Raw genomic sequence first — 72,089 nt, 5'->3', positions numbered from 1 at the left:
ATAACACAGGCTACACATAGGTAGCAACAACAACACAGGCTGAGGGACAGCAACACAACCTAACCACAGGAATCAATTACAACACAGGTTGACCATAGGAACCGAAAACAACACTGGCTGAGCACAGGAAGCAATAACAACACAGGCTAGGCATAAGATGCAACAACAACACAGGCTGAGCATAGGAACCAACAACAACACAGGCTAGTCACACGAAGCATTATCAACACATGGTAACCATGGAAGCAACATTACCACACCCTGACCATAGGCATTCACAATAACATAGACTGACCATTAGAACCAACATCAACATAGGCTGACCATAGGAACCACAACATAGAATGAGCATATGAAACAAAAAACAACAACACAGAATGAGCATATGAAACAAAAACAACACAACCTGAGCAGAGTAACAAACAGCTACATAGGGTGGGCAAAGGAATCAACAATAACACAAGCTATACATAGTAAGCAACAACCACCACACAACATCAACAAACACCAACACAATTATCATCAAAATCCATCCTGGCCAGCAACTGAAGTTACTGGCATACAGTCACGACCACAAACAAATCCTCCACCCTAAACATGCTGCTATTTATAAAAAAAAAAGAAAGAAAATAAATGGAATGATAAATAAATTAGGGTTTCACAGAGACATTTACCCATCAGCTACAGTTACTGGATCTAACACTTAAGAAGCGAATCAGGGGGGGACTTAAGATTCACATCATCTTCATCATCACATGAGATTTTTGCCCCAACTCCATGAATTCTTCTGAGGGTCATATTAGAAACCATACGAACAGATGGAAGGTGTAATGGGAAAACATTCATGGACGACATCGAGGGACTCAAACACAGATCTAGGGTTTCACGATTGCCGACGGCTTTCAAATCAATGACTTGAACAACAAGATCTGGAAGATCTTCAGAAGAATCAGGAGATGGGTTTGCAATAATCTTCGAAATCGCATCTGGGGTTACAGTATTCACCTCCATTTTATCGAAAAAGGGGGAAATCAAAAGAGAAATTAGGGTTTGATTGAGGAGAGGAATTAAAACCCACAATAAATTGAAGAACCCTAACAATTTACTAATTCCCATACAACAAATCAGACATCAGTTAAAACTAATCAATTACCTGTTGTTCGAAATAGTGGTTATAATACCCCAAACATTTAGATTAGAGAGAGAGGTTGTGCGATTTTAGAACCATAGGTAGCTGTAAATCGATGAAATCGCCAAACCCTAGGCGATGAACAATAACAACAACATTAGTGAGGAAATCTCTTCACACTTTTGAATATCAACACAACAAATAAATGATTGATTTATAAGAATTAAAACCCCTAAAATTCATCAGAGTTGATTGAGAGATGAGAGAGAACGAGAGATGGAGGAAACAGAAAGAAAGAGGACAGAAATAGGAAAGAAGAGCAGGGGCGACTTTTTTTTTTTTTTTTTTTTTTTTTTTTTTTTTTTTTACATTAACATTCAATTCACACCGGTTCGAACCGTTGCGATTAACTTATTTTCACACCGGTTTGGTTTGAACCGGTGCGAAAACTCTTTCCCTCAATCCCGCCTATTTTTTTCGCACCGGTTTTTAAAAATCGGTGCGCATTTTGCGGTGCTCATTTAAGTTTTTCTAGTAGTGAAATCTTCCTTATTTTCAATTCCTTTATCATTTATTGCTTGTTTTGTAATTGCCTCATTCATGTTGAGCTACTTTATGTTAGGTGAGATTATTGTGAATTAGAAATGTGACTAGAGTACTATTTTTGTTGTGTCCCTAGCTTGACTATGAGATAACAATGAAAAAAATTAAGGAAACTAATGAGGAAGCATATGATTATTTGGTTAATATCCCCACTGAACGCTGGTGCAGAAATGCATTCAGTGAGAACTACAAGTCCAACATGTTACTCAACAACATGTGTGAGACCTTTAATGCAGTTATTAGAGATGCAAGAGACAAACCTATCCTCACCCAGATGGAATGGATGAGGAGGTATATGATGAGGAGAAACAATGAGAAGTGGGAGGACTATAAGCAAATCACAAGCAACTTGACTCCATATGTTCATAAGCTGTTTCAAAGAATGAGCTATGTGTCTAGGAATTGCATTGTTCAAGCTGCCAGGGATGACACTTATGAAGTGCTGCTCAAGGATGACTAGGTTCTAGTTGATTTGGGAATGGAACTTGTAGTTGTTATCATTGGCAGTTGACATGCATCCCATGTGTTCATGCCTTTGCATGCATACTGGGCCAAAGGAGTGATGTTGAGCAGTATGTCCACCCCTATTACAGCATAACCAGCTACATGAGGGCTTATGAGCCTCCAATTCAACCAATGCTAGGCCCCAAGCACTGGGAGAGGGTGACACATGAGGGAGCCTCAACCACCAGCCTTCAAAGTGCAACCAGGAAGAACAAAATTGAAGAAAAGAAAATGAAACAACAGGGAGGCAAGAAAAGGAAGAATCAGTGTAGGAATTGTGATGGATTTGGCCACTATGCCAAGACTTACAAGCTCCCATCTGTACCTGAACCAACTGAGCAAAGATCAGCAGGAAGGCCCCCTTTAAACTCACTATGGGTAGTTGAGTAGAGGAAGAAGAGTGATATTAGAGCTGCTAAGAAGGTAAGCTTTGACACATTTTACTAGGTTATTATATTTTATAATGCAATTGGTAGGGGTGTTCGCTGTGCGGTTTGCATTTTTTTCAAATCGCACCAAACCGCACCGCAAAATGCGACTTGGTGTGGTGCGGTTTGCGGTTTAGCCACATTTGTTTTAAAAAACTATAAATATTTTTACATTTTTTTAAAAAAAGACTTTTTATTTTATTTTGTGATTATTAATTTATAATTTAAATATTTACTGTTTTTTTTTAACTTTTAATTAGCTAATAGTAAAAAATTACATCATAATTTAAGCTATTTTATATATTTTTTGATAAAAATAGTACAAAATCGGTATAGCAGTTTGAGGTTTGATGGTAAAACCGCAAACCGCATCAAAGTGCGGTTTGGTCTAAAATATTTTGGAAACCGCACCAAACCGCCAAAGTGCGATTTGGTCATTTTCGAAAATCACATCGCAATTTTAAAACCGCAAACCACACCAAACCGCAAAATTGCGGTTTGGTTTGCGTTTTGGTGCGGTCTAGACGCACTCTGAACATCTCTAGCAATTGGATGTTGATCCTTTTTTTTTGTTTAAAAAATAGAGTGCAGTAGGTGCAAGTCCTAACAACATTGTGAACAGGACTTTCCCTCAAGAGCAACTAGGCTGTAAATCACTGAGTAAGAGGAAAGGTTCACAAAATCAACAAGCCCAGCCAAAATCGAAGAACAGAACACAGCCTCCTCAAGTCAACCTGAACCCAGAAACAAAGAAAAAGTGCAACAGACTGGAGTGCAGACCAGGAGGGCTAAGCTGCAGACTTTCAAATATGCAAATTTGACTCAATAAACTGATGTTGTGTTATGAAATAGGCTTTTAGGTGGATATTTGAACATTAATCAGCATGTAATAAACTAACTGTTTGAGGTTATATTTTGAACACATACTTTGGTGTTAGGCTTTGAAAGCCTATTTTGTTAAGTTGTGCAACTAATTTGCTCAATTATGTCAATGCAATGTGAGATATTTAGGTACTTATTAAAATCATTCCTTGCAAAATATATGTAGATTAGATTGCAAAAGTGGTTCACTGCCCACTTATAAACCATTACAAAAGCATTACTGTTATTGTTCATGCATTAGGATATCTAGCTTACATTAATGTTAACTACACTTTAAGCATTACAAACCCTCCAATAACTAGCATCACTATCATCACTAAACTAATCCTAAAAGCAACACAAAGAACAGAGTGCTCTGATCTTCCATTTCTTCCATGCATCTCTCTGTTCATCTTCTTCCTATCAGAGTTTATAGCGTTGCATTTCATCTTCAGGCTGTCCACTTCATTAAGAAAACACCTCATCTGTTCACCAAGATCATCAACTTCCCTTTTTTAGTCACTAATTTCTCCCTTTAATAGCTTTTTGTCCAACAACAAATTGTTAATCACCTGTGTTTGCCAGGCTGTCCCATCAGGTTTATCCACCCATTCAAATTCTTTACAACCCCTACTTTCAGTTACAGGATCATAGAACTTGCACGTTCTGAACTTCCGACCAGAATTCTCCCTTGTCCAACTGGTAAGCTTCGCAAAAGGATCACCACACTTGCACTTCTTCTCTCTTGAAGGAGAGGAACTTATGAAAGACATCTCCTGCGTCAATATGTCATCCACAATAAGCCAAACCATTTTACTATCACAAACCAAACAATTGAACCAAGGAAATTAAACAATCAGGCCTAAAAATCAAAACCCCCAATTCAATTTTGCGATGAACCCTAACTTTAGTTTTTCACAACTTCGGGGATAATTAATATAGATACTTCATGAAATAAGTAACAATTATATGAATACTTACATATACAAACTGAATTATGCACTTAATTCAACAACGGTTACAAATTTTCAAATAAATGAAGAAAGCAAAATTAGGGTTTTTTTGGGGATTTGACGCATTACCGTATTTCAAATCTTCCTCCCACGAACAATGATTGAACTCGAACAATGTTGCTTAATTCTAACAATTTCTGCACTTTGATTGTTGAAATCGCAAAATTCGAACCCTAAATTTGTGTTACCAGGTCAACAATTGAATGAGTTCGAAGGAATTCGCAATTATATAAAAGACTTTCAAAAAATAGCCGTTAAAGTGGGCCCCTGTAACAGTTCCTCTAACAGAGTATCCATTTAGGTGGTAAAACCAAAACTTTAATTTTTTAAGTGGTGTTATAATAAAACTTTGAAAATTTGTGGTGTTAAAATCAAAATTTGGTGTTTTTTGTTATGTTATTTTCTAAAATTTCCTAAAAAAAATTTTTTTTTTGTCAATTTTGTAGTGTTAAAAGTCAAAATTTCTTAACAAACAATAAGTTCAAATTAAACAAACACATACTCCTTCCATCATACAATATAGGACCTACTTCAATTTGCAAGGTCTCTAAAATTTTCTTTTGACCATCAATATCTTGAATTATGCATTTAAAAATTACATAAATTTGATTTTATAAAACTATATATATACTAAGAAAAATTCAACAGTATATCACTTGACTATGTTTTTTTTTACATATAAATGAGAATTATTTGTCAAAGTTCTTAAAGTTTGACTAGAAAGATAAAAACTAACGAGCATTATATTAGCATGGAAAGAGCATGTCAAATACTCCCTTTCGTCCCATAATATAGTTCCTATTATTACTTGTACAGTTTGTAAGGCATTCAATATACCTATAATTTCGCAATAACAAAAATTACAAAAGATATATATGAAACTAATATTATACTAGCTTCATTCCAAAATAATTGACACAATCAAACTTGGAACACATACCAATACACTAGTTTAGTAGTTTAACCATTGATATACATAATTAAATTTTAATATAGGAAAAATACACTTTAATAATCCCAACTATGAGCGATTTACTTCTAATAATCCGAACTAAGGTTTATTTCTTAATAATTCTAACTATTGGGTCAGTTTGCCACTAGTAGTCTGATATGTCTATTTTATATAGTGATTTAACCCCGTCCCTTGGTCACGTTTATTACTAATATGCGTTTTCTAGTGTTTTCGTAGTTTTGGTATTGTTTTATAGGAAATTACGGATTTGGAGCATTTTCCCGGATTTATTTGAGCCACTACGAGCATTGGAGTAGGATCGCATTCATATGACCACATTCCGAAGCCTAAGGCCGAGTTGGAGCAATCAAACCGGTGATTAAGGGCTCAGTGAAAAAGAAGAGTTCAAGGCATTGGACCGAGTTATAAAGACTTGAAGAGGAAATGCGGATTGGGCCATGAAATAGCCCAATCGAGAAGTCCATATATGCCCGAGAGCTCGCTCGAATGGGGAAGCCCTCGCTCTAAGGCGCGCCCGGCCGGCCGAGGCAAATAGGGAAGGATAGCTCTTTTCCCTAAGTCGCGCCCTGCCGGGCGAGCAAGAGAAAGTTCACCAGCGAAGGCAGGCCTGGCCGGGCAAGATGGCGCCTGACCGGGCGTGTGTTTTTGAGGAGTGTTTAGCGACTTTTAATTTGCTTTAATTTAGGATTTGTTAGCTTGAGTATAAATAGGCTTTTGTTAAGCGAAACGATTACGTCTTTCATTAGTTAATTTCCAGATTTTAGTTTAAAGCTTTTGGTTAATACTCTTGTTCTCTCAACACTTTTGGTTTATGCAATTTCATATTTCCGTTCATTTAGGTAACGATTCCTTTCCCTTTTATTTTCAGTAATTTGATTGCTTTGATTAATCATGTCTTGTTTATTTGTTTTGCTTAGTTTAGATTTAAATATGTGTGAGTAGTTTTATTTCTAGGGTTGTGGGCATCCATAAATAATATGAAGGGGTGATTTATTATTGTTGATTTTCAATGCTTTGGTTGATTTCCTATTGATTGATTTAATGTTATGCAATTAGATTAGGCCCGGTTTAATTGTATGAGTTATGCAATATTGACTCGAGATTCGAGAGATGAGAATTGATGTTTAGGCTTAGTTTAAATAGGCAGGTTAATTTATAAATGGTTAAGTCAGGATTCGAGAGATGCGATTTAATACCGGTAGATTAATTCTGTGATTGTAATACGTAGCGAAAGCCCTTTATGATCTGATTAATTGATGCATTGATAATTAATTGTTGTGTTTTACCCTGGAATATTATTTATTGGTAATCTATACCCTAGGCTTTGATTTTTTGCCTTATCCTTAATTTTATTTGCTTTAGTTTATTTAATCTCCTTAGTTTAATCCTCATAAAAACAACTTTGTTACTTAATAGTTTAGATCATATTAATTATTTAGGAATAGAAAGACTTATTTCCCTCGGGATTCGACCTTACTTCCCTATCTACTTTAGTTAGAGGATTTAGGTAATTTTTTTGATTAGGAGATACGACATTATCCTGTCAAAATTTGGCGCCGTTGCCGGGGAAACGATTTTATTTTTGTTCCTGATTATTTTTATAGTCTAGATTATTTTCTTTTGTCTCAGAGAACGCAAGTTCTTTGGGAAAGCTTCTCATATTTGTTTGTTTAGTTCTGTGTTTATGCCCAGGAGTTCTAAATCAGGTTACATTCCATTCAATCCTGAAATCGAACGTTCTTTTCATAGACAGAAGAACCTTTTCTGACAAGTACGAGCTACTTCCAAGGGTAATATAACTTTGGAACCCCCATCTGATTCTAGCAACACAGAAGTTTCTTCAAAACTAGAATCAGAGATGGCGAATCCGCCTCTACCACCACCTCGCAAGCTCAGCGATTATTCGCAGCCGTCCCTGACAGATTTCCCACATCTTGCTCCTACACCATATCTCGAGGGAGTATAATTCGAGATTAAACCCCAGTTTATGACTATGATCGAAAGGAAGCAATTCACCGGAGCTAAGGGTGAAGATCCAAATCCTCATATTTTGGACTTTTGCCAATATTGCAACACAATTAGATAAGCTCGGGTCACATAGGACCAAATCAGGGAGATTCTTTTTCCTTTTTCTTTATGTGGTAAAGCTAAATTGTGGTACAAAGGATTGAATAGGACTGCCCTTGGTAATACTGACTGGAATTCTCTTGCTATGAATTTCTATAATAAATATTACCCTGTAGAGAGGACAGCTTTGTTAAGGAGTTCGATCCAAAATTTTTCCCAAGAAGCAGATGAATCTTTATATGAAGCTTGGGAAATATTTAAGGATTTGCAGAGAGAATGTCCCCATCATGGGCTGGCACAGTGGCAGATAATCCAAGCCTTCTACAACAGGCTTAGAGGTTCATCCAGATCAATCCTAGACTCAGCAGCTAATGGAAGATTTATGAATCTTCAAGAAGATGTAGCAGGAACAGTTATCGAAGAGATGGCAATTCATAATTCCCAATATGGAAATCCTAGAGGTTTTGCAAACAAAGGGAAACATAATGTCGATTTTGTATCCTTTGTGCAAGCTCAATTATCCTCCATTTGTCAGAAATTAGATAATATTAGTACTGCTATTCCTGCTTCCATGGCTAACGTTTCTACTGTTAATAATACTAACGATGCTTTTTGTGAAAATTGTGGAATTGTAGGTTATTGGGCACAAGATTGTAGGAGTTCCATGGAGAAAGTTAATGCCTTCCAAGCCTATAGGCAAAATAACTCATACTCCAACACTATAATCCTAGTCTCCGATACCATCCAAATCTTTCTTACCGGAGTACTAATGTGCTAAACCCTTCACCTCCACAACAACCACAGCAACAAGCCCCACAGCAACCACAGCAAAAATATTACCAACCTCCTAACGAGAGACCCCAACCATAAATACCACCTCCATCTACTGATCTTGCCCTGTCAGAAATTAAAACGATGTTAGCCAATATGCAGAGTAGGGATGCGCAAATTGATTCGATCCTAGAACATAAGAAAAACATAGATAATCAAATTGCGCAACTTTCCTCTACTCTACAAACTCGCCAGCAGGGATCCTTACCATCGCAGCCAGTACAACCTACAGATCATGCTAATGCAATTACTTTGAGAAGTGGTTCACACTATGATGGGCTCTCTATGCCCAAAGATGATGAACCTGTTATAAAAAATTGCTAATCCTGATTCTCTTATACCAAATGATGTTGTTACTAGCCCTGCAGGCCCCAGGGTAACACTAATATTTCTGATGATACATTGCAGGGTACAACTCCAGAGAAGGTTACAACTCAAGATAAGATCGGAGATGTATAGAAACCAGTTATCAAACTACCATTCCCTAATAGACATTTGAATAGTAAGTTGGATAAGCAGTTTGTTAAATTTTTGGAGGTTGTGAAAAATTTGCAGGTAATAGTTCCTTTCATAGAATTAATTACACAAGTTCTTGCATATGCTAAATTTATGAAAGATATATTGACTAGGAAGAGAGCCTTTAATGAGGTGGAGACTGTAGATTTTACAGAGGAATGTAGTGCTTTATTGCAAAATAAATCTCCACCAAAATTAAAGGATCCTGATAGTTTTTCTATACCTTGTCATATTAGAAATGTCTTCATTGATAAAGCATTATGTGATTTGGGTTCTAGTGTTAGTGTAATGCCATCGTCTATGTGTTCATGGCTTAATATAGGTGATTTAAAAGTTACTAACACTACCTTGCAAATGGCAGACCGTTCTGTTAAATACCTCTTAGGTATTCTAGAGGATGTTCCTGTCAGGGTTGGTAAATTTTTTATCCCTGTTGATTTTGTTGTTTTAGACATGGCTGAGGATACACAAATTCCTATAATATTAGCTAGACCTTTCCTCTACACTGCAGGGGCAATTATTGATGTTGAAAATGGAAAACTCACTCTTTCTATCGGAGATGATGATATCACTTTTAATTTAGGGAGAGTTTTGAAAGGTCCTATGTTAGAGGAAAATTGTTGTAGTATTGATGTGATTGATATTATTGATGTTATTTGCAATGATAGCTTACCACAAGTCCTTGCAAGGGACCCTTTGGAGGAAGTTCTTTGTGGTGATTAAACTGCAGGCGATGCTGGTATTTGGAGTAAAGAGGTGGATGCTATTGAGGAAGCTCTTGCACTTCAACAACTTGACCCTAAGGAGAGCAAGAAGGTAGTAAAATTAGTTCAGGAATCGAAACCTGCAGAGGTTAAGAAACCTGAGCTAAAGCCTCTTCCTTCTCATTTAAAATATGTATTTCTTGATGAGCAGGAACTGCACCCAGTGATCATTAGTACTGCACTCAATGATTCTCAAATTTCCCAACTCTTAGAGGTTCTTCGAACCCACAAAAGGAAAATTGGGTACAGTATTGATGATCTCAAGGGTATTAGCCCTGACTTTTGTATGCACAGGATACACTTAGAGGAAAATCACAAGCCATGTATTCAACCCCAGAGGAGGTTGAATCCCAACATGCAGGAAGTAGTCAAGAAAGAGGTGATGAAATTACTTGATGCAGGTATTATCTATCCTATTTCTGACTCAAAGTGGGTGAGTCCCGTATAGGTAGTTCCTGAAAAGGGCGGGATGAATGTGATAAAAAAAAATGATAAAAATGAATTAATTCACACTAGAACTGTAACCGGGTGACGTATGTGCATAGATTATTGTAGATTAAATATTGCCACCAAGAAAGATCACTTCCCTCTCCCTTTTATTGATCAAATGTTGGAAAGGTTAGTTAATCATAATTTTTTTCTGTTATTTGGATGGGTACTCGAGATTTTTCCAAATTCCAATTCACCCAGAGGATCAACAGATAACAACATTTACATGCCCTTATGGTACTTTTGCATATTGTAGGATGCCCTTTGGTTTATGTAATGCCCATACTACTTTTCAACGTTGTATGATGAGCATTTTTTTTTCCTGATTTCATAGAGTCTATCATGGAAGTCTTTATGGATGATTTTAGAGTGTATGGGTCTTCATTTGATACATGTTTAGCTAATCTCACTAAAATTTTGAAAAGATGTGAAGAATGCAATTTGGTCCTAAATTGGGAAAAATGTCACTTTATGGTGACAGAAGGTGTGGTCTTAGGTCATATTGTATCTGGTACGGGTATACAAGTAGATAAAGCTAAAGTTTCTGTGATTGAGCAATTACCTCCACCAGTTAATTTTAAGGAGGTTAGAAGTTTCTTAGGTTATGCGGGGTTTTATCGTCGCTTTATCAAAGATTTTTCTAAAATTGCTAAACCACTAACTCAGCTTTTACTCAAGGATGCCCTATTTGATTTTACCGACAAGTGTCTTGAGGCTTTTAACAGGATTAAGCAGGCTTTGATATCGGCACCTATCATATGTGCTCCCGATTCGAATCTTCCTTTTGAGATTATGTGTGATGCTAGTGATTTTGCAGTAGGAGTTATGCTAGGACAAAGAAAGGACAAAGTTTTTCATGTTATTTATTATGCAAGTAAAACTTTGGGTGAAAGCCCAAGTCAACTATGCCACCACGGATTTGAAGTTTCTTGCTGTGAATTATGCTTTAGAAAAATTTAGATCATATCTTGTTGGTTCTAAAATTATTGTTTTTACTGATCATGCAGCTTTGAAATACCTCATAGCTAAGGCGGAAACAAAGCCTAGGCTCCTCCGTTGGGCTCTCTTGCTCCAAGATTTTGATGTGGAAATTAAGGATAAAAAGGGAGCAGAGAATGTTGTTGCAGATCACTTGTCAAGGATCAGGTATGATGAGGGTAAGGATCCTCTTCCTATATATGATTCTTTCCCTGATGACCACTTGTTTGCAGTTGTAGAGCAACACCCTTGGTATATATGCCGACTATGATAATTATTTGGTAGGCGGTACTCTACCTCCTGATTTGTCCTACTAACAGAAAAAAGGTTCCTTCATGATGTTAAACATTATTTTTGGGATGATCCTTTTTTATTTCGTGAGTGTGCAGATGGACTATTTCGCAGGTGTGTTCCCGAATGGGAAGTTCACAGTGTACTTACAAGACGCCACAACTCACCCTATGGTGGACATCATGGCCCCACTAAGACAGTAGCAAAGACCAATGAGTCGGGTTTCTTTTGGCCTACCATGTTCAATGACGCTCACTCTTTTGTTCAAGCTTGTGACTCTTGCTAGAGGACTGGAAACATCTCGCGGCGGCATGAGATGCCTCAAACTGGTATTTTAGAAGTTGAAATTTTTTATGTTTAGGGTGTTGATTATATGGGACCTTTTCCCTCTTCAAAAGCGAATCGCTATATCCTTGTCGCCGTTGATTATGTATCCAAGTGGGTTGAAGCCATTGCCACACCTACCAATGATGCTAAGGTGGTCCATAAAGTTTTCAAGAAAATATTTTTTCCTAGATTTGGAGTCCCTCGAGCCGTTATTAGTGATGGAGGATCTCACTTTCATGAGCGGAAGTTAGATACTATTCTTAAGAAGTATGGTATTTACCATAGGACGGGTTTAACTTACCATCCCCAAACTAGTGGCCAAGTTGAGGTTTCTAACCGTGAGATTAAGGCTATTCTAAAGAAGGTGGTAGCAAAGTCTAGGAAGGATTGGAGTGATAAGTTAGATGACACACTTTGGGCATATAGAACCGCATTTAAGACCCCCATTGGTACTTCCCCTTATAGGCTTGTGCATGGGAAAGCATGTCACCTCCCGGTGGAACTAGAGTATAAAGCTTATTGAGCAATTAAAGAGATCAATTTGGATGCTAAGTTAGCGGGAGAGAAGAGGCTTCTACAACTTAACCAACTAGATGAATTTAGGTTGATGGTCTATGATAGTGCACGTGTCTACAAGGAGAAGACTAAAAAATAGCATGACAAGATGATCCTTCCAAGAGAATTCAAAGAGGGTGATAACGTTTTGTTGTTTAATTCAAGACTTAAACTTTTCCCAGGAAAGTTAAATTCAAGGTTGTCGGGTCCTTTCACTGTGAAAAGGTAAGACAAATTTGGTTCTGTCAAGTTATATGATGAAAATGGTGGTGTTTTTAAGGTAAATGGCATGTGAGGGTAGGGAAGGATTTCATACCCATTTTCCCTCTCCCTAACTCATAGTTGACCGATTTCCCTCCTGGCAGCATTCCTACACATATGATATTCCGCTTGCCCATGCAAAGCCCCAGGTACATGTGCCACAACCACATATGCCTCAGCCACCCCCACACCAGCCTAGGCCGGACCTCAAGACCATTTGGGACCTATAGAGTATAGGTCAGGCTATAGGTAGGATAGAGGAGGCCTAGGGGGAGCTTAGGACACAGGTGGGAGACGTTAGGAGGTTTAGTTGGCTCCCTTGACCAGCGGGTGGGATATGTTGAGGGGAACACGGGTAGGGGACTTTTCCCGATGTATGATGATTATGCTTGTCGTGGTGCTATACCTGCTGACTCCCTTTACCCTGACTGGTTCGAGCCACCACCCCAGGGATACATGGATCCCGACTCCGGTGGTATTTACACAGACTACTCCTCATTCTCTAGCTACGGCTAAGACTTTCCTTTTGGGGGGATGGGGGGTAATGTTAACCCTAATTATTTTGGTAGGAGTTCCTCTGGTGCAGGTGGTAGCGGTGGAGGGTTTGGGACGATGGATGAGGATGGTGGTGATTAGCCATGCTACAGCTAGTTCCCGAGCCAATGAGGACAATGTCTGATTTTGGCTTGGGGAGATTTTTAGATTGAGGTATCTTCTTTCTTTTCTCTCTCTCTTTTTGTTTTTGGTGTGTTTAGTATAGTTTTTATTGCTTTCTAGTGTAGATTTTATTGCTTTGAAAAATGAAAATATAAAAAAATTTGAAAAATAAAAAAAATACAAAAAATACGAACCAATGAATGATAAATTATGCTTCCCTATACCCTATACATGAAAATTGTTTTGATTCTTGGTATATGATGATGAATGTTGTGGATAGGTTAGCCATGATTTGATGTTTGATTGCTTTGATGCCCTAATATGAGTCAATTTTGTCCAACTATTTGTGGATTTGGTGCTTCACTAGTTGATTTGGTTAGGAATTGTGTGTTAGTTCCTGGTATGTCAATGAAGTTGAGTATTTGTTTTAACTTTGAGTAATGTTTGTATGACTCATTATTATGCACATTGAGGAGGATGAAGACATTGGTTCTTTTAGGTAGCCTTCAGATGATTTTAGATACATTTGTTCCCTTCTTGCTTCCCATGTTGTTGCCTTGACTTTTCATTGTTGTACAACCAAATTACAAGCCGATTTTGGCCCATTGGTTACTAATCCCAAGCTTGGCTTAGGGGAGTTATTAGTGAGTGAGGTGAGGGAGTTTGTAGTGTGCTTTTTATTTGCACAATTTGGGTGGTTTTGAGAAGTTGTTTTGTTCTTGATTGTGGTTTATTTTTGATGAGTTGAAAGATGAATTTTCTTGAAAAAGTAAAGTATGATGAAAAAAAAAATAGAAGTTTAAGAAAAGAAAAGGAAAAAACAAAAAGAAAGTGAACTTCAAAAGAAAGAAAAAAAGCAAAAAAGAAAAAAAAAAAAGATTGTTTAATGTTCAAATGTGCTAATTGAAAGTTGTTCAAAAGAAAAAAAAAATGAGTTCCAATGAAAAAAAAAATCAAGTTGAAGAGTTCAAAGTTTGTTGATTTTCTCAAGTTCTTTATTATTATATTTATATGAGCGAGATTGTAAGTGTTAGGAAATTTGATATTTGGATGTTGGTGAACTTTTGTGGAGATGGGTTGATTGGTTTTGGAGATGTAATGTCATTATTTATTTTTGACCTTGGTTTCATTAGGATTTGGCTCCCTAAAGCATAGCTTTACTCTCACATTTTCCCAAATTTATGCTACCTTTACCCTAACCTTACGGTACAAGCTTTAAAGACCTTCCGACCTTTGTGCATAGAGTTGTATGGATGTGAAATTAGTTGTTTATCAATGCAAAGAATGATTTGACATATTTCGAGTCGAATATTATGTTGTGTGCTTGTTTTCTTAAACACACGAGTGTTGTGAGTTTGGGAGGGCATTGTTCACAATAAAGGGGTTTGGATGGAGAGCGGTCGGATAAATTAGTGAAGAGTGTGTAAGCACTAGTCTTGAATTCCATTATACACTTGTGGTTCGCTTTGTTTGACGATTATGGGTAGTTGGGTGGATTTGATTGGTTGACTTTGATGCATAAATTGTTGGATTTGCCTTAGTCGATTATGCTTGGTTTTAATTAATTTTGGGGTGAAGTGTGTTTTATTTGTTCATTGATGAGTTCTTTGCTTTGGGACAAGCAAAAGTTTGGCTTGGGGGAGTTTGATATGTCTATCTTATATAGTGATTTACCCCTATCCCTTGGTCATATTTTGGAGTATTTTTGGCTCTACGGAGCCACTTTTATTACTAATATGCGTTTTCTAGTGTTTTCGTAGTTATGGTATTTATAGGAAATTGCGGATTTGGAGCATTTTCCCAGACTTATTTAAGCCACTACGAGCATTGGAGTAGGATCGCATTCATATGACCACATTCCAAAACCCAAGGCCGAGTTGGAGCAATCAAACCGGTGATTAAGGGCTCGGTGAAGAAGAAGAGTTCGAGGCATTGGACCGAGTTATAAAGACCCGAAGAGGAAATGTGGATTGGGCCAAGAAATATCCCAATAGAGAAGTCCATATATACCCGAGAGCTCGCCCGACCGGGGAAGCCCTCGCCCTAAGGATAGCTCATCGCCCTAAGGCGCGCCCTGCCGGGCGAGCGAGAGAAAGTTCACCAGTGAAGGCGGGCCCGACCGGGCGAGATGGCGCTCGATTGGGCGCGTGTTGTTTAGGAGTGTGTGATTTTTAGGAGTGTTTAGCGAATTTTAATTTGCTTTAATTTAGGATTTGTTAGCTTAAGTATAAATAGGCTTTTGTTAAGCGAAACGATTACGTCTTTCATTAGTTAATTTTCAGATTTTAGTTTTAAACTTTTGGTTAATACTCTTATTCTCTCAACACTTTTGGTTTATGCAATTCCATATTTCCGTTCATTTTGGTAACGGTTCCTTTCCCTTATATTTTCAGTGATTTAATTGCTTTGATTAATCATGTCTTGTTTATTTGTTTTGCTTAGTTTAGATTTAAATATGTGTAAGTAGTTTTATTTCTAGGGTTGTGTGGATCCATTAATAATATAACGGGGTGATTTATTATTGTTGATTTTCAATGCTTTGGTTGATTTCCTATTGATTGATTTAATGCTATGCAATTAGATTAGGCCTAGTTTAATTGTATGAGTTATGCAATATTGACTCGAGATTCGAGAGATGAGAATTGATGTTTAGGCTTAGTTTCAATAGGCAAGTTAATTTATAAATGGTTAAAAAATTCGAGAGATGCGATTTAATACCGGTAGATTAATTCTGTGATTGTAATGTGTAGCGAAAGCCCTTTATGATCTGATTAATTGATGCATTGATAATTGATTGTTGTGTTTTACCCTAGAATATTATTTATTGGTGAACCTATACCCTAGGCTTTGATTTTTTGCTTTATCCTTAATTTTATTTGCTTTAGTTTATTTAATCTCCTTAGTTTAATCCTCATAAAAACAACTTTGTAACTTAATAGTTTAGTTATATTAATTATTTAGGTATAGAAAGACTTATTTCTCCGAGGATTCGACCCTACTTCCCTATCTACTTTAGTTAGAGGACTTAGGTAATTTTTTTGATTAGGAGATACGACATTATCCTGTCATAGTCCCAGACGGTCATCAACCTAATATAACTGGACGTCCTGTGCATAAAATAAATAAAAAGGAAAATACAGCGTCCTGTACTCCCAGTAGAAGTTATGGTTAAATATAAACCCATAACTCCCCCCATATGTTCATACTCAAGGTATATACGTTTCAAGAGTTTTGGTGTGTAATCTCTTTCACTTTACGTTGTTTACATATTTTTAGACTTGGTGATGACTCTTAAATCATAACACAATCAATCATAATAAATCATTCAAGTAATCAAACATACCAATTTAATTCTTGAATAATTAGTTACCACATAATTTAATGTTGAATCCTTTTTAAACAATCTAGGTGTTAAATAACACCTTAAGTGCATAAGGCACCACAAATCCTATCCCTCGGTGTTTAGAACACCTTAAGTGCACGTAGGCACCGCAATGTAATTTATCCCTATGTGCTAAGACACTTAATAGCTCAATTCCTATGCTCAAAGCAACAATAAAAATTATATAAATCACAATAAAATTCTTTTTTAACATTCCAAACCAAATTAAACCATTTAGTTTAATTAAATAAGCTCTCAATCATGCCAATAATAAAAGTGTAGTTCATACTCAACATGTCAACATAATTAATTCCAATCATCAATTCACCACAAATAATTCATACTTCACAATTCAATCACCAACATCAATCCAATCAACAATTCCAACCAACACTTATCATGATACTACCTTGGAATTAATTAAACAAAGCCTAGCATGCTTCTATACACTTAAATAATTACCAAGTACGCGAACGTACCTTGAATATGATCTCAAAATCGCCACGACTACACAAAATCACTCATTTGAAAATCTCCTAAAACCCAAAATTACAAAGAGACATTAATACCTATTTAATATAAATTTTCAACAATATATCCTCTTTAAATCACTCATAAAACCCTCTAAAACAAGCTGAAAATTAATTTAAAACCCTTACTTTTATTCCCAATTAATGGGTAATTAAAAATCCCTTTAAGAAACATAATTATAACCTTTATATAAAAATTCCAGCTTTATAAAAACATGTAAAATTGCTGTAATTATGTTTAAAAACATCTAATTTAATAGTTTCAATCACCTACAATCAATTCCCATCAATATACATTAATTTAGAAACCTACAGTTTTCAATTTGGGGCTTTTTAATTCAAAAACCAAATCAGAAAGTTATATACATAATAATTATAATCAAACATCATAAAAATCATCACAAAACCCAAATATAATAATTGAATCAAAGCTAAAATAATTTAAAAACAAAAGAAGAGTTATGGTTATATAGCGTCATGCGCATAGAATAAATAAAAAGGAAAATACAGCGTCCTGTACTCCCAGTAGAAGTTATGGTTAAATATAAAACCCCATAACTCCCCCCATATGTTCATACTCAAGGTATATACATTTCAAGAGTTTTGGTGCGTAATCTCTTTCACTTTACGTTATTTACACATTATTAGACTTGGTGATGACTCTCAAACCATAACACCATCAAACACTATACCTTATTCAAGCAATCAAACATACCAATTTAATTCTTGAATAATTAGTGACCACATAAATTTAATGTTGAACCTTTTTTAAACTACCTCGGTGTTAAATAACACCTTAAGCGCATATAGCACCGCAAATCCTATCCCTCGGTGTTAGAAACACCTTAAGTGCACGTAGACACCGCAATATAATTTATTCCTGTGTACTAAGACACTTAAATAGCTCCTTCCTCATGCTTATAGCATCAATAAAAATATTATGAACCATGATAAAATTGCCTTTTCATATTCCATACTAAATTAAACATTTAGTTTAATTAAACATGCTCTCTAACATGCCAATAATAAAAGTGTGGTTCATAATCAAAATGCCAATACAATTAATTCTAATCACCAATTCACCATAAATAATTCATACATCACAAATCATTCACCAACATCAATCCAATCAACAAATTCCATCCAACACCCATCATGATACTACTTGGAATTAATTAAGCATAGCCTAGCATGCTTCTACATATTCAAGTAATTACCAAGTACGCGAACGTAACTTAAATCATCTTTCCAACTAGCCACAATGCTAGAAATTACTCAACTTAAAGTCTCCTACAATACCAAATACATAAACTCAATTACTCCCTTGATTACACAAATTTCTAGCAACTTTTAAACACTTTAAACCCTCTCTAATAAGCTGAAATTTTGATTTAAAAACCTTTAAAACTCTTTCTTAAATTTTGATTTAAAAACCTTTAAAACTCTTTTTTCAGTGGGTAATTAAAACCACAAAGTAAAAACTCATTCATGGTGTTTATATAAAAATTCCAACACACTTTTTCTTAAGATTTAAATCCCACAAATAAATCTAAAATTATATTAAAACCAATTAAAACCTTCTCTACCTATGGGTAATCAACCCCTTTTTATTAAAACACAAAAGTAGTGCTTAAAATAAAATTCCAGCAATATTAATTTATTAAAAACTCATTAAAACTCCATAAAAATATAGTCTTTAAGCTTTATTATCACTTACAATCAATAGGTATATAAAACCCCCCCAAATCAAATGTAAGTTAGAGCCCTAAAAATCAACACTTTAGTAATTAAAACCCTAATTTTTAAAACTTTATAAAATCTGAAATTTAAAATACTTTATAATATAAAATTTATACTCTTTAATCATTAAAACACAATTGTAAAACATACTAATCATATTTCAATAATTAAAATCAAAAACCCATAGTATAAAATTATAGGAATAATAATTAAAACAAGAGGAGAGAGAGAAGAAGACCTCCACGGTGGCCGACGTGGGTGGCTGGCCAGACTGGTTGCCGGCGAGAGGTGGTTGATGGCAGGACATGTGGCAGCAATGGTGGCGCCAGGTTGGGTCATGCGTGACCTTGCTTAAGCATGAAAGGAAACAAGAGAAAGAAAAAAAAATAAGGGAAAAAGAAAGAAAAAGAAAGGAAGAAAAGGAAAATAAGAAAAAGGATACTAACTTTGATAAATTTTGATTTTTGATCTTTTTGTGTGGGAAAATTTTGGGGTTTTGGGGGATATTTATAGAGTAAAGAGTAGAGATTGGGTTTGGGCTTAATAAATAAATGGACTTTAGTTATGAAATATTTGACTAACAAGGGTTCAAATAAAAGAATTGGGCTTACTGAAATGAAATGGATAGGTCCACAGGGAGTATATAAGGATTGTTTACATACTATTGTTTAAATGAGCCCAAACAATTAATAAACGTTTAGCCCAAAATAAATTATACTTTTATAAAACTCAATAATTTAAATACTTTAGCCCTTTAAATATTTAATTAAAATACTTGAGCACTTAAAAATATATTTTATAATTAATTAAATAATTTATAAAAATACATAAAAATACGGAGTATTACACTAGGTCTACCTTACCTACGACCCAATGATCATGTGGAGGGTACAATACCTTAATCCCAATCCTAAATCAATTAGGATTCATTAGGAATTTCTAAAAGCCTCTAGAAGGTTCTAATCTATCATTTTTGAAAGATAAAGATCAAAGAATTTGAAATTGAATAAAACTCCTCTTTTAGATAATCCTAATTTCATTCGAGTTCAAAGATGTTCAGATATGATTTTCGTGCCTCATAATTTTTATCCAAATCTTAGATGGTTAGATAGCCCTTGAAATTATCTTTCAATGATATATCATAATCCCAATTCCGAGCTATAACGAAAAAGATATGATTAAAATACCAAGCTTTATCCTAAACTAACACTATCCCACTATTTCAACCATATATTTTATTCTAAAAAAGATTTTAATCTGTTTTTAATTGGGTTGGAAAGCAGACTTCCAAAGCTTTCCAACGAAATGTTATTTATCTTATTCCTACTTCTGGATCAAAAGTTATGATAAAAACAAAAACCGTAAAAACTATTGTCTATCGCGAGAGTTTTATTCTGATTCGAATTCGGATCTTTTCTAATACTTCGACCATCTTTTTTCCTATAAATAGAGGTCGTATCACCCCATTTTCAATCATCAACAAGCTTGATCACCAAAAATCATCATCTAATCCCCTCCCTCTCTATGCTAAAGCTTATTCTATCTCTTTCTAGCCTTAGCCCTAGCCTAAACACATCCCAACACCTTCTTGATATCATATTTCCTCCACGAGTATCGAATACTCCTAGCCAAGCTCGAAGTTGCCTTCGACCTTGACGTGAAAGGTTGATAGTTATGAGGGTTTGGTCCCAAATCTATATTTCAATTATTTGATTTATTTGGTTTGTTTGATTTAATCTTTCTTGAAGTTACTAACGTGTGTATTATTTTGATAGAAAGAGATACGAGGCATCAAAGTGAGTAATTTGATTACTTATTTATTCCTTTGATATAGAAATCATGATTAGAATATTATTTTAATTCCTAGTATCATGTTAGGATGTTTATTTTGATTCCTAGTATCATGTTAGGGTATTAATTAATATTTCTAATATCATGCTTGCTAGTATCATGTTTAGGATAAAGTTTTGATCTTTTTTATTAGTGACATGCTAGGATTTGTTATTAATCCGTTTAGTACCATGCCTAGGATCTTGCTATTAATCATATTTTGATGATGCTATTATGATGATGTTTGTTGTGTTGTTTAATTATTATGTTGCTTGATTATTCATGATTTATTGTTATTGCTTGATCATGCCCTCTCTTGCATGTTTAAAGGGAATTTGTATTTGAAATCACGCCTAATAAGATAATTAATAATTTGATTTAGGTTAATATGATTTAATTCAAGTGATCGCCAATAATAGATTTATTAGTGCATTAATAATCAACCAATGTAGATTAAACAGGTTTAGGGCTAACTTGTTGTATGTATGTTGATCGAAAAGCGCACATGAATATCTTAAGAATTAAGTAGAGGACGATTAGGGCGGGTTCAATCTCTTTTAGGTTGGATTCGTACCATCATCCTCGAATATCCAGTCATGGTTCCAGAGCACTATGGAATTAGCGATCTCCGTGATCGTGAATGGGGTGTAACCTTCACACCCGTGAATGATTTACAAGTTCCTAAAACTTGTTGGAGACTCTTTTATCTCTAGCTTCTTTCCCTTTGGACGCCACCATGCATAAGTGCATGATCACAGTGGGGCTCAAAGTTGATGTTTGAAATATTCCCCACAACTACCCTTTATCATCCTCATCCCTCTAAACAAACAAGAGAATACTTTCATCGCTCTCCTCTTATCCCTATTCCTCCTCTTTTACATGGATAAGAGGAAAGGGATTTATATATTCTTCTGTTTGTTTAGAGGGATGGGGATAACATTGGACACGGGGATATAGGGATAATTAAAAATGAAATTTATCTCTCTAATGTAGTAACTAGGTGTAGACACTTGATTGTGTTTCCCCAATAACCAAACCCAGTGATGAGTTCGGTAAAGAGTTGAAGAGTCTCGCGAAGTTCCCTCAAGGATTGACCATATTTCTAACCTTACCTAAAATGTTTTAATGCAAAATCATTTATTTCGTGCCTTTAAACCCAATACCATTCATTTCGTGTCCAAGTCATAAAAACGTCCAACCAGATTATTTCGGTCTATAATACTGGTCCAATTATTGTTTAGATGGATGGGGCTTGAAAAGAGTTTTTTAACGATAAAATATAAGCCCAAATCCGACTTAAAACGAATAAGTTATGACCAAAATACTAAACCGAGCCCAAACCAAACCTAGGTTCATCTTACCTACGACCCAATGATCATGTGAGGGCCTAAATACCTTATTCCCCAACCTAAGCCAATTAGGATTCTTTAGAAAATTCTAGAAGTCTCGAAAAGATTCTAATCTATCCTTTTCGAAAAAATAAAGATCAAAGAGTTTGAGATTGAATAAAACTTCTTTTTTAATAATCCTAAACTGACCCTGTCCCACTATTTCGATCATATCTTAAATTCTACACAAGATATCAATTTTATTCCAATTTGGTTGGAAAGTAGACTTCTAGAGCTTTCCAACGATATATTATTTATCTTATTCCGATTTCTGGATCAAAAGTTATGATAAAAACAAAAATCACAAAACTGCAGGACCATAGCATCGCGACAGCACTATCGCGCCGCGGTGGACCCTGGCGCGCCGCGATAAGTCTATCACTCCGCAATGAAACCTGTTTTTATTCCGATTCAAATTTTGATATTTTCTGATCGCTTTGACTCTTTTTTTTCCTTATAAATAGAGGTTGTTTCTCCCCGTTTCAGATCATGTACAATAGCCATCAACAATCATCATCATCACCTTCAATCTTCTTAATCATTCTTTCTCCCTCTCCAGATCCCATGTTCTTAGCCTTAGCCTAAACACATCCTTATCTTGATACTCATCCAAATCAAACACCATTCCTCATTCACGAGACTTGAATACTCCTAGCCATCCTCGACGTTGCCTTCGACCTCGACGTGAAAGGTTGTTAGTTCTAAGGGTTTGGTCCAAATCTATATTTCAATTCATATTTGATTTATTTACTTTATTGATTTAGTCTTTCTTGAAGTTTACTAACGTGTGTATTATTTTAATAGCAAGAAGGTTGGGCATCAAAGTGAGTAATTCAATTACCCTTTTAATTATTCATTGATATTGGAGTAGAAATCATGTTTTCAATGTTATTTTAATTCCTAGTATCATGTTAGAATGTTGATTATGATTCCTAATATCATGTTAGGATGTTGATAATGATTTCTTGTATCATGTTTAGGATGCATATTATGGTTTCTAGAATCATGTTTAGGATAATGTTTTGATTATGATTTTTATTAGTGACATGCTAGGATTTGTTATTAATCCGTTTAGTATCATGCCTAGGATCTTACTATTAATAATGTTTTGATGATGTTATTATGATGATCATTGTTGTGCCAATTATACGTTGCTTGATTATTCATGATTTGTTGCTATTGCTTGATCACACCCCTTTTTGTAGGTTTAAAGGGAATTTGTACTTGAAATCACACCTAATAAGATATTTAATAATTTGATTTAGGCTTAATTTGATTTTAATTTAAGTGATCACCAATATTAGATTTGATTGTGCATTAATAATCAGCCAACGTAGATTAAACAGGTTTAGGATTAATTTGATGTATGTATGTTGATCGAAAAACGCACATGAATATCATAAGAATTAAGCAGAGGCTGATTTAGGGCGGGTTCAATTTCTTTTAGGTTGGATTCGTACCATCATCCCCGAACATCCAGTCATGGTTCCGGACCACTATGGAGTTAGCAATCTCCGTGATTGTGAATGGGGTGTAACCTTCACACCCGTGAACGGTTTACAAGTTCCTAAAACTTGTTGACAACTCTTTTATCTCTAGCTTCCTTCCCTTGGAGCGTCGTCATGCCTAAAAGCATGAACACAGTGGGACACAAAAGTTGAGTTTGAAAAATTTCCTACACGAAGGGAGGTGGTATAAGGGATGAGGATAAAATTTAGGAGGTTAAATACATTTTTAAGGAAAGGAGGGAGAAAGAGGAGGAATATGAGTAAGGGTAGTTAAGTAATTTTTGTACTTATTCCCTTATAATCCCCAATTCATACCAAACAAAGGATAATGTCTTTTTCATCCTTATCCCACCTATTAATCCTCTATCCTTATCCCACCCTTTTATCCTCTTTATCCCTATCCTTCATCCCCTCTGTTTTTTTAGTTGACACGTTTCTTTTATTATGTTTGCCTATGCATAATATTAACGATTTATATCTCTGATTATCAACAATAAAATTATAAAAAGTAGATAAAATTTATATTTGAGATGATTTAAATAAGATTCCACTCGACTATGTTCAATCGTAATTAGTTAAAGTATGGCTTGTGAATAGTTTTAAAAATCAAAACGTGTTAACAAAAAAAATGGAGGAAGTATATGTACACCAGTTCAGTGATAAGGTCAAATTTGTCAATTTTTGTAGAACATCGAGGTAATTATATGACTATGTATTTATACCTGTATATTGAGAAATTTTGTTTTTTTTTTAAATTTGCCCATGAAAAAGTACAGTATTAAAGTACTCTATAATGGGATGGGAAAAGTAATACATATCCTTTAAATACACAAAATTTCTTGTTAAAAAAAAAAAAATTCCTATATCCCTATATATTAGCCTCATTTGATTTTTTTTCTTTTGGGTGTTCCACTCAATTTACCTTTTGGGCTAATATGAATTCGGGATCAATTCTGCGTGTTTAGGTTCCAATCCTCTCTCAATTGTTATTGCGGGAGATTCATTTGAATTTTAATCGTGTTTAAAACATGTCTATATCGACTATATGCGAATTTCGACAATTATGTTGTTTTTTTTTTTTTAGGAAAATGATTATATTGTTTCTTATATAAAAGTGGTCATTTGTTGTCAAACTTTTAAAAATTTGACTCACATAATTGTAAATGGGGATAGAGATTATATTTTTAATTTTATGGAAAGAAATCCCATAAAATAAAATCCCACACGATTTGGTAAAAAAAAAAAAATCCCACACGATTTCATTTACCCTACACGTGTCAAATTCTCATTTGCCATAAAACATTAAAAAATGTTGGAATTTGACAAAAAATAACGAAAATCGAGAGTCCAATTTCTTGTAAACTGCGTTCAATTTAAAACCCCTGTTTCACTCTCAACTCAAACACCAACACAGAGAGAAAGACAAACTAAAGAACGCTCCTCCTCCTGCCATTCTTTTTTCAGGTATTTTTTATTTTATTTTTCCCTTTTGAATAATTTTCTTGTTTTTCTTGAATTATTTTGTAATCTTGTTAATCTAAATGAATTTTTTTCGTAAGAAAATTGGATAAATGGGTATATATATATATTTTTTGATTGAATTCTTGTGCTAAGTTGGTTTGTTGTTGTTTTATTTGATGAAAATTGAGGAAAAAAAGTGAAGGACGAAAGACAAAGAAATGGAGACAAAGAAGCAATCTTCTCATTGTTGGTGGTTTGACAGTTACAATAGTGCAAAGTGTTCTCCTTGGCTTGAATCTACTGTTACAGGTTCTTTTTTTACCATTAATTTTGGTTTCAGTAATGTTTTTTCATGTTCGGGTTTAGTTGTCAACGTTACTGGTTTAAATTATATTTTCGGCCGTGAGCCCGTGACTATTAATTTGGGACGGAAGGAGTATTTCAATAAGTGGGTTGATTGGGTTCAGCATATATGGGTAATAAAGATTACATTTTTTTTTTCTTGTTGTTAGTCCATAATTTCTGGGTTATGAATTCTCTGTTTGTACATTTTGAAAATTAAATCTTGATTCTTGATTATAAGTTTTACAGTAATTGTGGTGAATTGTCCTTTTTTTTGTTGTAATTTTTTTTTTTTGCTGAGTATAAATAATTTGATGTTTGATAGTCACAATCTTTAGGCAAATAATTATTTTTGTGTATTAATCTTGATTCTTGATGTGTTTCTCTGAAAATCTGTGATATTCTATGTTTTATGCTATCACAAAATTATGTAATTCATTGCACCAAAAAAAAAATAAAAAAAAATCATGGTTTCAGTCAACAAGTCTTACTCAAATTAATTGTCAATTTAATTTATATAAACAATTAAATTCAAATGTGGCCTGTTTTTATTCAAGGCTGGTAGTAGGTTACTTAGATAAATGAAGTATATAAATTCAATGCAGTTCATTATAATTACCAGATATTTGATGAATTGATGTTTATGTCATTACAATAATCACTTACCCGGTCAATCACTCTGTTGTTAAGAGGGGAAAGACGAGAGAGCAAAATATTAAATCAAAACAAGTTCCATCAAAGTAATTAAACGTAGTAGGGAAAGAGTCTAAACAGGTTCCGGTCCCCGGTCAATCAGTCTTAGTTTCGGGTTCTTTTTAATATATCGCGTAATCCCTAAATTCTTGGATGAGAGTGTCACAAAATACTCGTGCCGAACCTTATTTTGAGTAATTAAGTATTAAGTAGCTCATAATCCTGCTTAAACTAAGGAGCAAGGATGCATAATTAATTAATTTCATAATGTTACTTAATACGAGTAATTAATTACTGACAAGTTATGTACATGAATCATAGCACACAAATGTTGTGTTACTAACAAGTTATGTACAGAATATTGCTTTAGTGTAATTGAATGTTGAATTCGACCGTTGGAGGTTTTTTAAAAAAAATGTACAAAAGTTGTGAATTTAAAAATTGAGACTAGTGGAGTGTTGACTTTATGACCGACCGATCTATTGTTAATTTGAATAGAAGTATGGTTGTTTAAAATTGTTATTTTTGTACAAAGAAAATGATGTAATTGTCTTGTCTGCTTCAAACTTTTAAACATAAGGAGGATAGTGCATTATGTATTTATTTGGCGGTCCACTCTTTCTTTTTCATGTCATCTTTTTTTTTTCTTCACTTTTGTTGGTTTCAGTTATCACTAGCAAATGTGCAAACTTGTTCCTTGTTTAGGATTAGGAGTTTTCCTTTACATTATCTTAAAATATATACTTTGTCGACTCTAAATTTTTTTTGATTGGATGAGGATTGTCTTACAAAAAATTCATCGAGTACATGAATATGACGGTATGACCTGAAGTGAATTTGATCCGAATGAATAATTTATCATCTTTACTACAAACGTTTGTAAGATTTAAATGTGGCTCCAAAGGATCACTTGGTACTATTTGAAAAGGATAGTGTATTTGTAATATGATTTGGTTAAGTTATTGAGATAAATACTCTAATTAAAAATAGGAATTATCACTATTAGCCACCCATTTCGCTTTAGTTTCATAAAAGTTTATATCATTCAAGATAGAATGACCTTTTGTGTGTGTCATGACTAGAAATGTAATTGGAGTGAGTTAGTATATGGAGTCACACATGAAAATGCTTGCAGTAGAGGTTGCGTTATGATTATTAGCATGTTAATTACTCTTTTAATCAACAGTTGCAAGTTAAATCAGTTTATAGATCAATGTTATCAGATCCTTGTGCTACATTTGATGTTGTTATTGTCTTGTTACTCTTGTATATAGTGAATTGGCATAGTGTAGAATATACACAATGAGTTAATTCACGTTTGCTGTTCTTATTTGTATTGCTGTTAATATGACAGAGCTCAATGAGAAGACAGATTCAATGATGAAGCTAATAGAGCAAGATGCTGATTCCTTTGCACAGCGTGCAGAGATGTATTACAAGAAAAGGCCAGAGCTTATAAGCATGGTGGAGGACTTTTATCGGGCTCACAGATCACTAGCTGAAAGATACGATCTACTTAAGAGTGATCGTGGTGCTCGTGTTAGGTCCCCCTTGAGAAGTTCACTCTCACTACCAAAGGAGGAATACGAATATGTGCTTGACTCTGCTACTAACTCAGTTAAATCTTTTGATAGCTTTGCTGAGGCGACATACAGTTCTGAGGAGTTTGCTGAGTCTGAAATAGATGATCCTGATCATGAAGATGAAGTTGTGCAAATTGATCAGGAGACAGCAAAGCCATTTTCTGGTGGGGCTAGTTATGATGAGCTGATGAAACTGAGGGATGAATTGGATCGATTGCGAGAAGAGAATGAGAATCAGAACAACATTATCAAGCAGAAAGATGGGGAAAAAGAGGAGTTAGTAAAGCAGTTGTCAGACAATATCAGTAAGCTGCGGGAGATGAGGGACGAAATGGCTGCAGTTAAGGAAGATAATTTGTTTGTTGTGATGAAGCAAACTAGTGAAGTATTAGTACCATTTGACGAGGTGACAAAGTTAAAGGACGAAATGGAGAGTCTAAAGGTAGAGAACATGAAACAAAAGGAACTGGTGAAGAAGAAAGCGGATGAGGTAATTGAGGTAACGAAGAAGTTTGAGGAGGCAAAATTTGAGTTAATGAAGTTTGAGGAAGAAGCAGAGACTAAAAATAGGTACTTGAAGGATGCACTTGTTCTAAAAGAGGAAGAAAACATAGAAGTTGCAAGGCAATTTGAGGAGGCAAAGTCTGAGTTAGCGAAGTTGAGAGAAGATATAAAAAAAGAGAACGGGCAGACAAAGAATGAAGAGAAGCAAGAGGCAATCAGGCACCTGAAGGATGCACTTGTAGAAAAAGATGAGGAGAAACACGAGGCAATTAGGAAGCTAAAGGATGCACTGATAGAAAAAGACTTGGAGAAAAGAGATGCGATAAGGCAGCTGACTGATGCACTTGTAGAAAAAGATACCGAGAAAAAAGAGGCAATTAGGCAGCTGAAGGATGCACTTGCAGAAAAAGATGAGCAGAAACGTGAGGCGATTAGGCAGCTAAGTGTAGCCATGGAAATCCTCAGGGAGGAGAGTAAGATGCTTAAGAAGTCAATCGTCGATATTTCCCCCAAGAAAAAGAACGCTGACTACCAAATTTTCAAGGGTGTTAATCTGGGTAAATTGTTCAATTTATCTTCGAGCAGCCAACCTCTGAAGTAAACTGACATCATATGAACATATTAGCACATCTAGAACACAGTTTTGTTCCAGCAGGCATAGGTTTGATCTGAAATCTAGATTAAGATAAGGATTATGCTACTAGGTTGTATAATATGTTACTGTAGGGTACATATTCTCGAATATTTTGTCAGATTGTGAAATTGCAGCTTGTATTCATATATCTTTATATAATAATAATAATGATATGGTATATTTTTGCTTTCTATTCAATGTCTAATTTTAATTGTAACCTATTTTAAGTCGCCTCTCTAAAAGTACTATTACATGTCACATTGTTCAAATCCCGCACAATCCAGGGTATGATACGGCTTTGCAAATGCACTTATGAGCAGCTGCAGGCGGGCTGCTGCCATTACACACTGATGGAAGTAGATTTTAGCAACAATTGATAGACAAGCTTTACTGCTGGATTGTATTCAGTCGACTATTGGAAGACCAAGATGATTCAGAGAAGCAAAATGCTAAAGCCAGCAAATACGAGTCATATACTTCATGGAGTAATTGATAACATTCCGCAGCTGACTGGCTAGTGTTTAGTACAGGTTTAACGTCATGTACTCTAGAATATAAAATTTATACTGAAGAATTAAATAACTTGTCATTCCCCCAACAATGAACGTTTGGCATTGCTGTTGCATATCTGTGTATACCCTTAGCAATAGTTGTCATATACTTTTCAACACTTATCAGTTAATATAATTGGAGTTTAAAATTATAATAGAGTTTATAATTATAACTATGTTAAGAAAATCGACAACTTCATTCAAATGGAGGAATAAGACCAGTGAGGATGGATACGAATCATACGATATATGCTCGATCATCTTCATACTTCATACTTCAGTTTTCAAATGATGTACTAGGTATGACTTCGTTTTTATTTTTATTTTTCTTAAGAGTAAAATACACCGAGATCAGGACTGTATTAAACTCTACCTAGTTAGTACTTAGATTATTCACCGGATGTGAAGTCATACCTAACACTTTCATAGCATATAGCCCAAATAATTCCTAGAGAGGTCTTGTGATTTAACAATTAACAGTAAAGATGCTTTTAACCTCCTTTTTTTTCATTTTAAACCTCAAAAAGCAAATTTATCAGTTGCTTTTTGGAGGAGACTAAGAAAGTAATAATAATTAAGAAAAGAAACAGCTTTTCCATTGAATTAGCACATAAAAAAGACACTAACTATTGCCTCATCATTCACCTTTTGAAACCAAAAAAAATACAAAAAAAGGTTTCATTCAATTTCATAATTCATCAATCTCTTCCACTTCTACCAAATAACAAAAAAGTTTGTCCCCCTTGTTATTATTTAGTACAATAAATTCTATAAACTAATCAAGTAACTTCAAATAAATTATCATCCTACATTAAGAAATTATTGCAAGAGATACAGTACAATGTAATACAACTCAATCATTTAAGTAATTAACATAAATATATACCAACTTTATCAAAAGTAAGCTAAAAAAATACAAAGTGGCGTGGTGCAGTATTACACCATTAAAGTACCTTGAAGCTGAATTCACCAGAAAGCAATGAAAGCAAGAATCACCATTGCAGAATTCAGTACAACAGATAGTTTTGAAGTGAAAGCAGAGGATTCCGGTATCATGGATGATGTAGGGGACATGGAGGAAGGCAGTGATGAATCAGGATTAGGGGTAGAGAGGGAGTCAGGATTAGGGGGGCTTGGACTTGAAGGAATGATCGGAAGTGAAGATTCCGATGAAGGCGGGTTCGAGGCAGAGGTTGGTGTAGTAGGAAACAGAGGAGTAATATCAGGTGATAATGCAGGGGAAACAGAAGAAAGAGGAGAGTATGGTAGTACACTTGGTTCAGCTGCTATAGTTGACAGCTTAAATGTTGTAGTTTTATGTGTTCTGTAAGCATTGCAGCATGTTATGTAAAAGATGGTGAGATTTAGAAGTATTTTGGGTAGGTTTAAGGAGGCCATTAAATGTTAAAAGGGAACTGAATGCTGCTAAGAATGTGATAGAGTTAGAGAGAGAAAGAAGAGAGAGAAAATGTGGTTACATAAAGAGATGGATTAATGATATAATTTGAAGGGGTTTAAATGATTTGGTGAATAAACTGAATGCTAGGTTGGGTGGTGGAGTAAGTGGGATCTATAGTGAGATTACAGCTTGGCATGTTTCACTAAGGGACAAGTTAGATATATGTACCTTTTTTTCCTGGTACACATGTTAGTGAGGTGTATTCCGCTTTGGAAATTTCTTCTTTTCGTCCCGATTATCTAATTTTATAGTCACAAACGACTGTAGACGATATTACAGACTTTATACGGTAAATGATATCTGCTAATTTCTAGTGCAACATTGCAGATTTGCTGTATGTTAACCTGTATGGTTGATGAAATTTCATATGTAGCAATTTAATTTGCTGAAAATAAGAAAGTGAAATACAGGGGATACAACAAATTTATTATTTGATACTGAGAATTGTGTTGTTTGTAATTACAATTCCAAACTCGTTCTTATGAACCACGAGTCTGCTGCTATGTTATGTTAAGGTATTGGGTATACAAAATAAAAGGTCTTGCGACAGTGAAGCTTTTCACATTTCAGATATGTGAACCAAATGCATGATGTTCCAGTCTCCAGCCTGGTGCCATGATCCTGCTACACATCATAACCAAAGTATAGGATGAGCAGATCAACTTGTACTTGAGAAAGAATGGTCATTGTTCACTTATACCTGATTCTGCAAGAATAACAATCATCAAGGGAAAATTAAGGGTCAAATGACTAAAAATATAACCAAAAAGTTCAATAATAATGGCGCACAATTGACATATCAATTGAGGGAGGAAGATTGATCAATCCCATAAAGACCAATAGGCAAGGAGCATTAATAGAATCAAGAAATTACTTCATACAAAATGCAGTTTAAATTCCAACAACAAAAGTGAAAAACTTTACATAATTGTTTAAATTTAAAATCTATCCAAGGCAAATCATTACATCTGTAATTTTCATGTATTGTTTTCTATTGATGCCTGTATGTCATACACCCTATATACGTGAACATGCACCTTTTAAAAGGTACTCCTTTAACAATTACCTTATCAAATTCATATTATTATGAACGTATAGTGAAGGAACTCTAGTATGTTTAATTACTGACTGAAAAGAAACTCTATAACCCTCAACCTATGTTATTCGGACTTGGTTAAACCCTAAACCCTCAACCATCCAACAAAAATTTCAATGAAATGTAAAATGGTTGCAAGGCAGACTTTAGTCAGGAAAGGAGGAAAAAAAAAAAAAAAAACTATAAGAATATCAACCAGAGCTCCTAGAACAAATGAAACATGAAGTGAATTCTACAATATCAATCCATCGTAGCACTACAAGTGAATTTACTTTCACATAAACATTCCACAAAAAAAGGAGCATATAACAGTAGATTTCTGGTTAAAGTAATAAAGCTCCTACTTATTTTAGATTCTTCACCATCGTGTTGTTTCAACTTCATATGCCAGGGAAAATAACAATCCCCTCATAAATTGCAGTGAATGATGATTTCCAGCTAATTTGGCTTCTAATTCTCATTTTGGTAGAGAGCGAGAGACAGACAGCAGATAACCATATTAATTTTCTTACACAAAAGCAAACTGCAGCGAAAAAATTTATAGCTCCCTACACGTCCTTCAGCATGAAAAACTATTTTTTGAGCAGTAAAAGAATCATTACCAACTTTCATATATCATACGAAATATGACTATGTTAACTTGTTAAGTAGGCAAGCTTTAGATAACAAAAACTTAGGAAAAAAAATAACAAAAACAAATAATGAATAATAAATAAATAAAATTGCTGCTCTAAGCATACACCAACTAAGATATCAGCAAGCAGTAACTTGACAACTTGTCTGTAGACCATGCCCGCAAATTGCAGTGCAAAAATAACTCTATTAATCTATATTATAAATTAAACTAAATGTGTTGGGTTATCATCATCTAGCCCTAATCTACTTTGCTGTCAGTAAAAGAGTAAACTAACATATTTATTGCTGATTATATACATTTAAGAAGAAGTTTGGTACTTTGGCATGTCACGCTAAATGCATTAAGTTGAGCATGACTTATCTTTCATGAAAAAGATATGCTATGAGAAATTAAAGCTGGCAGAAGATTTAAAATCCAGAATCAGAGTAAAACAAAATGTGGCTTATGATTGCCAAGTATAAATTTCAGCTTTAACATCTATTGTAGATATTGATACATCAATAAGTCTAACTAAGACCTGTCACAAGAAAAGTGATATATCTATCAATATCATTTATCAAAAGTTTAATAATCAGATTTTTCCTGTAAAACCTATGTTACCTAACAAGGGAAATCATGAAGTACGAAACAAACAAGATCTTCAGGTTTTTGCAAGGTACCTGAGGGTTCTGAATGAAGATACACCACCAAGCCTTAGCCACCAATACGTATCATCGGTCTATTAGCCGTATTTGCAAGGTCAAACATTCCTGCATGAGCAGCTTTTTTCCTTTTCACCTACATCAGAATAACACATAATTTCTTATAAATATATAAATTCTTCTATAAGACAACTTTTCCAGAAGCAGAGGGTGCAACTTGCTTCAGTCACCTAACTTCTTACCAGAAGTATGACTAATTGACTATAGGAGTCACATGCATCAGAAAGAGAGGAGCTGAGATATTAGAACATACCGCTCTTCCAATTATTTCCATGAGCTCATTGTCATCAGCACCACTGCGGATAGGGTCTCTTAAGCTCACCTGCACTAAAAAAAATCATTAATGATTGCAATTAAGCCTATATATAGAGTGGACAAGGAAAATCAAAGCACGTCAAAGACTAGAAAATTAGAACATGCAAGTTATGACTTTGATGATGAACCTTTGCTCCAAAAGCACTTTGACCAATTGCCCAATACTTACCAATCTCAATCTTATGAACATATTCAACAGGTAAAAAAAGCCTAGGAATTTGGGGTTGCTTAAGTAATACGTTATGTTTTCGTAAGCCGGCCTGCAGACTTAGATGATTCCAATATTCATATAAGTAGCACCATGGTCCTTTTTCTTGAAGTGACAGGTGTAATTGCTTACTCCCTCAGTCCCACGTTTGTTCAGACACTTCTCATTGCATAGAGTTTTAGGCGATATGTTGTGATAAGACAGTAAACTCAGCTTTTTGCTAAAAGGAACCATTTCTGCCCAGGTAACCAAAGAGATGGTTGATAACCATAGAAAGAGGCATATCAAAGCGGCTGACCAACACCCAAGTAAGAAGTTACCAATGCTTATGAAGTTATGAGAGAGCTTAAAAGTATATTTTATCAAAGTTTTCAATCAAAAGGTTCTAGATCTCAATGACATTGGTAAACAATGATTGGTATGAACTTTTCTTGTCAACAAAGGAACACCAAGTTCTGTTTTTCAATACTAGAGCCTCGACTGTCCCATAGGCCATAGGTCTTGTAGTCTGATCTTGGTAATCCCTCTCTTTCCTCACTTCTCTCTTTTCCATCTCATCTGTATAATTATTTTTAATTGGTCTTCTTAATGGTGTCATTAAATCTATTAGGTTCACACTCCCCCCCCCCCTCCAATAAAATAAACTAATTTAGAGACAGAAGAATCAGAATAGATATTTATTTCCCTGTAGAGCTGTAAGAATACGAATCCCATCCACTAATTTTCTTTATCCTCTACAAGGTATTACACTATATATAACAACCGTTTGCATAGTTTGTCATCGTAGCCTAATTTCGAAAGCCAATTTAAAGTCTGTTATTTTCCTTTAATTAAGACAGTGATCAACTGTTGCGCGCCCATATTAATTAGATCCACTTATTGGGATGTAAAAAGTAATGATCTAAGCCTCTAATCCCCTGAAGTGACATAAGTTCATATTCATCTAAGTAACATTAGATAGGTTCAACATTGAACAAGTTAGATGAACTCTAGTTTTAAAAATTAATTACAATCATTATCACATATATAATAATCCTTTTGTTCCCAAACTATGTCCTATTTCACTCAAATTTCTTATCCTTAATTAGTAGCTTTGTTTCTTATTTGGGTGGGGTCCACTAACTAGTGACTTTTTTTTTTTTAATTATATATTTAATATTTTAATCAACAAAATCCCACTATATATTCTCTCACTTCCCCTTAAAATTATTAATTATTCCAACTAATGAATTTTTTTTTTTTTTTTTCATAAAAATTTAATCAACAACACTTACTACAATTCCTCTCCTAGAAATGGGGTTTAAATTTAGGAACGAAGACCAACTAGACTGTAATAATTTAATAATCAGAATATTAGATTAGCACTTCTAAGAATAAAAGTAGCAGGTACCACCAAGACGAATTGGAATAATAGTAGACTAGCAGATTATGCATCCCTTACAAACTTACAACGATTTTTTTTTTTTTAAAATATTTTTTATTATCATTGGTGTGATAAGTTTTTTATTTTTTTATTTTTATAAATTCCTACTCCAAAGCATAAAACATAAATCCACTATTTTAAAAAATCCATAAGAATATACATTTATTTGATAATTTGGGGCTTTTTATTTGGTGTCAGCAAATAGTTACACAGTACTTGAATTCTAAGCGCTTTTTCTGATCAATGGCTCAAAATTTTTAGGTCAAGGAGCCTACAGGGAGGGCCAATGGGGTATATCGTAATTAGTGATACTAATAGTTTTAGGCATGCATGGAATTAAATCTCAGCCACATCGCGATGGCATTGTAATGGTTCTCTTAGCTTACCAATTACCATTGACTGTGATATAAGGCCACAACAAGCGCAAACCATTCCACGACCATTATTGTGATCACAACTGCAACAAAGATTTGAAACCATGTTTTTAGGTGTGGTCAATACTTTTTTACAAATAAAATCCCACAGGCTGGTAAAGGGTGGGAGATTAAGATAATTACAAGCAGAATGCACATCTTCTAGGAAAAAAAGGCACATTAACTATTTGAAAAAAGCATTTGAGGCCTGGCTATGGGCCTGCATTTATGATAGTATGTTGGGTTGTTAGGGGATTTCCTCTTGAGACCTTAACTTCACCTTGTCTGAATTCTGAAATATAGATTCTGCGTTAGACATGTTTCTACTTCCTCCGTTTTTTTTAAACTTGCAACATTTCTCCAGTGTACACTATTCACACACTCTACTTCACTGCAATTTATACTTTCAGAAAACATGGGATCTTGTTGGATTCGTCTGAATGTTGTACTTTAATAAAATTTAATTTTAATAAATTTTTTAAAAATGCATAATTAAAGATATCGACGATTGAAGTTATGCATTGGCAAGTGTGAAAAACAGAAAATTTACAAGTAAAAAACAGCAAAGGAAGTATATACTTAAGTTCCCAAATTAGATCAATGGGAGGGTCAAGAGTTAAGTCCTATTATTTTACCTTGTTGAAGTCTTCATAAGTAGTCAGGAATGCCCCTTAGGTTAAGTATACTAGGACTTCTTTATCCGTAATGGACCATGGATCATCTGAGTAATTTTATAGTCATGAGGAAGCTCAACTTTGTTAAGAAAAAAAATTGATGTAAAACATACAGAAATTTGGTGACCTAAAGTTAAGTAGTTTAGGGATAACTACTTAGATTACTTTGGCCTTGTTTGGTAAAGAGCTTTTTGGAAAGCTTTTAGCTTATTGAGCACTATTAGAGGTTTGACCGTTTTAAAAAGCTAATTTGAATGTTTGGTAAAGAGCTTATTAAAAGAGCTTTTTGGACTCAAAAAACTCTTTTAGAAAAAGCTCTTTAAAAGAGCTTTTTGAAATTAGCTTATTGAATAACTAGCTTTTTGGATATTAAATACACTGAAACAACTAATAATAAACAGCTATTTACCAAACAGTTTTACACGATCAGCTAGCTAGTCAAATCAGCTAGTCGAACCAGTTAATACAATCAAGCAATCAACTATATTAATCAGCTAATAGCTAATTACCATACAGAGTCTTTGGCAAATTATTTTGGCCTTTAATGTTACCTCACAGATTGATACCAGATAGTTAAGGCAAATCAATAGAAGAATGAAGGCTAGAATAGAGTTGGATGGTTTTATTCTTCAGAAGATTTGTAGCATTCATCAAATTTATGAAGTAGAAGAGGACTACAACAGGGGGAGCAAGCCGTTCTTTAGTTACTCCTTCTGTTTTTTAAAAGTCCATCAGATTGACAGACATGTAGTTTTAGGAAGTTGTGAATGGAGTAAAATATTGTGCAAGTAGAATTATTGGGAAATAATAAAATGATAGAAAAGAGATATTTGGGTAATCGTTTATTGGGAATTATTGGGAAATAATAAAATGATAGAAAAGAAATGTCGATGTGAGAGGAGGAAAATAATAAAAACTAAAAAATAAAAAAGTAGGATTGGGGACCATGTGAGGAGAGTGGTAATATAAACAATAAATGAAGATGTGCAAAAATAGAAGTGATGCACTTAAAAAAAAAAACGGAGGGATTAGTTAAGTGGAGAAATTAATATAAAAGCTTAGTTTAAAATGAGCTCTCCACTTCTCCTCCTACCAATTTTTTTACAATGAGATTGTAAATTGCCCAAAGCTTGACGGATTAGAGTAAAGCTTGATCGTTTGAGCCAACAAAAAATTCTTAGAAAGGCCTTGCCATATTAATGATTTATTAAAATATGGAGCCCAAGAAGTCCCTAGATCTATATAGTTTCATGGTGGTTCCTTTTTCCCAATTTCTTTGTGGATGTGACAAGAAAATATGCTTCAATAGCTTCAAGCTTACAACTTTACACCTTACACCGATCAATTGCACACTTGTATTTTACAAGATCTTGCCAAAAGTTCTTCCTAATACAATGGACAAGTTTCTTCCTGACAAAATTTTCTCAAAAAGATTAGCTTTTGCGAAGAGTAGACTTATATCTGGTGCTGAACACGATGGTAGAAGTTCTTCACAAGGGAAGAAATTTTAGAATTCATTCTATATTTTCATGTTATAAGAAGGCTTAAGTGGGGTATTGAAATTACAGGATAAAGTTATTGACAGAAAACTCTTTCTTATTTTTAGGTAGAGGAGGTGTAATAGTGGTCTTTCCACCTTGACTTTTCCAGAGTTGGTAGATGGTCATCCTAGGAGATGGGTTATGACTGATGAGGCTCAAGACAAGGAGATACCTACCTTCTCTATTTGTTTACTTCAGCCTTCTGATCTTGAAAATCATGATTCTATGTGAGACAAAACGAGGTTCATTAATGGCTTGGGAGGAGCCACCCCCCCCCCCTCCTCTCTTCCTCTCTCTTTCTCTGGCCAGTGACGTAGGTTTATTTCAGTCAGGCTACTTAATATATTCAAATAAAAGACATTATCAAGAGAAACATAATTTTGGTCCATTAAACTCCAAAGTGAAAAGTGGATCTTTCACCCCCATCATAATAGGAATTATTTTTAAGCTAGTGCAAACAAAAAATTGCTCGCTAAGTTCAGTCATTAACTCAAAGTTGCCCAATGCACTTCAACAAGACCCCTTTATAATTCCACAGAACAAATGCCTTCATAAAGACAAGTCGGCCATGACATTGGATAAGGAATATATCTTGAAGTATGATGCAAAAAATTGACAAAGATAGGTAAAAGGTACTTTTGCTAGTTAGATGAAAGAGCATACAAATGGATGGAGACACTAAACGGCAGAACAAATGCCTTCAAAAAGACATGTTAACCATGTCGTTGTAAAAGGAACATGCCTTGAAGTAGTTGCAAAAAAAAATAACAAAGGAAGGTAAAAGGTACTTTTGCAGTTTTGCTAGTTTCAGGAAAGCGTATACAAATGAAGGGAGACACTAAACGCCAATGAAGTGGCAGAATATAACCCGTGGCAGAATATAACCCACGATGAATTTTCAGGAAAAAAAAATAACAAAATGATGGAGCCAATTACCTCTGCAGACCCAAAGAGGCAAACTTTCAGGTTCCCATCAGCTAAAAGTCGCAACCGATTGCAGCCAGCACAAAAATGCTCAGTCATTGATGTGATGAAGGAAACAGTTCCACGATGTCCCTCAACCCGAAAATTCTTTGCTGTGTCTGTTGGATCATCATTTAGTCTCTTCAAGTCAGAAAATTTATTGACCTGTAATTTACGAGTAACCAATGAAACATAGAGGAGATGAGGATTTAAAGAGTATGAATCATAAACGCTCTTCAAAATAGGCAAAATTGCATACGATAGACATACCACTCTATCCATGATCTCATAATAAGACACGAGTTTCTTGACATTCCAAACATTTCCGTCAAATGGCATGAACTCGATGAATCTAATATTAATAGGCTTCTCACGTGTTAATTCAATAAAATCACAAATCTCATCGTCATTAAACCCGCGCATGACAACACAGTTCACCTGAAAAAGCAATAGTGAAGAATGAACAAACATAAAATAAAGAGGTAGGGATAATATTCATATTTAAAGATGAAAAATATACCTTAACTGGATCATAACCAAGGTTAACAGCAGTATTGATTGACTCAATAACCTTTTCATGCCCTCTCCTCCGAGTCATGAATTCAAATTTTGCAGGCACTAATGTATCTAAGCTAATATTCACTGCATTAAGGCCACACATTTTGAGCTTTGGCAGTTTTCTCGCAAGCGTAAGTCCATTGGTTGTAATGGCCAGTGTTTTCAATCCCTTCAATTCAGACAGTTGCAAGCAAATATCCTCAATATCTTTCCTAATTGTAGGCTCCCCTCCGGTCAAACGTATCTTATTCACTCCACAATTGACAAATAGACTTGCCAATCGCACTATTTCATCTTTCGAGAGTAGTTCAGGGCCAGGAGTGAGCTCCACCCCATCAGCTGGCATGCAGTATTGACATCTAAGGTTGCAACGTTCAGAGACGGAAATTCGCAAATACGTATGCAGCCTCCCAAATGAATCAACCAACATGTCAGAAACTGAATTTACTTTTGTATCATTTTCAACCATCTTAGTGCAAGATGTTGAATATGTATCAAAGACGGAACCACGATTATAACTGTCGACCAAACCTCGAGAAGCACCGTTAAAGGCCATAAAATAAGACCCATTTCCATGATCAAACTGGTCAAAAACATCAATAGAGAAATATTCATTACAACCCCCAATGTGACAATATCTTAACACATATTTCAATTTCCATAACCAATTTTCAAGTATCCTGATGGGCCCATTTGGTAAATAGTAATAATTGCGACAGTGGGAATGAATTTGTACGTAAATATGTAAGAAAAAAATAAACATGTGCCTATTACCATGGCAATACTAAACCCGAGAAAAAATGCGAGTGTTTGACAAGGTAACGGTTTAGAAAGCAGAAAAGTCTGAAGAATACAATATAAAAAAGTAAACATATATATAGAAAATTACCACATTTTGACATAAATTGAGTCGTCTGTAGCTGAGCAAAGCTTTTGGTAAGTAGCGCCACATCTTCAACTCAAACAAAAAAATGGCGTCTTTCAATAATTCAACTCTATAACAGGAACAAAGTGATCAGTCCACCTTAGATGAACCCTAAATTGACTATACTAGCAATTAAATCAACGATAAATTGATATTCAATGATTAAAATAATCAATTAATTGATGTTCAATGATTGAATAAAAAGAGCATGTTACCTGAGAAAGTGGTTGAATGGAGGAGAGAAAGCTGAGAAGGTGCATCAATGGAGAATTTAGAGCAGGCTTCAATGGAGGAGAGAGAAAAAGTGGGGGTTTTAGGTGGAGGTGGAGGTGGAGTCCGATTGCGTAAAACTGTGAAAGAGGAAAGAAATGTCGATGACTCAATTGCTAGATGAGTAGATTGAGATTCTAATGTAGCTGGTGACTGGCATTTTAGGGAATTTGATGGCTTATTGTATTTGTACACCTTTAGTCTTTTGGACTTTATTGCTATTATTTTAGCCTCAAATACTTCTCACTCTCTCTCTTTTCTCCTTTCTCCTTTCCCTGTCCTTTCTCTCCTGTCGCTCCGTTCTTTGTCCTCTCTCCCTCATTTCTATGCTCTGTCTTTACCTATACGCTTCATCTTCGTCTGTGGAGTTTGAGTTGGAAACTTGGTAATTATCTAATTATCATTCTCGGTGGTGCCAAGTTGTTGGATTCATTCGTTCAAGGAGTGGTTGTCCTCGTGAAAATTTGAAGCAAAAGGGCGGTGAATCATTTTTGTGGGTAAGTCGAAACTTTAGGATAGCGCTGATATAGAATTGGTTTGTTTGTTTGTTAGACGCTATTGTATTTAACCTCGAAATTTTAGGGTTAGGGCAATTAAGAAGGAGATTGAATTGGGGGTTAATTTTGTTGGTTTCCATTGACAATTGATTTCGACTTTTGGTTTATTTGAAAATGCAAGTTTGTTTATTGGATTTTTGTTAAGTGTGCATTTCGACTTTTGAATACTGAGTTTGTTAGGGTTTTATAATGCCGATGAGTTAAGGGTTTAAAATTGGGTTATTGGCTAGCTTGAAAAATTTGTTCTTTTAAATGAATTTGTGGTTTTAGAAGGTGATTATGAATGTGGCAATTTTAACTGTTCAAATTTAAAAAATGTGATTATGAGTGTGGCTATTTTAATTGTTCAAATTTAAATTGAATTTGTGGTTTACGTTTTGAACCCACTTATGCTTAGGGCCATGAATGTTGGGTTGTTGGGTGTGCTAGCCAGCTAAAATCACATTTCATATTGTTGTTTGATTTGATTGGGTTTATATATTAACTGGAATATAGGAGTTGGTCCTGAGTTTCAATTGTTTACAGTATATGGTTTGATCTTGCAATCTTCACAATTGATTTCCATTCAGAATATCTGAATCTTGATATTTTATGGAGTATTACTCCCATTATACATATTTTACCATTCATCCATGTGCTAGTGCTATATTGCTAGCATACCTACTACTTGTATAATACTACAATCTTGCCTTAATTACAGAATAACATCTAAATCTGCAGATAATAATACCTTTGGATATGAAATGGGTTGGTGGAGGGAGGGGTTTGTATATGTTAGATATTCTTTAATCACATTCTGAAGTTTTTGATACACTGACTTCTATTGGTAAAAATATTGGTTTATCTTGGTACACTACTATGGTAAATTGATAATGGACCCCTTAATGAAAATGACATAGTCATACCATCAAATTGCCTAATTGAGCAAGTTTCTTGCATAATAAAGTTATTGTTGCTTAATGAACATAGCCAAAAGTTGATATTGTGCTTAGATTAATCTCAGATTTGTTTACAATTGATACTTTTCTGACTGACGGATACATATAGCTCTTGGACCCCATTGATCAGTGATTCTAACAAGATGTGCAAAGAAATATAGTTTTTTTGTGATCCTTTTATAGTAATTAATTTTGATGTGGTGGTTAATCGGTGTGTGGTCGTGGTTAATCCTTAAGAGTCACCAGGTTAGTGCTAAGCAATAGCATATTCAGTCCATCTTTGACACAAATAACAAATAAATGAATAAATACTAGAGCTAGAGAGAGGTTGGGATCATTTGGGGAGAATAAGCTATAAAGCCTGTAATGTGCACAGGGGTTGGAAGTATGAGTGTGATAGAACTTCCATTGCATACTGTTTGATTAGATTTATAATGGTTCTGCACATGTGTTGACATTGAGCTATATGGAAATGGTCGTTTAATTCCCTTTAATATTCAGTTGCATAGTAGTTGATTTTTTTTTTTTTTTTTTTTTTTTTTTATTGTAGCAAGGATTGAATTGGTTTTGTACATGCCTTTGGTTTATATTGAAATGCTGGTGTTGATAAATGCTTTTGCACATGCTGAGTTGCTGGGTGTTGCTGATTAAGATAATGTTATTATGTATCTATAAAGTTATTATTCAGAATGATGCATGGGTGCCAATTATGGTTGTAATGATGCATCTGATGTTGGGTGAATTGTAGTTCTGTTAATTTATCTTCAAATAAAAATGTCTTTACTTTGTCTTTGAAATAGGGTTTGTTAAAAACAGAAGAAGACGATGAGGAATAAGTTTGTAGTTTGGAATTTTTCTTGGAAACGGATGGGGGTGAGTGTTCCTATGGAGTTCAACTATTAAAATTGTGGATATTTTCTTTAATATGTAAGCTGACAATGGTTATTTGTTTTGTTATGGTACTTGGTAGTCATGTTCAAAGTCTAGAACGTCGGAAGGGGATGCTGGTAATTCAAAAGGTGTTGCTGTTAAGGCGAAGTCCAATCTCAAAAGAGGCAAACAGAAACAAATTGCATTGGAGCCTATTATTGAAGCTACGCTTCTGGTTTTGGTTCTACGCAATCGGAGTACGAGGAAGATGCATCCAGTGGCGGAGCCAGGATTTTCAAATTGGGGGGACGGATTATGGATATAATATAATTTGACAAAAATCTTAACAAAAAAAAAAAAAAAAAACTCAAACACACAAATTGGTTAATACTTAATTTTAAAATTTCAAAATACAAAAAATACTTAGTCATACAATTCAAAATGATGAAAAAAAATTACATAAATATTAAGTTAAAATTACACTTGCATCCTTCGAGTCTTCATATTTTGAAAGCGATCAATAATTTTTTCATCAGAAACTTGTAAGAAGACATCCTTCTTAATAAAAGTAACTAAATAATCATTTATAAGTTGATCACCCATGTTACTACGTTTATGTCAATACGAGTATGTCATATTTAAAGCCAACGGAAAGCAAGCTAAACCAATAAACTAGAATTGTTGAAAGCTGACCAAAGAATATGGCAAAAAAAAGATTTTCTTTTCTAATTTACTTAATAAGATAAAAGGAAAAATTACCAATCTAGCTTAATTATCAAACAAAACTATTAACCAAACTAAGCCTGAGGGTAAAACGCCATCCAGGTTAGCGTTTTACCCCTGGCAAATTTTTTTTAAAAACATTTCAGTTATGGGTAAAAGGCTACATACCGTAGATGGCGTTTTTACCCCTAACTGAAATGTAAAAAAAAAAAATCCAAAGGGTAAAACGCCAACGTGGAGGGCGTTTTGTCTTCTTCATAAAATGCCAACCACGCTGGAGTTTTTGCATATGGGTAAAACGCCAACCACACTGGAGTTTTTGCATCGGGTAAAAACTGCTACTTCACTTCAGTTTATTTCATTGTTCTTCAGTCAGGGGTAAAACGCCATCCAGGGTAGCACTTTATCCCTAACTAAAATGTTTTAAAAATAAATTTGTCAAAGGGTAAAACGCTACCCTACATGGCGTTTTACCCTCAAGCTCAGTTTGGTATATAGTTTTACCACGCGTCTAATATGGAGTATAGTTTCTTAATGAAACTTCCTTTGGTAATTTTTCCTAAGATAAAAGCATTAAAAAAGTAGACCACCATCCATAAAAAAGTCGAGAAAATCAACTCCCCAAATAAAAAACTAATCCATCACATTTTCCAATCCCACAAAAACAGATAAACTCTCACTTTCTCTCTCCTCCTCACTCTCTTTCTATTTCTTTATCTCTCTTCCCCTAACGTCTTGAATGGCGGCATCAACAACATCAACAATCATAGAAGAAACTCAATTAAAAAACCAGACATTTTACTCAACTTACTTGGGGGTTAGTTTTGCAGTGTTCTTGTCATTCTTACCAAGTAATGCAATTTTTTTTTTTTTTTTTTTTAAAAAAATTGGGGGGATAGTTGTCCCCCCATGTCACTTAATTGGCTCCGCCAGTGCAATCATCTAGCTCAGAGTCCATTGACACTCTGATAAAGGATTACTTGAAGCAGAAGAGTAAGAAAAGGAAGTTGGCTGCAGCCCTTAAAGGCCAATCGAGAAAGAAGATCCCTAAAACTGAAGGGTAAAAAGTCCTTTCTAGAGGGGAAATGTTGAAGCATCATTATGACAATGTTGGGAAGGTATTCAGACTTTACTCCTACATGGTGTGGGCTTGTAATTTGTGTCTATTTACTTGATCAGTTTTTTTGCAATGGGTTATAGTATAGATCAGAGTACATGTTCTGCCCTGATCAGAATTTGTGTGTACATGGTGTGGACATGTTCAGATTCATATATGTGGCTATCAAATTGATTAAATTCATAGTAATATTTTTGAATAATACTTCTGATGAGATTATACTCTTACAAATTAGTACAAATATACTTATTTATGGATTTGTTGAGAATGATTCTTTTCTATATACTTTTATGGCTATATAGACATCTTATGTTTGAAATTTGAGAAGTTCCGGCCTGATATAATGATAATGCCCTTATAGGCTGAGAGATTGGTTGAATTCTTATTATGTCCAGTATTATTAGTTCCTGAACAAAGAAATTGTCATCAGAAACCATGAATGTCTTGCTGTGATTTCATGAATGTTGTATTGACATGTGTTTGTTGAATTTTTCAGCCCCCGAACATTGTTTGTAGAGTCGAATCATTTGGTGACGATGTTCAAAATTTTGATGAGGACATAAAGAAGTTGGTCAGAAAGATGGGGTTTGGTAGTTTGTTGAGTCTGAATATGAAGAACATTTCTCACCAATCTGTTACTGGTTGATGACCCGAGTGCAAGGAGATGGCACAATAGTGTTTGGGGATGTTAGAGTATTGTCGTTGGGTCCTAAACAAGTGTCTTCAATTCTTGGTATACTAATGGGAGCAAAGAAAGTGCCTGATGGTGTAGACATGGAGGATGTAAATGTAACACCCTAGAAATTGCTTTCCTTAAAAATACCTATTTAGCCCTTTTAAAATACGAAATAGGAAAATCTAAGATATTACTGCCACCGTGAAAACGGCTAAGGCAAATATCAAAGACACACACAGCGGAAGACTATCTTTAAAACCATTTAAAAACAAGTCAACTTAAAAAGTCAAACCAAACGAAAAGTAAAGTCAAATAAAGTCAAACGAAGTCAACCTACAACTTGGAACCATTGTAGGCCCTTAAAACCAAACAATATTAAAAATCTTCGTATTAGCCTCATGAGCAGAATAAAATAAATAATATTCAAAGCAAATAAAACACATCATATTCCTATAAGAACTAAGCATGATTCGCTCTTCACTCATGCCCATCATAAATATGCTTCTTCACCTGAAAAGCTTCTCTTGACTTGTCCCCACTACTCGCCATAAAAAAATGGGCCGTCGTAGGGCCAAGGTAAAGACAAGGCCAAACAAACATACAAACACACAATCAGCAATGCTAAGTACATAAGCGTAACAAAAACACACTAACATGCTTTCATCCTAACATCACACAACTTACCGTGTAGCACCTGTTACAAACATAAAAAACATTTAACACCTGACCAGACAAATACCAATGTTCATTTAATTTTGATTACACATCAAACGGGTTTCAAACCAAATCCCTACCTCAAATAAATTGAGGTAAACTACACCGGGAGCTAACCGGGTAGGCAAATGTCACATGAAGTGACTGGGCGTCCTGCGCATAAGATAAATAAAAAGGAAAATACAACGTCTTGTACTCCCAGTAGAAGTCATGGTTAAATATAAAACCCCATAACTCCCCCTATATGTTCATATTTAAGGTATATACGTTCCAAGAGTTTTGGTGTGTAATCTCTTTCACTTTACGTTATTTACATATTATTACACTTGGTGATGACTCTCAAACCACGGTACAATCAAACATAATAAATCATTCAAGCAATCAAACATACCAATTTAATTCTTGAATAATTAGTATCCACATAAATTTAATAGTTGAACCCTTTTTAATCTACCTCGGTGTCAAAGACACCTTAAACGCATAATGCGCTGCAAATCCTATCCCTCGGTGTTAGAAACACCTTAAGTGCACTTAAGCACCGCAATATAATTTATTCCTGTGTACTAAGACACTTGATAGTTCAATTTTCATGCTTAAAGCATCAATAAAAATTATATGAACCATAATTAAATTCCCTTTTCATATTCCAAACCAAATTAAACATTTAGTTTAATAGAACATGCCCTCTAACAAGCCAATAATAAAAGTGTGGTTCATAATCAACATGCCAACATAATTAATTCCAATCACCAATTCTCCATAAATAATTCACATATCACAAATCATTCACCAATCATCAATCCAATCAACAAATTCCACCCAACACCTATCATGATACTATTTGGAATTAATTAAACAAAGCCTAGCATGCTTTTACATATTCAAATAACTATTAAGTACGCGAACGTACCTTGAATATGATCTCAAAATCGCCACGACTAAATAAAATCACTCACTTGAAAGTCTCCTACAAACCAAAATTACAAAGAAGTATTAATACCTCTTCCACACAAATTTCCAGCAATATATACACTCTTCAACTCACTCATAACCCCTCTAAAATAACCTGAAATTTAATTAAAAAACCCTCACTTTTATTCCCAATTAATGGGTAATTAAAAATCCTTTCAAGAAACATAATTATAGCTTATATATAGAAATTCCAGCATTATTAAAACTTATAAACTTGCTGTAATTTATTTTAAAAACACCTATTTCAATAATTTAAATCACCCACAAACAATTCCCATCAATATACATCAATTTAGAAGGATTTTCAATTTGGGGCTTTTTAATTAAAAATCAAATCTGAAAATTTATATACAAAATACTTATTATTTAACATCATAAAATCATCACAAAACCCAAAAACAATAATTAGATTAAGGCTAGATTGAATTAAAAATCAAAGAACAATAATAATAATTTTTTTAAACATGGCGCACGAACCACCATGGCTGGGCGGCTGCCGCGCGCCCGCCTGGTGGCCGTCACTGCTGGTGTGCTCCGGTGGTGGTGGCTGCCGTCCGGTGGTGGCGCCGACCGTGTGTGGTGGTGTGTGGGTGGTGATTGAAAATAAAATAAAATAAAATAAAGGAGAAGGGGAAAAATTAAGGGGAAAAGAAAATAAGAGGAGAGAGAAAGTTTACCTTTGGGTGCACTCCACCTTAGGCATGTGATGGGTATTTATACCCCCCTCTCAATATCCCTCCTTCTTAAAATTCCTTTACTACCCTTAATGATCCCTTTCCTAGTCAAACTCGTATTTTGACTTTCCTTAAATACTATTGACTTTAAAATTATCTTTTTATAAAATAATATGCCCCAATATTTCCAAATCATAAAATAAAATATTTTCAAGATTATTAAATAATTAAAAATAAACTTTTAATTAAAATAATTATTTTTAAATTAATAAAAATCATAAATAATTCATTTCGAATTATTTAAATACTTTAAGAAATACTTATTTAAATTAAAATACGTATAAAAATACGGGGTATTACAGTAAAACAAGCACATAAGGTGGAGAGGATCATAGAAAGGTATGGTGTTGGGTCGAACAAGGACAAAATTTCTTTGGCTGAAGCTGCAAAGGTCCTTTGTCCACTTGATAGTAATGAGGAACTAATAAAGCTTGAGTCGGAGGAGGACGAGGAGGAATTTATGACCGCGTTTTTGTTAGTGGCACTTGGGAAAGTGATTTGTACCGCCACTAATTCATCCCACCTGGTTGTGTCTTTGATGCCTGCCTTGACTGTTACGTGTGAAGTAGCTGAGTATGATTGGTGTACGTTTACAATGGCCTGGCTGAAGAATACCGCAACACGATTTAAAAGGTGGTTTGACAAATTTAGGTTCAGGTCAGGATGTGGTGGCAGTATTATGTTTGTTCTATTAATTCTTCTACCTTGTCTATCACTGTGTTCTTAGTTTGTCAGTGTACTCACTCATTGTACCTCATTTAATACTTTAATATGATGTTTGCAGATATTTTACCTAGATCATTTGGAATGCATACTTGTGAAGTGGGGTGTGGTTCCTAGGCTCCTGGTGTGGGATACAGAGGAAGTGAAGGCTGCTGTTGCAGACGATAGGCTGTCCAAAGATGCTGATGAATACATCCGACTTTTGGTAAAGAAGTAAAAAATTATTGAGAAAACATAATAGTTATATTATTCTGCTTTCATAAATTAAAGGATCTGTTTTTGTTTTATGTAGCCCATTGATGTTGCATATTGTGAGCCTCATCCTCTTGTTGAAAGGGTGGGAGGTGAAGTTAACACAATAGTTGATGCTGTTGTGGAGTAGGTATCTTCATTTCAGGTTTATTGGAATATGTCTGATTTCAACAATGAGTTTGGATTGTTGACTTGTACTGACTTGTAAGAAATAAGTTAAAATGTAGCAATGAATTTTGATTGTTGTGTTTTGAGTTTTGTGAAAGAAGTTGTTTGAATTTGTGAATGACCCCTTGTTGGTGTGTGTTGGGTGTTAGATCTTGTAATGCTGGGTTTGTTGAAAATATATATTTGATATTATACTGTGCATATGATAATATATGCTGGGTTTTTCAAAATATAAAATTGATAATATATTCTGCATTTGGTATTATAGGTTTTGACTAACTTGACCCCCAAGCTGGAATCCCTTGTTGAGAGAATTGTGAGGAAAGCCCTGGGTACTGGGTCACAGATGACTAAGGTGGGAGGAAGAACACCGCGGAACGACGGTCACAACATTGGTAAAGGTGTGAAGGTGGTGGAAGGTTCGAAGGAGGTGGATCAGGACACACCAGAGACTAGAGCGAATAAAGTATGTGAAGAGAATCCCCATCAAAATGTGAGTCTAGGATAACCTGAATTCCACAATGTATCTGGTGGTGATGGCTTAAATGATGAAAATGTATCTGGTGGTGATGGGTTGGGGAAAGAACAACCTAACCATTTTGGACGGTTAACACCCTTTGATAAGCGTTTAGTCAATTACGTCCGTGGATGGAAGGATCAAAAGGGAGTAAGTGAGAAAAGTCAACAATAGTTTCTAATATTAGTTTAGGTGACGAATTGAGTGTTTTACTTGTTTATTTGTTTATTTGTATGTAGCCCCGGACCATCTCTGATTTAGTGTGATGGCATGGATGCAACACTATAGTTACAGGCTGGTTGGAGGGAGATCTAGGCTCAAGGATCAATATGTTCGCATGGCTTCTGGTTTGTACAGCAAAACTTGGTGTGAAGTAGAATTTGCGAACCGTAGCAAACATACTCTTTTGGACCCAACATATGCAGTAAAGGGTTATCAATTGTAATAGTTGTATTTTCTGATTTTTCTGTGATGTTCTTTATATTTACTTAAATTTAAAATGCTGGTAATGTATATTACTACAGAAGCGACTGATGCTAAAAAGCAAGGACTACTTAGCACTGGCCAAGAAGTTTGGAAAGGCGGTGCTTTTATTCAATTTTGACCATGTTCGCACGGTTAGTGTAAAGAAGCCTTTTTTTCTCCGGTAATAAATTAGGTTTTCAATTTACATTTCTAACATTTACTTTATGTGCATGGTTTTCGAAGGTATTCATGCCCGTGCTAGAAGTGACTGAAAAGGATGAGTATTGGTGGTGTCTTGCAGTGGATCTCAAGGCTAAGAATTTATGGATGATTAATTCGCTGAACAAAGAACCCTTCGATAAACACTCGGAAGTCGTAGTTGAATTGGTAAAGATGTGTTTTTTTTTCATAGTTGGTCAATTGGTAATGATGATTCTCTCTTTCATTTATGTTGGGACTATAGTAATAGAATGACGGTTGGTTATACAGATTAAAGGACTGGATGTCCTCTTTAAGTTATGTGATAAAAAATGGGAGTTGAGCGAGTTGTGCAACCGGAGTAGGAGAGTGGTCGAGTTTCAGCAAACTGATACATAAGTATCAATTGAATTTTATATGCTAGGGGTACGGTAAATCCTTTTTTTTAGTGGGGCAAATGTGATGTCTGATTCATCTTTTTTTTTAACCATTGGTTGCATTTAAACAGTTTCTCGTGTGGAGTTCTAATGCTTGGGTGCATCAAACACTGTGCGCGTAGCTTTGACTTTGCATTCTCCGTGGTAGGACAATTATTTATCTAATCAGTGGTTGCTATCGGAGTGGTTTTTGAGTAAATACTAACACTATTGTGGATTTTGGAATGCCAGGATAAGAACCTTAGGGTAAACCTGTTCTTGCAAGATGCGTAAAATGATTTCAATGATTTGAAGGACAAACTAGAGGACATCTTGCCAAAAGAGCGGAGGGGCAGTCGGAGGATGAACTCGCAAGTTAGTATGTAATGGTAATCCTATAGTCTGAATTAACATTGGCTTGAGATATTTTGTGTAAATCTGTAGGTGATCTTAGGAGTGTATATGTCTGTTGGGTGCTTGTTTTTGGCTTGCATGAACTTGAACTTTGTAGTGTTATTTTGGATCATGTTGGATTCCATATGCAGTCCACTTGATGAAAAGTTTGGTCCTTGTTGGGTCTTGTTTAGATGTCTTAAATTCTCAATGTTTCCTTTGAAGTTTTTTATATGGTCTTTGAAGTGTTTTAGAGAAATGGGTACGAGTGCGGCAGCGTCTTTGAGTTTAGAAATTTCAAAGTTTGGCGCGCTGCGTAGGTGAATTGTTGCATTTAAGGTATTTAGATTTCTCATGGAATGTAGATCTGCAACTGCTTCCTTAGTCAATTTTGTGATGATGTAATCTATAAACCTTGATTTTAAAGTATTGCTCCAATTTGAGAGAGTTGCCAAAAGAACTGGGTAGACTAGTTAAGCTTAGGCTCTTGAATGTAGAGGAATGTAAGAATATGAAGTAAATGCCTAAGAGCATAGGTAAGTTGTCTTGCCTTTATTGGCTAAGTGATCTTATGGTGGGTGGAGGAGGGAGTAGTTCAAGTTGGAAACATTGGTTTGATAGCCTGGAAGACCTAAAGGCTCTTAATAAACTCGAAAGTAGTCTTAACATTCACATTTGGTGGCCGAAAAAGGAAAGGAATATAGTTAAGGAAGATGATGATATGAGAGACGGATTTTATTTGAGGAATAAAGAACCTTTCTTCAAAATATAGTAAAGCTTAATCTTTATGTTTGAAATGCATTCAACTTAGTAGATTAGCAAAACTGGATTACATAGAAGTAGACGATCATGATCCTTCGTGGGTAAATTCCAATACAATGATGCCAGTGTCTTTATGCGAAATAAGCTACAGTTCAACTAGTTCGCATAGAAATACAAATGTTCACATAGAAATAACAATAAGCTTAACAAGATTACAATCATAGTTAAAGTTCACATTACTAGCTTAAAAATAACGATAACAACAACAGAAATTTAATTGCTAATTATGTTTAAAGCAAACCTAACGCTTAAACATTCAAAGGACCATGGTTATGAGTTGTTGATAACCTTTCAACGAACCTACCATTCGTCATCACTGTCATCATCATCATCACTGCCAATAGTGGTCCACCCGTCCGCCGACGAGTCACCTTGTTTGTTCTTATACAATTGCTTTGCATACTCTAATCTTTGGACATAGTTGGGTGGGTAGTCACTATACTCGAATGGCTTAGCAATGACTAGATTCAGATTAGCCATGTCGTCCCACCCATTTTCAGCAAGCATTTTGCTTCTAAAATACATCCTTTGCTCGAGATCGCTGGCTATCATCTCAATTGGATCTTCATGACTAAAATTGAGCCGTTCAAAAGTTATCTCGTACTTCTTTTTTTTTTCCTGTAAAAATTCACTTTCTACCTAGCGTAACGAGCCCCCATTTCTCACCATTTGGGCAATGGTATTTCAATGCATTGTCCGCCATCTCATACCACTCCTTAAGGTGGTGAAACAATTCAAAGAAACTTTTCAAATACTCACAATAATACGGGAAGTTTTAACATTCATTGATTATTTTCCTCAAATTCCTCAATTTGAAACTAACACAAATTTTAGCAACATCCAATAGATACCACATGAAACAATAAGCCTCTTTGCGAAAGTGTGTTGGCTTATCGATACTAAAAATTGTCAAGAAAGGGTAGTCCGGGTGAAAGTCAGTACCTTTGACGGGATTGACTACACCGATCTTGCAATAGTGGCTAGTTGATGGTTCATCATGTTACGTTTGCTACGTATTGGCATGTGGTGATTTCGAATAACATCATTGAGATTGTGGAGACCATTCCGATTCATCCTCCCTACGAAACGCAAAAGCCTCTTTCTCTTCTTCTCCTCTCGGCTGTTGGCTGCACAAAAATAGGTGAATCAAAAACCACTTTAGTACAAGCATTAAAACATTAACAACATTAACCTTTTAAGAAGATATTCTCACCTTTGTTCCCCATTGCTACTCCAGTAGAAACTACAAGTACTGCTATTGAGGTTTGTTTTACAACCACTGACTGTATAAATAAGCAAGCTACCTCAGATACTTATTTTATAAATGCACTCTAACCAACCCATGTACTTTGTATTTAAAATAAGTTTGTCAAAAAGGTTAAGGCTGGTGCATGGAGTAACCATTTTAATATTTCCTTCATCCAAAAGCTAGTGTAGCTAGGTCTGATTGCATTTAGCCAAACACTCCTGTGTGAGTTCACCTTTTTCCTAGTTAAGTTGTCCTTTGATGAAACTGGAAATTCCAGTTAGATGTTAAATATTTCCAGCTGTCTCATTTGTTATTCCAGTCTCTTGCTACGAATTGGCAATCTAGCTTTTAAGGGATTTGATATGTGAATGTCATTTTCCCCTATTCTCAATTCAAATTTTTATAAAAAATGCTGAGGAATTATTGTAGCTCTCTCTGTAAACTAGTTCTTAGGAAATGAGTACCAATTCTCCTTATTTTGTCAGTCCAAATTCTTTTTTGTCTTGTCACATCCTAGAAGTTGTGTGTCAGTAATAGGTTTTACTTGTTCAGTTGAACTAAACATTAGGTCAGTTGAATCTGCAAGGCAAAAGATATTTTAAGATCTTGTTGTACTTTTGTTCAATTCCAATGCACTTTTATTAACTCTAGGAGGAAGAGGGAGTTGGAAGGTCCATGCCTTAATTTAAGTTCATCTTCCTTTACTTTCTACCTCTTCCTCTTTCTATCTTTATCTTCTTAAAAAACAAAAAAACTCCTTAAACTAAAAAAATGTCAGCCCACCGTGAATTAACTCCACCACCACCACCACCCAGCCCACCAGTGTTTTACTTCCTCCCCTTCATCGCCACTTTAGATCGTGAGATTGATTTCAATAACACCCCATACTATGCCAATCCTTTGGACTACTGCCACATGTGTGACCCTTACCTATTTAGGGTAAAAATACCCAGTCCACGTGGACCAATCGTATGCTGACACGTGTCAGCCTCAGAGGGGTTCTGAGAGAACCAATCCTCTTGTGACACATGGCACCCTAACCCTTGAAAGGGGTACTGATCCCCTCACACTATAAATAGAGGAGAATCCTCATTTATTGCATATTCATCCATACACACACAAAACCCGATCAATATTAATTGCAGAACTCTCTCGGAATCCGAGAGAAAAACCTTTACATTCCGCACTTTTATACATCCGGATACGTTCTAACTTGATTGTCGGAGGCGGAACTCCACCCAACCGGAGTTTTCCGTGGTTTTACAGGTACAGACGGTCGACGCACATTCTTGGAATTGTAACTCTCCCGAGGGACTCCAAAAACCCCGAAACAATTGGCGCCGTCTGTGGTGAGAGTACTTCTAAGATGGCTTCACAACAGTCTGTACCGCCTGCTGATGAGAACCGGCCTTTGGCCGGATTAGAGGTCCACACGGACCAAGATAGTAGTGACGACCTTGAGGTCGACACCTATGTGGCCCCAGACGGGTCATTTAGAACAAGACGCACCCGTTCTAAGGAAACAAGGGAACGGGGCGAAGACAAAGCTAGTCCAAGCAACCTAACCGTCCAGCCGGCTGGGCGACCCCAGGCGGCGGAGGGTGCTGCTCCCGTCACTAGAGACGAACTCATGAAATTCATGACGAGCTTCAAAGGGGAGATCAAGGACCTGATAAACAAGTCAACTGGTACCAACAAGGGTTAGTCGGCCAAGAAGCCTTCTCCCTCAGGGAAGAAGCACGTTAAGGATCATTTGCCTACTCCTCACCCTAAACCAAAGGGGGCGGATGGGCCCATGATCGACCTTTCAAAGCTTCGTTTCCCTGAATCAGGGAAAAGGAAGGTCATCCGGCAAGTTCAGACGGATGCATAAAAAAGGACTTACTCAGATGCTCGGATGTTAATCCAGCAGAAGAGAAGTCAACAATTGTCTAAGTCGGCTTCAATGTCGACTTACCCAGATAGTTTCCAAAACACTTCAATGAGGTATTTGGAAACAAACCGAGAGAGTCAGTCATGCAGCATGTCCGCACGTACTGGCCCTCAGATTATCCAGCCGGCTCCGTATGTGCCCCAACAACCATACACGCCGTATGGATCACCCTACATGCAACCGACCCTTTTTTGGGGGTCAGGCGGCACAAAATGTCCAGCCCATGGACCGGCAGCTCCGGCTGCTAAACCTTGGGGAACAGCCGTTGGCGTTCTCCAGGGAGATAACCGAGGCGGCTTAGTCGGCCAAGGTTAAGAATGTGTTGGTTGGTACCTATGACGGTACCACCAACCCAGAAGACCACCTAATGGCTTATACCAACCTCATGTACTTACAGGGGTTGGATGACGCCGTCTGGTGTCGATGCTTCCCGGCGACGTTGAAGGGCATAGCCCAACGATGGTTTAGTAATCTGCCAGCCGGTTGCATCAACAACTTCAAGACGCTTGCATACTTGTTCGCGTCCAACTTCTCTATGAACATCCCAGTCAAAAAGACAAGTCTTGATTTGGGGGCTATTCAGCAGGGAGATAGAGAAGGGCTAAGGTCTTATGTTACGCGGTTCAATCTGATGAGAATTTAGATCCAGAGGCTGTCTGACGAAGTAGCCTACACAAACTTCTTCAAGGGTCTGAAAGACGGGTCGGCTTTCAAATTTGACTTAGTCAGAAAGAGGGTGGCTACCCTCCAAGAAGCTCTGATGGAAGTCGAAGCCTATATACAGGCGACGGAGCTTTGTGCCATCAAGCAGCCGTCGGACCCTAAAAGTCCGACAAAAAAGAGAGCCGGTAAGCTCAGCCGGCCAAAAAAGAAGAGAGCAAGAAAAGACAAGAAGTCTGGGTGGCAGACAATTCTAGTCAGCCGTCCCAGGAAAAAAAGAAAGAGTTGAAGCCGTACATCCCCAAGTACGAGTTCAATAAGGACTGCTCCTCCATCCTCATGGAGATTAAAGACCGGTTGACCATTGAGAAAACGGCTACAATGAAAAGTCCCATCAAAAGCCGGGACAAGAGCAAGTACTGTCATTTCCATGAGGATATAGGCCATGACACTAATGGCTGCTATAGCCTCAGGCGGTTACTAGACCGTCTGGCTGGTGAGAGGGCTTTGAAGTCCTATATTCTGAAGTCCAAGGGTAACCCCAAAACAAATAGTGGACAACCGTCCAAGAAGCCTGACAACATTGCTATAAGCTTTGACACTGATGAAGAGCAAATCTTTACTATAGCAGGCGGTTTCGCAGGAGGGGGTCCTACCATCCGGGGCACCAAGGACAACATCAGAAAGCTGAAGGTCAACTCAGTGGATGAGGGCCAATCGTCGAAAGAAACCTTCCCTGAGGTCATCATCTCTGAGAAGGACCGAGGCAAGGTCAGGCAGCCTCATGATGACCCCATAGTCATTGAGTGCAAGGTTGCCAACCAACGAGTGGGCCGGATCCTCATTGATACCGGGAGCTCGTCTGACGTTATCAGCTATCGGTGCTTGGCGAAGCTCAAGTACAAGCCTAGCAGCATGCACAAAGTCTCTCACCCTTTAGTTGGTTTTGGGGGAGGAGTAGTGCATCCGGTGGACCTACTCAATCGGCTAGGAGAAAAGGGGGAGGGATGACACATGGTCGTCAAGTTCTTGGTGGTTGAGGAATTGACCGCCTACAATCTGATTTTGGGCCGTCCAACCCTCAACGAGTCCAAGGCAGTCATCATCCCATCCCTCATGCTAATCAAATTTGAGAGGGATGATGGGTCAGTGGGTTCCCTGAATGGGGATCAGAAGACGGCAAGGGAGTGCTACCTCTCAGACGTCAAGCCTACTGCGGCCACAGTCGGCCAAGACGAGGAACCTATTGACCTTGATGACTTCAAGGAAGCCGTGCCTGCTCCCAAAGCAGCCGACAAAAGAGAAAGGCGGACCACTTGGTGGCCGTCAAAAAAGAGAAGCAATAGCAATCACTAATCGGGGAATGGTCAGATGATCTCCGTCCCCAGCCAGCTGGTGAAAATATTGACATTGTTCTTGACGACAGCCGTCCGGAATGAACCGTCAAGGTGGGGACGGTTGCTTTTGCCAGGTTGGGTGCAGATTTGCACCAACTGCTGAAAGAATTCAAAGACATTTTTGCCTTTGAAGTTGAAGAGATGCCAGGCGTCAGCCCAGATCTTGCTGTTTACAAACTCGCCATGGATCCAAAAAAGGGGAAAAAGAAAAGAAATCACGGCGAGGAAAGATCTCAGGCGGCATCCGCCGAGGTCAAGAAGTTGATGGATGCCGGGTTCATTCGGCAATGCTACTACCCGACATCCATGGACGCCTACTCAGGCTTCCATCAGATACCCTTGTGGAAAAAAGATCAAGAGAAAACGACATTCCTCACTGATCAAGGGTTATTCTGTTACACGGTGATGCCGTTTGGGCTGAAGAATGCGCCTGCTACCTTCCAACGAATGATTAATACAGTCTTCATTAATCAAATTGGGAGGAATGTAGAGGCATACATTGATGACATGATAGTCAAATCTAAGCTACAGACGGAACACCTTGCTGACCTCCGAGAAACCTTCACCACCCTCAGGCGGCACAAGGTCATATGCTTAATCCCAAGAAGTGTGTCTTTGGAGTTGAGTCTGGGAAATTTCTCGGATTTTTGATTGATCAAAGAGGGATAGAGGCCAACCCCGAAAAGGTACATGCAGTAATTGACATGAAGTCACCCCGCATTGTCAAGGAAGTTTAAAAACTTACTAGTTGTCTGGCGGCATTGGGGAGATTCCTCAGCCGGTCAGGTGACAAGTGCCTCTACTTCTTCCAGGCAATAAAAAAGAAGACTAGATTCGAATGGGGAGAAAATGCTGAGGCGGCATTCCAAAAATTAAAGAAGCACCTCCACTCATTGCCAAGGCTGGTTAACCCTCTAGCAAGAGAGGTTCTTTATATGTATTTGGCCGTCTTAGATCATGCCCTCAGTGCCGTCCTCTTAACTAAAAGAGACGGTATTCAGCTCCCGGTATATTTCATTAGCCATGTACTTCGGAATGTTAAGCTACGGTACCCCTTGGTTGAAAACTTTGGCCTTGCCCTTTCCATGGCAATCAAGAAGTTGAAAAGTTGAAACCTTACTTCTTGGCTCATCCGGTGGTGGTCTACACAGACCAACCCCTTAAGCAGCCAATGACAACCTTGGAGTCATCCGGCAGAATGCTCAAATGGGCTATTGAAATGCAAAGTCTGGAAATAACCTTTGAACCAAGAAAGGCAGTGAAAGGTCAGGCGTTCGCCGACTTCATTGTAGAAATGACAAGGCCGGCTCAGCCGGACAATGTTGATCAGGTTTGGAAGGTATATGTAGACGGGAGCTCTACTATGAACGGTTGTGGTGCAAGCGTAATTTGCAAGTCTCCGGAAGGGGACAAATATGAATATGCACTGCGATTCAAGTTCCAAGCCTCAAAAAATGAGGCGGAATATAAGGCCCTACTAGCCGGTATCGCATGTGTAAGGAGGCAGGGGCAAAAAAGGTTGACGCCTGCTCTGACTCTCAGTTGATCGTCAGCCAATACCATGGTGACTACGAGGCCACCCATTCGGTTATGATCAAATATCTGCAAGCGGTCAAAGACGAGGCCAGGACACTTGACGAATTTCGTCTAAGTCAGGTGCCCAGGTCAGAAAATAATCAGGCGGATGCACTGTCTAAGTTGGCATCATCCGCCTCTTGTGATACGCCTAGGTCAGTCTTTTGGGAAGTCATGGAAGAAAGAAGCATTGAACATGATCCCATTGGAGTTCTTGACCAAAGCTCGACCTGGATGGATGCCATCCAGGCTTATCTGGCAGACGACACTTTGCCGGATGCCCCTTCAGAAGCGGCTGTACTAAAGAAGCGGGCCGCAAGGTTTGAGGTCCATAATGGAGAACTCTTCATGAAGGGTTACCTCCAGCCGCTGCTGAAATGTGTCACCCCTGAAAGGGGAAAAGAAGTTCTAGAGGATCTGCACACAGGCTTTTGTGCATCACATATAGGCGGTAGAACTCTAGCAAAAAGGGTCAGGCGGCAAGGCTACTTTTGGCCCACTCTTGAGGCAGACGCCATAGAAATGGTGAAGAAGTGCAATAAGTGTCAAAGATTTGGCAAACTCATACACCGTCTGGCCACCGATTTGACGACCATCTACAGCCCGGTTCCATTTGCAAAATGGGGCATGGACATCCTAGGTCCATATACGCCTGCTACAGGTGGACGGAGGTACATCTTGGTTGCTGTAGATTACTTCACCAAATGGGTTGAGGCAGAGGCGGTCAAGGGCATTAAGACAAAGGATGTCATCTCCTTCATTTGGAGAAACATCATCACCCGGTTTGGGGTACCTATGTTTATGGTCTTTGAAAATGGCCCTCAGTTTGAAACGCCTACCCTCAAGAGCTGGTTTAGAGATCAAGGGATCTCACATTGTTTTGCATCAGTCGGCCGTCCCCAAGAAAACGACCAAGTTGAAGCCTTAAACAAGCTCATCTCAGACGGCATTAAAAAGAAAATTGAAAGAGCTGGCGGTCTATGGGCAGATGAGTTGCCTCATGTCCTATGGGCCATCAGAACAACTGAAAAAGGGGAAACCGGTGAAACCCCGTTTCTCATGACATACGACACTGAAGCCGTTCTGCCTATTGAACATTACGAGCCAACACTTTGAATCATGCTCTATGATGAAGAGGCCAATTGGGAGGCCATGCGTCTAACATTGGATTCACTCTCAGAGTGCAGGGGCAATGCCGCCTTGCGTCATGAGATATACCGTCTAAGAATGACAAGAGCCTACAACAGAAGAGTGCACAAATGGCCCTTGAAAGTGGGGGACTTTGTGTTACAAAAAGTGGAGGCCACCGGTAGGGCCAATGAGCAAGGAAAGCTAACCCCCAATTGGGAAGGCCCTTACCGGATTTTTGAAGAAGTAAGAGGCGGAACCTACCGCTTGGAAACTCCAAACGGTAGGCAGCTAGCCATAACTTGGAATGTAGATAACTTGAAAAAGTACTACTTCTAAAGACTTGTAAATATTTGTAAATAGAGTATGTTAATAAAAAGATGCTTTATTCATGTTTTCTTGCACACCGGACATACGTCTGCTCTAAATTGAGTGGATATAAGCTAAGTCTCAAACTTAGCAGCTATCTATAAGGCCAATGGCCGGATAGTCTTCAAACCGCCTGCTCCAACACGAGCAGGCAACCGGCGACGCCCATTTGGGTGAATTCGTCGAAGAGAGCATCTCCCATTTGGGTGGTACATTGTTCTATAAAATTATAACTCAAGCGGCTTTAAGCGACTGTCTAGGTTAAAGATAACTCACGGCCATTTGAATAATCAATTGAAATCTAGATACAACCGGTCGTTGCTTCAAAGCAACACAAACGGTAACTGATATCTTAGTCAAATATAACCGGTCTTTGCCAAAAGGCACTACAGCCGGTTATAAGCCCAAATTAAGCAAGGTCAAAACCTTAATAGTTAATTCATAACCTGGTTATGATGCCTACGCCTGCATCCTAACAAACGTCGATAACGTCTACCGAAAAGGGTAGCTCGCAGCGGTTAAACGAATGTTCTAGGTTGATCCTAGCCGGCACCGTCTGCTAATCAAACTTAGAGAATAACTCTACTTCTTTAGATACGGTCAATGACCGTCTGTCTATCTGTCCGGATGCTTGTTTGGACGGCTGCCTGCTTAAGGTTGGGTAATATCAAGCAAATAACCGTCCAGAGGCAGGTAAAGCCAATGCATCCGGCATACCGCACATGCTGAGTCAAATTGCAAAAAGAAAAAGATTTGTACGAGCATACCAGAAAAATGGCAAAAATTGAAGCAAATTATATCAAAGGCAAAATCGATTCAGTCGGCAAATTCTATTAATCAAATATCATTGTCAGCCGGAACTACATCCGGGGAAAAGAAGAATACATGAAATGCTCGGCTCGCAGGCCGGAGATAGAAAGAAAAACAATCAAGATTCACTGCTGCTGGCGAGGCTGAGACGTTTGGCCCTGGCCGGATGGAGGAGCATCTTGAGTTTGCTAGGGTTGAGCTTCATTAGCCTCACCCGGCGCTCGTTCTTCCGCCTGCTCCTCCTCTTCTTCCTCGACAATGCCAGCCCATTCCTCGAAGGGAGCCGACTTCTCAAGTCCAAGGGTTTGAGCGTTGTACACCTCGGTGGCGTACTTGTACCTCAGCTCGAAAAACTCCCATTTGGTGTTCGGGTGGATGAGGGTCCAGGCCATTTTCATGCGAGCCTCGCAGTCCCGCTCATTCTCAGCAACCAGTCGGTCCTGCTCGGCTTCCAGCTTGGCTTTGTGATCAGCCTGCGTCTGGGCCAGCTCGTTCTTCAGCCGTGAGACGTCTACCCTCAGTTGGGTGTTCTCCTTGTCGGCATCCCCCAGCTCTTTGACGTCCGCCTGGAGGTTTTTAACTTGCAGCTCGAAATCAGCCGCCTTCTCGTTGGCCGTTTCAGCAGCCGCAGTGAGCTCCTTGATTTTCTCCTCCTGTTTCATCTCCTGGCTCTTAGTTTGTATTTCATACATTAAAGTGTTGTATTGAGTAACGTCAATAAGGTCAGCCGCCCGCCTATTGGCATCCCTTACCTCCTCTTGCTTCTTCCTCAAGGGAACCTTGAGGCCGTCTACTCTTAACATCACCTGCACCCCAACCGGCTAATTACCTCAGCAAGCAGCGAGTTGATGTGGTCAATGTTGACCTAGTGCACGCCCAACACCGCCTCCTTTTCGGACCGGGTGAGGGTCCTCAGCATCCTCTTAGCATATTGTTGGAGGTCAGGTCAACGAGAAGAGGCATCTGCATCAACAGATTTATTTGTTAAGTATTGTGCATAAGCGGCACCTACATTCTGCCGGCTGCCTGAAGAATCCCCTGATTGGGTAGCTTGGGACTTGACTCGTATAGGCCCAAGCGGCCAGGGGGGATCAAAGGTGAAAGCCATACCTTTATTTTCAGGCTGAGGGGTCATCCCACCCCCAGCCGCATTGGAACCGGTCGCTATAACAAGCTGCCGGCTTGAGGGAGTTTCAGGCTCCCTCGTCTTAACCTGAGTCGGCCCTGTGTTTAGGCCAAGGTCTTTCAGGCTTTTGCCTTTTGAGGTGGGCTTTTTAGGCACAGGCAGCCTTCTAGAAGAGAGAGGTGCAGCCGGAGTCCTCCTGGACTTGGAAGGAGGCTGGGAAGGCTCCTCGCCCGGTCTTTTTAGCATCTTGGTTAGGAAGCGAGGAACATTCTTACTCCCAGTCTGAAAAAGAAACAAAGCAACCGGTTAATATCATAATTGACATCAAACTATACAGACGGTAATATCAGCCGGAGCTTACCCCATCATCCTTGGCCGCCAGTTGGTCCCTCTTCTTCTCTAACTGATCCTTCCGGATCTTAGCAGCCGATTTAGCGGGTGTCTTCTCTGGAGGCACCATCTCTAATCCTTTCTCTGCAAAGGAAAATCAAAAAGTCAAAATCCATTCAAGCATGATACAGACGGCATAAAGTGCCGCTTATCAATCAACATACGTCTGCTAAACATTGTGCTAAGGCCACAGGCGAAAAGGAACGCCTCGTCCTTTAGCCAGTCCAGATGAGGGAGCCAGTTCTTGGGGACAATGACTTCAGTCCCATCATCCAAAGGCAGGGAGGTCTTCTTGAAGAGCCCCGTCTCCATTATTTGCATCCAAGCCTCTTCCGGTACTTTAGGAAGGGCGCATTTCTTCCCAAGGAAAGTCGGGTGCTTATTAACGCAGCCGGTGGTTTAGACGCAACGATGGAGAAGAAACCAAGTAAAACTTGCTCTTCCAGCTGCTCCACTTTGACGGCTTGTCAAGCGTCATCATGTATTCCGGATGCGTGGTCAATGTATACCACGCATTACAGCCGCCTGGGGCACGGCTGAGGTAGTGCATATGTGCAAACGCCTCCCAGCTAGGAGTTATGTCCTGCATCTCGCAGGCGGCAATGTATCCTAAAATATTCACCCAAGAATTGGGTGTTAATTGCCAAACGCTAAGGTCGTAGCCTCTTAGAATGGCTTTTATTGTATTATTGAGGGGGAACCGGAGGCCGGCTTTGAATGCCGCCTCATAACAGCCGAAATAGTCGTCGGCATGATCAAGTTCGTCATCCCAGACGACGGTGGCCTCTACAGGCGGCACCACAATTTCCCATCCTTTCCCAATCGGGCACTTATGTAAAAATCCGGGTAAGGTGGCGTTTAGAGTGACCACATCCTTGGCGGTCATGTGCGCCTCTGTTGGATTATTGATGGAGGGCCATTTATACGCCTCCTCATCCTCTTGGGGGGCATCCGGTTCCAAGGTAGACTCTGAAGAGTCTGATTGTTGAACGATCTCTTTACCGCCTATATCCTCGGACTCTTCCAAGATATCATCACTGGGCGTGGTAGGTACACCCGGATGGTCATAATGCTCGATGTCAGCCGGAGCTTCGGCTGAGCCGTCTGATTGGTATTCGGGGTCTACAGCCGTCCGTCTCGTCCGAGCCATTTTGTCCTGCACGTTGAATAGAGACGGTCGGATTTGCAGAAGAGTAAGGGTGGTACAAACACCCCCAGACGACATCCCTAGTCCTAGACTCAGCCGTATCTGGTGACCAGCTGACAACTGTGCTAGGTCGTGCCGTGTGTGTGTTGGGTGAGTCCATTATTCTTTATAAGCTATACAACCGAAAAAAACAGAAAAAGTTGCAAGGGGTAAAGACGGTACCTTGAAGATGCTTTGAGTGTGGGGAAAGTTGGCTATTTGGATCAGCAGCCGGAAATCTCTGTGTTGCTTGCTAAATACCCAGACGGTTGCCCGGATGTACCCACTTGAAGAGCAACCGAAAATTGTTGAACAACCCAAACGTTCCTCTGAAGCGTTGCTTGATGATACCCCAGACGGTTGACCGGTTGTGGGTGTATTGAAAGCAAAGGGAATCAGTTAAAGGACCCCCAGGCGGTTCTAATGTGTTTTGGGTGATGAGCACTCAGACGATGACCGGTTGAGTAAAGAAAAGGAAGACGGTTGCGCAAGAACTAGCAGCCGGTATCAGAGCGCTCTTTTTCTCTTAGAAGAATTTCTCAAAAAATGGCAAAGTGTTGAAAATGAGGGGGGGAATCTCTACTTATAGAGAACCCCAAAAGGCGAACCGTCACCTTCCTAATTCAAATTCAAATTCGAATTTATTAAAAAAAAAAGAAAAAAAGAAGAAGAAGAAGAAGAGGAGGAGAGAGAAGGAGACGAAACGTCACCTCCTCAGAGCATGACACTTGTCACAGGTGCCACGTGGCAAGACACGTGCCACCTGTGAGGGGCAAATGTTTAGGGTAAAAATACACAGTCCACGTGGACCAATCGTGTGCTGACACGTGTCAGCCTCAGAGGGGTTATGAGAGAACCAATCCTCTTGTGACACGTGGCACCCTAACCCTTGAAAGGGAACTGATCCCCTCACACTATAAATAGAGAAGAATCCTCATTTATTACATATTCATTCATACACACACAAAACCCGAGCAATATTAATTGCACAATTCTCTCAGAATCCGAGAGAAAAACCTTTACATTCCGCACTTTTATATATCCGGATACGTTTTACCTTGATTGTCGGAGGCGGAACTCCACCCAACCGGAGTTTTTCGTGGTTTTGCAGGTACAGACGGTCGACGCACATTCTTGGAATTGTAACTCTCCCGAGGGACTCAAAAAACCCCGAAACATTACCGGTGAAAGAGCTTCGTGAGCAGCTAATTGAGTCCCTTGATTACCGCACCACCACTTTCATGCGCAACAGTGTCATGGAGGTGGCCGATAATGAAAGTAGCCCGACTTACTACCCGCTGCTCTTTGATTTGGAAGGGTACCAATGCAAAGGGACGGGTATCTTTGCAAAGTGGCTGTGTAAAAATGATAGGGGAGATGATGAAACCTTTATCACACGAGATCTTGTACTAATGTTTGACCAGAAGCCATTTGTCAAAACTGAATTTATGTAGGTGTTTACCCTCCCCCTGCAAGAAAGTCACCTCTTCTTTTCTCACAAAAGTGCAGACATTCATGTTATGGAGGTCCATATTGATACTGTCAAGATGGTGCACATCAACGTATTTGCTTGTATTACTCAAAAGAGTAAAATACGTTACCATCGTGTATCCATCTCTGCGGATGAAGTTATGTCGTCCTCCAAACTATAACTTTCCCCATTGGAAGTACTTTCATAGTTTGGAATGCCCAGAGTGTTCATCGCCCATCTTTTTTCAGAGACATTTCATAAGCTATTCAATGCTTTCTCCCCTGATGTTGTCATAATTCCCGAGGCTCGGGCTACGATGTTGAGTAGATTCATTCAAAGCCTCCACGGAGTTTACCATGTCGATGCTTTTGGAACCTACAATGACTACAGCGGTGTTCTTCTTATTTGGGCCAAAACTGACGTCTACCCGTGGGTTAATCAAAGGGGAATGCGTGGTTACGGTCACCAACTGGGTGTTGCTATTGAGGTATAATTACTTATTCTCTTCTATTGTCTTGGTGACTGTAGCTTAATTAAACCTCTTTGGTTCTTATTTTACTGTAATGCACAAACCCTGCCTTTAGAAAGCTATAAATTGAGCAAATTACATGTGCAAATATACAAAAGGTTATAATTAATGATGGTAATTGATAATCTTCCAGCTATTATTCGAATGTTTAGCTAATTTAATTATTGTACTACTTTGTATCATTGTAGTATGTGCTACATGATGCATTTCTTTACTTCTTCCCTATATATATTGAAAATGTTAAAGAGCTAATAGGGGGACAAATAATTTGTGTAACAACTATCCTTTATTATAAAATACAAATTACACCTCAATTAGCCACACTATAAATTTTTGTTTTGGTGCTAAATTAGCCTAAATTTCCAGACTATATTTCAGCCTAAATTATCCTAAATTTCCACACTATAAATTATAACTTTTGTTTTGGTGCTACATTAGCCTGAATATCCACACCATAAATTTTGTTTGATCCCGTTCTTGTGCTAAATACCGTAACTTGGGGAATGACGAGGGCAGCTCCGACAGGGCCGAACTCCTAATATGGTCAACTCCTTTTTCCATCTGGAGTTTTATTCCGCACGACGTATTATTTCTTATTGTCTGGACTATGGTGGTTGTTTGTTGCTCTCCTTTATTCCCTTAACATTTGTGTTTTTATGCTAATTTAATTAGATTGGCTAATTCTGAACTTTATTACTCTGTATTATGTAGTATTTCATGTACTGAACTCATCTATTATGTGGTATGTCATTATTATTAGTATTGTGTTATTAATATTTGGTAATCCTAAACTAACAAATGCTAACCTTAAAGAAAAGTATTCTCTTGGTTGGTTTTGCAAACAAGAATAAGTAATACAAGGATTAATTTTTAATAACATCATACTACCATATTTCAAAAATTGATACCGTTGATCAAAGCATTACAAGTTGCATCTAGAGAGCAACAACAACTAGAGGATTGAAAATTATTTCAAACATTTTCACCCCTTAAAATACAAGAAACACATAATAACACCAATATTAAAAATAATTTTGAAAGATCTTGCAACTAGTGTCTCTATCTCTGCCAACCTTTACCAAATAAAACCGACATCAGCCCCGTTGGGTGTTCGGATAAGGTCTTTATCTCTAGCCCACTGCCAAAAGTTGCAGGATCTGCACCGGTAGTATGATCGTCTCGGGTTTGCTTCCGACAGAGAAATCCGAAACTTCGCTATGGTGTTGCCGCCACAATTGCACCTCTTACCAGCCACCCATATTATTCCGTTGTCGGAGTTATTGAAATGGCTACCCCTTGCATTGAACGACCTTACGCTTGAATTAGTAGAAATTTTGTTAAAATTACAAATCTCCTACTATTAAGGCGTGTGGAGCAAGAGATCAACCCACACATATATTTATAATGAATTTTAGGCAACAAAAAATTGGTTAAAAAATTCACTTTCTCGCTAATATTGGGGTACTGACGAAGCCCATGGCCCATGGAATAAGATGGGCCTACCACCGTAAATTTAATTGTCTTAGGTAAACTTAGTTATGTAAATCTATCCTGCAGTGGTACCAATTTCAAAGTGAACTTTTCACAACTGACTTGATCTGACATCAAATCTCCACATCCAGTTACAGAATAAATCCTTTAGTGGTACCTTTTGGAATGTCAGACGAACACCCCATGTAATAGGAACTATGCAAAATAAGGATTGCCTAATAATTACTTGTACTTAGGAAGACTTTTACCGTGCAAAATACACAAACACAATATATTAATTGGACAAAAATTAACAATTCCTTTATACAACCTTTAATTTCCTAGCTACACTATACACATGGAAGAGTGTCGTATGTTGTTTGAAATGGCTACATAAGGAGGTTACGCCATACTATCCGATAATGTTGTATACTGTAAAGAATTGTAACATTAATAAAACTTAACCCCTAAACACTTAATCCTTCATATGTTACGCCTACTAAATTATAACGTTAAACGTAATAATAAATACTAAATCACAAAACTGTTTTGAAATAAGAGTGGTAGCAAACAATTTCCTAGTGGTATCACTTTTATAGTACTGCTACCCTAAAAGATGCAACTGGTAATTCAAAATTTAACAATGGTACCCTAGAAGGTATAGAAGGTACCCTAACTTGATTGGATCGAACCCTATAATACTTGAGTGGTACCCTATTGAATTGTTGTTAATAGCGGTACCCTACATAGTTTCAATGGTACCCTAAAGAGATCAAGTGGAATACTGTTGTATATTATAAATAATGGTACCCTTCATTGTTTCAGTGGTACCCTATTATATGTAAGTGATACTCTACTTGAACCCCAAACCCTATATCGTACAATTATTGATTAATGTGACTTGTACCTTGTATATTATTAGACGACTAAGGAGTTACAAAAAGTTACACAACAGTTAAACAACAATCAGTACTAATTTTCCATTCTTTAATGATCAAACCGAGACATGTGGTTAGTATTTCAAACTTAATTTTCACTTCTATGCATAATACAAACTTTATTATCATTAGTATTCCAAACTTCACATCTTTAGCTACATTTACAAACTATATCTAAAAAACAAAAAAAAAATATAACATAAAGACATACGGAGAACACTTTATCAATAATATTCTGCTACATATAAATTAAAAGTTGTGGGTTTCTAAATTTAATAAAATATTATGTTAATTATGTGAGTATTAATGTCTTAATGTGAGTAACAATTATGTTCGAATAACAACATCTCAGTGGTACATTACAAGGGTTCAGTGGCAACCAACTTATTGTCAATGGTACCTTAATAAATTGTAGAGATACCCTCTAAAAGTAGAGGTCAGTTGTCAGTGGTACCCTTTACATACTCAATGTCATGTAAGTTGTTGTAAATAGTTTAGATTAAATCAATGGAACAAATTTTGTGTTAGTGGTACCCTTTACATATACAATGTCATGTAAGTTGTTGCAAATAGCTTAGATTAAATCAATGGAACAAATATTGTGCTAGTTGTACCCTTTACATACTCAATTTCATGGAAGTTGCTCTAAATAGTTGTTTTTTTTACAGAGGCACGAACCAATATTGGAACCTATGACATACAAACCAACAAAAAGGGATTTAAAAATCACCTTCCCATGTAATAATTCAAAAAGGGCTTTATAAATCATCTTCCCATGTAATAGTTCAAAAATTATGGGATCTACCTATCACCTAGTCATGTAAGACACCCTAAAATAAGCTTTACAAAATCAACTTCCAAATGTAGTCACCTAGTCAATTAAGCTACTTCTGTGACGCATGAGATGGCGGAGTCACAGGCAGCCGAGGTCGAGGTAGTATGGGAACTTGCCCTGCTTGTCTTGATGCAGCTGATAAAGGTGAATTAGGCGTGTGCCATCCATACATCCCATTAGGAACCTGATCTTGAGGAAATTGAGGATACGGAAATAGAAACCATGTTGAGGAGAAATTTGGAATCCGTAGGACTGTTGAGCTCCATCACCGACGGAAGTGAAATACCCAATTGAGCCTTCCCCATCCAGCATTTGAATGCCACCCACACACTGTGGTCTGTAAGGTACCATGTTCTGAAAACTCTTAAGTATGAGGTACCTGCATGTGTCCAACAATTTTACCAAAATTACAGATTCCACAAAACAAAGCGAAACAACAATTGTAAAAGGAAGTAATGTTCTCCTTCCTAGATATCTTATGTCCTTTAATTGGTTATACAAAAATCCCAAGATCTAATTCCTGTCACAACTCGTGCTTAATGTACCTTCAAAACCCAACATTCCCCTTATAACAAACAAATATTGTTTGACCAAGAGCAATCATTTAATGGAAATTCCCCAATTAGCTCCATATTCCTCCAATAATAACTCCAAAGACCAGACCATTACAGTTTATTGAACACCCAACAAGTGATAATGGTGTATTGTTCTAGATAAATGTTATCTACATGGTCTGAACACCAAACAACATTATCTCCATGTAATTGTTCTATACAGTAAAAAAATCCTAAGTGATTGAGCCTACCTACTGCAGACCTGTCATGTATTGTTAATCCTAAGTGATAATAGCTTATTTTTCACTGATAAAGTGATAAGGCAGAAATGAAGAAGTTAAAAAAATGAAGGGTTTATATCAATCCCAGGTGAGAAAAGCTAGATGCACAATATTGCTATCATCTAACATTTGCTATCATCTCAATATTCAACAACTTAATTCCCAAAAATATAAAAAACTAGCCTAGATCTGGTGCACCTGCTATCACCTCAGTATTCAGCAAGCTAGACACACCAATATTGTGCAAGTCAAACAGCACTGCCATGCACAAAATCCACAGCAGCAAATTGCTGCACCTAAATCTGATGCACCTAAATCTCATGCACCTGCAACCACACACCCACAACTGAAGCAACTAAATCTGATGCAACCACAACAAGTCTGAAGCAAATAAATATGATGCAACCACAACAAGTCTGAAGCAAATAAATCTGATGCACACATTTAAATCTACTCTAAATATTGCACCTAACTTTGAGAGCATCAGATATTACAAAAACAATAACCAAAACCAGAGTTGTATGCCTCAGATACAGAGTAATAACTATTAATAACCAAAAAATTTAGGAATATGAATGCAATTTTAAAGATCGCCCCAATTGTTGCAGCTGGTGTTGTTTAGGTTTCACAACAACTCAAATTCTTCCCTTGCGTGTTCTTAGTTGTCTTTGCCTTTTTCTTCGGTTTCTCAACACCTAACTTGTACCTAGAATCTGTGGTGCGATGAGCAGGCCTCTTTAGTAAGGGTGGGTCTTTCACAGGAACATCTTCTTGCACACCATCACAGTTACCCTGTATCTAAGTTGAGGGAGTTAAGTCCTTTTCCTTCTCAAGGCAAACAGATGAAGGTGTTCCAATTACACCTGACCTTGACCACTTTTTTTCGCAAGCATAGCTAACTTCTCCTCCACTTGCAATTCAAATAACTGCAGTGCTTGCATCACCACTGTAGTAGTCTCAATGTGACCAGAAGCTTTTGAACACAAACTACCAAATCTCACCATCATCTTGTCATACCTACAAACTCCTCGATTTTGCTTAGGTCATGGTAAATAACTTTCACCCTTGTGTGCTTCATCACATCTTTTCTCCACCTCTGAAGAATGTACTTGTCAGGTATCTTGAGTAGTTGTTCATCTCAAACACCTTTATGATGTGGCGAAAAATAATGCCATGACATTCAAAGTACCTATAACTACACTTAACTTCATAAGTAGAATTATCAATTTCAAGCTTGTACTCCATCTTTCTCTTTGAAGGAATTTCTTTGTTTGAGTTTTTTGGCTTGTACCAAACTCGGTCCTCCAACACATGCTCGGTTAAAGAATTTGAAATCTGCTTTCTATGAATTCCACTAACGTATATTATATGGCTGCACTCTCTTTGCACCTCTTTGAATTTGGCATCCGTATATATCTTTTGAAATACCAACTCAACTGGAAAGTCAGTGTACGCATGACGCACATACCACTCATTGTTATCATTATCTCTTTTATCACTTGTGCGTCTAACCTCCAAGGCATCACAATACCTCTCCACAAATTCAGACAACAAAGTGTGCTTGCTCAAATACCCATAAAAAAACCTATGAATACTCTCCACACGTTGAGTTGTCTTCATTCCCGCCCAAAATAGATGTTTCATAAAGGCGGGAACCCACATATGACGTTCTTCATACAAACCTATTACATTGAAGGAAGGAAACACACATAAATTCACAACACAAACCAAAAGATGAAAACAAAAGATCAAATATGTTGAAGGCTCATTCAGTATAGCTAAGCTAAAAAAACAAGAATATTCAGACCACTGAACAATCAAATTTCATTACACTGCCAGTCAAATCAACTGTAAATCCCAAGAATAGTTATACCATCCATTTTCTGTTATCTTGTTGGTTCATGCAATAATCAGGTGTTGCTGACCACAGCCCATGTTTGCATAACCATAAGGACATCTAAACAAGTTACATCTAATTACAAAGAAAAATATAGTGAATCCTTTCAAGCATACCTGAAAACAGAACTTAACAAGTGCATTTCAGGCTCAAATCTAAGGCATTCACTCAACCACACACATAATTCATAACTCTAGGGCATACAGTCAAGCTAAACAAGTGCAACCAAGTTAATTCAGGAGTTTAGCCAGGTAGCAGATGTTTTCCAGCTGTCTACTTAACAAATTTCAGCAGCAACTAACAGGATTACTCACCAATTTCAATAAGTAGCTTGTACAAGTATTCACAGAACCAGAAGCTTTCCTAATCAACAGCAACAGAAGCAAAATAGCTATCCTATGCAACAATTAATGCTATATATGTATGATCTAATGAACCAATTAAAGCTATATAGAAAGAT

At 37.1% G+C, this 72,089-nt stretch overlaps 2 protein-coding genes and 1 long non-coding RNA gene across 11 annotated transcripts; 2 read left to right on the top strand and 1 right to left on the bottom strand.

The window, feature by feature from the left end:
* The first annotated feature begins 24,260 nt into the window (after positions 1-24,260).
* Positions 24,261-29,001, top strand: LOC110697823 (protein NETWORKED 4B-like). 2 transcript variants are annotated; one of them, XM_021875220.1, is made up of 3 exons: positions 24,261-25,089; positions 25,284-25,395; positions 27,476-29,001. In XM_021875220.1, the coding sequence occupies exons 2-3, from the start codon at positions 25,305-25,307 to the stop codon at positions 28,807-28,809; spliced, it is 1,425 nt and encodes a 474-aa protein (XP_021730912.1). In that variant the 5' UTR covers positions 24,261-25,089; positions 25,284-25,304; the 3' UTR covers positions 28,810-29,001. The 2 variants fall into 2 exon arrangements, with proteins under 2 accessions (XP_021730912.1, XP_021730911.1); XM_021875219.1 differs by having other exon boundaries at positions 25,275-25,395.
* A 1,180-nt stretch (positions 29,002-30,181) lies between these two features.
* Positions 30,182-40,746, bottom strand: LOC110697825 (GTP 3',8-cyclase, mitochondrial-like). Of its 8 annotated transcripts, none has more exons than XM_021875222.1 (9): positions 40,522-40,745; positions 40,271-40,333; positions 39,344-39,964; positions 39,094-39,261; positions 38,797-38,988; positions 33,540-33,608; positions 33,245-33,362; positions 31,553-31,558; positions 30,182-31,476 (listed from the first exon to the last, which is right to left on the bottom strand). In XM_021875222.1, the coding sequence occupies exons 1-7, from the start codon at positions 40,564-40,566 to the stop codon at positions 33,279-33,281; spliced, it is 1,242 nt and encodes a 413-aa protein (XP_021730914.1). In that variant the 5' UTR covers positions 40,567-40,745; the 3' UTR covers positions 30,182-31,476; positions 31,553-31,558; positions 33,245-33,278. The 8 variants fall into 8 exon arrangements, 6 of the variants coding, with proteins under 6 accessions (XP_021730914.1, XP_021730915.1, XP_021730916.1 ...); XM_021875223.1 differs by having other exon boundaries at positions 30,182-31,473; XM_021875224.1 differs by lacking the exon at positions 31,553-31,558.
* A 203-nt stretch (positions 40,747-40,949) lies between these two features.
* Positions 40,950-43,525, top strand: LOC110697827. The gene is made up of 3 exons (XR_002506580.1): positions 40,950-41,073; positions 42,872-42,944; positions 43,042-43,525. It is a non-coding gene; the product is annotated as an uncharacterized LOC110697827 (long non-coding RNA).
* Positions 43,526-72,089: the final 28,564 nt, after the last annotated feature.

This window comes from Chenopodium quinoa, unplaced genomic scaffold (genome assembly GCF_001683475.1).
Source record: "Chenopodium quinoa cultivar QQ74 unplaced genomic scaffold, ASM168347v1, whole genome shotgun sequence".
Classification (NCBI taxonomy): Eukaryota; Viridiplantae; Streptophyta; class Magnoliopsida; order Caryophyllales; family Amaranthaceae; genus Chenopodium; species Chenopodium quinoa.
Note: the sequence above shows the minus strand (reverse complement) of the source record. Positions and strands in the feature narration are given on the sequence as shown.

Coding starts and splice junctions, on each gene's coding strand:
- LOC110697825 (XM_021875222.1), bottom strand. CDS start 40,566: ATGCACCTTCTCAGCTTTCTCTCCTCCATTCAACCACTTTCTCAG. Junction 39,965..40,270: donor TCAATTTATGTCAAAATGTG/GTAATTTTCTAT, acceptor GTTTTTGACCAG/TTTGATCATGGAAATGGGTC. Junction 38,989..39,093: donor ATGAGATCATGGATAGAGTG/GTATGTCTATCG, acceptor CGTAAATTACAG/GTCAATAAATTTTCTGACTT.
- LOC110697823 (XM_021875220.1), top strand. CDS start 25,305: ATGGAGACAAAGAAGCAATCTTCTCATTGTTGGTGGTTTGACAGTTAC. Junction 25,396..27,475: donor GCTTGAATCTACTGTTACAG/GTTCTTTTTTTA, acceptor TTAATATGACAG/AGCTCAATGAGAAGACAGAT.